Source organism: Eleginops maclovinus, chromosome 6 (assembly GCF_036324505.1).
Source record: "Eleginops maclovinus isolate JMC-PN-2008 ecotype Puerto Natales chromosome 6, JC_Emac_rtc_rv5, whole genome shotgun sequence".
In the NCBI taxonomy this organism is placed as follows: domain Eukaryota; kingdom Metazoa; phylum Chordata; class Actinopteri; order Perciformes; family Eleginopidae; genus Eleginops; species Eleginops maclovinus.
Window position 1 is genome coordinate 1,215,946 of NC_086354.1, and position 71,279 is coordinate 1,287,224.

At 42.8% G+C, this 71,279-nt stretch overlaps 1 protein-coding gene across 1 annotated transcript; it reads left to right on the forward strand.

The window, feature by feature from the left end:
* Positions 1 to 4,927: 4,927 nt before the first annotated feature.
* Positions 4,928 to 54,840, forward strand: cntnap2b (contactin associated protein 2b). The gene is made up of 26 exons (XM_063886763.1): positions 4,928 to 4,992; positions 9,345 to 9,504; positions 15,972 to 16,082; positions 17,895 to 18,088; positions 19,340 to 19,487; positions 19,789 to 19,992; positions 20,121 to 20,305; positions 20,734 to 20,877; positions 30,989 to 31,247; positions 31,646 to 31,795; positions 32,018 to 32,180; positions 32,310 to 32,416; positions 32,497 to 32,616; positions 33,828 to 33,943; positions 35,022 to 35,106; positions 35,734 to 35,890; positions 36,234 to 36,361; positions 36,504 to 36,674; positions 39,427 to 39,645; positions 41,399 to 41,635; positions 41,758 to 41,991; positions 42,246 to 42,379; positions 50,057 to 50,150; positions 50,658 to 50,888; positions 51,015 to 51,086; positions 52,402 to 54,840. The coding sequence occupies exons 2-26, from the start codon at positions 9,441 to 9,443 to the stop codon at positions 52,599 to 52,601; spliced, it is 3,927 nt and encodes a 1,308-aa protein (XP_063742833.1). The 5' UTR covers positions 4,928 to 4,992; positions 9,345 to 9,440; the 3' UTR covers positions 52,602 to 54,840.
* The last annotated feature ends 16,439 nt before the right edge of the window (positions 54,841 to 71,279 follow it).

Genomic DNA, 71,279 nt, shown 5'->3' on the forward strand with positions numbered 1-71,279 from the left:
GTTGCACCTCAATTTCCCTCAGGATTAATAAAGCTTCTTGAATCTTGAATCTTGTTTTGGGATATTGGGGGAGTTAGGTGGTCCGTGAGTATCTTTTAATTGGTTAAGTGGTCCTTGGTCTGAAAAAGTTTGAGAAACACTGCTCTACACTGACGAGAACTGGCAGCTAAAATTGGCAGTCCTGACTACGACGAACATGTCGGATAGACACACCGCTGACAATTTAGCTGACAAGCTCAATGATGTTGTGGAGACTTGGGGACTCTCCGGTCGCGTTACAGCGTGTGTTCACGACAACGCTAGAAACATTGTCCAAGCAAACAACCCCACACGAGTCAGCTGGAAATCAGTTGCATGTTTTGCACACACGCTAAATCTCGCAGTCAATGACGGCTTTGCTGCTGCTGGGGTAAGCAGAGCAATAGTGGCAGCGGGAAGGTTGGTGAAACATTTCCACCACAGCACAATCGCAACCAAAGCCCTGAAAGAAAAGCAACAGCAAATGTCGCTTCCACCGCATCGCCTCATTCGATCCTGTAAAACCAGGTGGAATTCAGTCTTCGACATGTTTGAGCGCCTAGTCGAACAGCGGTGGGCCGTGTCAGCCGTGTTATCAGACCGTTCCGTGACCAAACTGGCAGATGCGAGGACGCTGGAGTTAAGAGACGACTACTGGCAGCTAATGGAAATTATGGCACCCGTGTTGGGAACCCTGAAGTGTGTGAAGTATATCTTGTAGCGATGTTTGTGAAGATGATGAAGAAGTCTCCGGAGACACCAGCTTGTATATAATAAGGTTTATTACAACAGCATAGTATCAGACACCAACACGGGCGATGCGGGGTTCCCAGAGCCAATTGTGGAAGTCCCCCGAACAGTCTTTGTGCATACACTTTATAGGAGAAATGTGGGTGTGGGTGTGTGTCAAATTGGATGTTCCATGAGGATGTGTACCCAAATAAGGTGAGCTATACGTTCGTACCATGTCTTGCGCGTACCCATATAAGGTGAGATATACGTTAGTCTTTGCCTTGCTCATCCCTGGAGGTCTTCTGACGTAGTCCAGAGGTTTGTTCTACAACCTCCTGTTGTACCACATCACTCTCTGCACTCTCTATGACCTCAGGGAGTAAACAACTGTATCTGAACTGATTTACTATACCACCTAGGCCCTAACTTTGTATGCCCCACTCGGTGACCTAGGACATTTTTAACGTATTCCAGATGTTGTTTTTCACTCTTCTTCCACCCAACCTTCCTCTGACCTCAGGGAGTATCTGCCCTGATATATCTCCAGATTTAATACACCACATTATATAAAATAATAAACCATACATGACTACAATTTTGATATAGGTAACAATTCCTCCACTACATGCTTTCTACAGCATAACTTTAACACTAATATAACTTTATGGAGTGTGAGAGCAAAAAACCTGTCCGGCAGCCATCTTCCCAAGTTACCCTCGAACAAGCTAGACAGGAAAATTCTCTCACGGCCCCTCTGCCCTAGGCGACCACACACAGTACTCCAGACCTATCAAAAGGAGGAACTCTAATTAATTATAACAATATGTGTATAATGTAACCTAAGCAAATACATATGGAAACCTCAGAAATCAAAATCGAAACGATGTCCAAATTCTGGCTGGTCGACCCATCGCACCTTCCAATGGACCTTTCCCTGCCTAGACCCAATTTCCCTAGGCGTTAAAGAAAAAGAAAACATCTGAGGTCCCAATATATCTACTCAATACCAGATAACATCATTCCCCACACATTGATACAGAGACAATATTATGGACGTTTAAGTATAACTCATACAAATATATGTAAGAAAAAGACACAATAGTGGTTCACACTGCAGCTCCTTTGCAGCAGCGTTGACGACTCTCAGTGTAGGGTTGCTCATATGTCGAATCCGAACACTTTGTCATAACGTCCTTGTTCAGAATCCTTCAGTCCATTTTAATTGTCCAGTTTGCGTGTCTGGATCCCTCCAGTGTACATTCCAACAGCATAGTACCAGACACCAACACGGGCGATGCGGGGTTCCCAGAGCCAATTGTGCATACACTTTATAGGAGAAATATGGGTGTGTGTGTGTGTGTGTCAAATTGGATGTTCCATGAGGATGTGTACCCAAATAAGGTGAACTATACGTTCGTACACCATGTCTTGCGGGTACCCATATAAGGTGAGATATACGTTAGTCTTTGCCTTGCTCATCCCTGGAGGTCTTCTGACGTAGTCCAGAGGTTTGTTATACAACCTCCTGTTGTACCACATCACTCTCTGCACTCTCTATGACCTCAGGGAGTAAACAACTGTATATGAACTGATTTACTATACCACCTAGGCCCTAACTTTGTATGCCCCACTCGGTGACCTAGGGCGTCTTCGACGTATTCCAGCTGTTGTTTTTCACTCTTCTTCCACCCAACCTTCCTCTGACCTCAGGGAGTATCTGCCCTGATATATCTCCAGATTTAATACACCACATGTGCAACTACGGTGATGTCTGCCGAGTCGGAGGTGTCAATATCAAACACTTACCCCATCACGTTCAGTCTAATCAACAATCACCTCGGCGCTTTAGACGGGGACAGCCACAAAGTCGCAGAGATCAAGGAAAGAGTGCGAGATTCGCTGGGCAAGGGCATGAAGGTAAGCATCCATTAATTATTAAAACTATCTATATTCAAAAATAATAACAATAATAATAATGATACAAATAATGACGCAAACAATGGGCCCTAATGTAATTGTCATTCAATTGTATCGTTTTTAATAATTGTAGGCCTATTGTTTCTATTTTCAACAGATTAAGTCTGATGACTTCGACTCATCCACCCCTATGGTCGCAACTATGCTTGACCCTCGCCACAAACACCTGGGATTTCTACCTCCAGCTACCAGTAGGTCGAGCTCAATCCAAACTGCTTGAACTGGCTACAGCTGAACGCGACAGCGTCACAGCAACAGGTGCCGCCACCGCTGGAGACGACGGGAACACTGTCCAGACAGCAGCGCCTCAGCGACATGGGGCTACATCTGCTATGAGTTTACTCCTGGGTTAAACCTATTCCAATGCCCGCAAAGGTGGCGTGGAGACTCAGAGCGAAGTGGAGATTTACTTTAAGGACCCTCCTGCACTTCTTGAGTCGAACCCCACATGCTGGTGGAAAGTGAATGGAGGGAGGTTTCCGACGCTGGCAAAACTATCAAAACGGTATTTGTGTACGCCAGGCACATCAGTCCCATCTGAGCGTGTATTTTCAGCAGCTGGCCTCACTGTAAATAGACTGCTCACACACCTTACCCCTGACCACGTTTAAATGCTAATTTTCATGAACAAAAATATATAGGTCCAGTTGTGATATGAGCTGTATAGCCATTTGCCACATTCAGACAGGAAAGGGTAACATGATTTGATCATTACTTTATTTGATTGTTCTGGTTTGAGGCCCTGTAATGTTTTATGTTGTGTCCAGGTACACTGTGAACGTTTCATTCTATTTTGCTGTAACCCTATACAAATTAAGGCAGAAAATGTTGTGGATGTTTCAGTTGAGGATTTCCTAATTAATAGCCTAGATGCAGTTTCTTCATAATCTATAGGCTCAATCATATTCTGTTTGGCTCTCTATTTAATTTCTTCTATTCTTTTTAAAAATTTTTAATATGTCTAATGTTTCAAATGCAAGAACTGAGCCAGTCATTAAAGAATGTATTTTGTTATACCATAAAAAAAACATGTCTGCTTTCTTTTCCTAATGCATAATTACTTGAGGAATATAATATAATACAATATAATTATCAAAATATAATATAATATAATATATACTTTTTGAACTCAGTGTTTTAACTAGGCCTAGCTGATATTTTTAAAGGCCCTATTGAAACACTGAAATTCAGATGAAAAACGCCGCTTATCAATTAATCGAAAGTCGATCGATAAGATCAGTCAACTAATGATTAATGAATTAATCGATAATTTGCATCCCTAGTTAGAACAAAAGTAAGAGATCATACAAAGGCTCCAAAAGTGTGACCTCTTTTGTCATTTGCAGACACAAATGACTGGCAAATCTCCCCTAAGTCAAGTTTGTCAAGATGCTCCTGGTGGATGTGGCAAACAGCCACGTTGTTCCAGCGCTTTTGAGACATTGAAGAGCGCAGCCACGTCTTAAGCCTTCTCAAGGCACTAAAACTTCTCTCAGCTTCTGCTGAGGAGCATGGCACAACAAGAAGAAGCCTGACCAACACTTCTACTTCAGTGAACAAACCTCGAACCTCTGGCAGCATAGGCCTAGCTCTCAGGGTATCCACCACTTCACTGACCGTGCTGCAGGGATACTGAAGTTTGAACATTGCCAGCTGTACCTCCAAAGAATGCTGGTGTAGTTCTGGGTAAGAACTGACCACATCCACATCCTCCACCTTTCCAGTTATTAACACCCTTTCCAGTATGTTGAGTGTTTGGAAGCTGCTCTGGTCAAAGCGCTTTGTCAACTGGACCTCAACTACATCCAACATTTTAAAGAATTCTATTCTGTGAAGCGCTTTGGGGGTCTCCGGATATGAGGAGTCTGGATAGCCTCAATGTCCAACTCCTGGATCATATCACAGGCTTGGGTATATATACGATGAAATGTTTCATCAGATCTCTTTACTTGCAGTGTTTCCCACACATAGACTAATTTGTGGCGGTGCGCCACAGATTCATCACCGGCCGCCACACATTGCGTTTCGTTATTATTATTATTTTTAACGCTATTTAAAAAATACGCATCGTATTCGTTAAGCTGCATTTCCTTTCCCTGCTCTCCCTCCGTCTCTCTGTCAGTCACGCGTCTCTCTCACATAGCCTGCACACACACAGCCCCTCCCCTCCGTGCACACCACATGTCTCCATCAGCGATATCATCCCTGGAAGCGTGAAAGCTGTGCCTTAGTGCAGAGAAGACGGCTGGCGAAATTCAACGAAAGGTTGGTATCACGTGCACCTTTATAAAATCACACATTAAAAAGTCCTATATAAATATTTTATATTTTGAATACAATGTTGTCCCGTCCCGACCCGACCCATAGCAAACAAGCGATTACGCCTTCTTTATAAAGTTTGCGGTAACATTTTTTTATTTTTAATGGCGTGAATAACATGAAAACCTGACTTGACATGAAATGATAGAGATAATAAATAAACATAACTAACAAATTTGACGAGACACAACAGCATTAGAAGATTTTGAAAATATTAAACTCCCAATAAGCAATGTGAAATTTTCCTTAACTACCTGTCACCTTTCAGCACTCACCTCAGCAACAGAGCTGTCTCCCCTGCACCTGCATGCTGACCCTGCATGCTGACCCTGCCTCTGACGCACTCTCAATCTCAACCGCCTACATCAGGAGACATTGAGCATTCTTTCATATTGTTTTTCTCTAATAGAACATTTAACATAGAAATACAATCAACGTTTTAGCAATGGAAGGGCTGTTAAAAGAAATGGAATGGCTAAAACAAAACTGCTAGTGCGATATATATATATATATATACAGTGGGGCAAAACAGTATTTAGTCAGCCACCAATTGTGCAAGTTCTCCCATTTAAAAAGATGAGAGAGGCCTGTAATTTTTATCATAGGTATACCTCAACTATGAGAGACAAAATGAGAAAAAGAAATCCAGGAAATCACATTGTAGGATTTTTAATGAATTAATTGGTAAATTCCTCGGTAAAATAAGTATTTGGTCACCTACAAACAAGCAAGATTTCTGGCTCTCACAGACCTGTAACTTCTTCTTTAAGAGGCTCCTCTGTCCTCCACTCGTTACCTGTATTAATGGCACCTTTTTGAACTCGTTATCAGTATAAAAGACACCTGTCCACAACCTCAAACAGTCATACTCCAAACTCCACTATGGCCAAGACCAAAGAGCTGTCAAAGGAGACCAGAGACAAAATTGTAGACCTGCACCAGGCTGGGAAAACTGAATCTGCAATAGGTAAGCAGCTTGGTGTGAAGAAATCAACTGTGGGAGCAATTATTAGAAAATGGAAGACATACAAGACCACTGCTAATCTCCCTCGATCTGGGGCTCCACGCAAGATCTCACCCCGTGGGGTCAAAAGGATCACAAGAACGGTGAGCAAAAATCCCAGAACCACACGGGGGGACCTAGTGAATGACCTGCAGAGAGCTGGGACCAAAGTAACAGAGGCTACCATCAGTAACACACTACGCCGCCAGGGACTTAAATCCTGCAGTTCCAGACGTGTCCCCCTGCTTAAGCCAGTACATGTCCAGGCCCGTCTGAAGTTTGCTAGAGGGCATTTGGATGATCCAGAAGAGGATTGGGAGAATGTCATATGGTCAGATGAAACCAAAATAGAACTTTTTGGTAAAAATTAAACTCGTCGTGTTTGGAGGAGAAAGAATGCAGAGTTGCATCCAAAGAACACCATACCTACTGTGAAGCATGGGGGTGGAAACATCATGCTTTGGGGCTGCTTTTCTGCAAAGGGACCAGGACGACTGATCCGTGTAAAGGAAAGAATGAATGGGGCCATGTATCGTGAGATTTTGAGTGAAAACCTCCTTCCATCAGCAAGGGCACTGAAGATGAAGCGTGGCTGGGTCTTTCAGCATGACAATGATCCCAAACACACCGCCAGGGCAACGAAGGAGTGGCTTCGTAAGAAGCATTTCAAGGTCCTGGAGTGGCCTAGCCAGTCTCCAGATCTCAACCCCATAGAAAATCTTTGGAGAGAGTTGAAAGTCCGTGTTGCCCAGGGACAGCCCCAAAACATCACTGCTTTAGAGGAGATCTGCATGGAGGAATGGGCCAAAATACCAGCAACAGTGTGTGAAAACCTTGTGAAGACTTACAGAAAACGTTTGACCTCTGTCATTGCCAACAAAGGGTATATAACAAAGTATTGAGATGAACTTTTGTTATTGACCAAATACTTATTTTCCACAATCATTTGAAATAAATTCTTTAAAAATCCTACAATGTGATTTCCTGGATTTTTTTCTCATTCTGTCTCTCATAGTTGAGGTATACCTATGATAAAAATGACAGGCCTCTCTCATCTTTTTAAATGGGAGAACTTGCACAATTGGTGGCTGACTAAATACTTTTTTGCCCCACTGTATATATATATATATAGCTGATCTAGCTCATATTTGGTTGATTCCAACGTGCAGTGGGTGGGCGCTGCGCGGCAGGATCTTTGTGACTGACTAGCTAGTATGCTAATTGTATTGCTAATATTGCTAGCTAGTATGCTAATTATATTGCTAATATTGCTAGCTAGTATGCTAATTATATTGCTAATATAGACAGAGAATGTCTCATAAGGTTGCTAACATTCTTATTAGAAAAGCTGGCTGTGTTTGACCATGGAAGAATGCAATTTAGCTGTTTGGCCCATAGACTGTATATATTGATGGACAGAGGTTCGTCCGTTAAAAGTGAAGCAAGCGCTAGTCCAGAGCCCCCTGGTGGCTGGCTGCAGTACAATGCGTAGCTCCGCCCATTCCCATGTATTTTCAATGGGCAAGTAACCAACTTTCTATGTCACTTTTCTCACCTAAAACAAATTTTGCATCCACAACTTTTTATTCGAAAAAATAGCTTTCAAGGTGCTTCACATCACACCATTTTTCTTTTTCCCGAGAAATTATTTTCTTTAATGTTATTTTAATAAATATAAAAGGGGCGTGGTCACACTTTGATTGACAGTGCAGCCGCTTGCAACCTCCTTCAACATTTCATTTCATTCAGAGTAGCTGTAGGCTCGGCTGTAGTGGTGTTCTTTTGTCAGGCAACTCATATTTGTTTTATTTGCTGTTATTACTTTACATTTATATATTGACAGTCATGTCGTGTTGTGCTGTTGATTGTACTAACAGGCCATCTCAGGGGAGCTCTGTGCAGTTTTTTCGGTAAGTGAATATTAACTTAATATTAGCTAGCGAACTCATTAAAATGACGGTAGCGATAGCTTAGCCGCTAACGTTAGAAAGTTAACTTAATTTGACAGTAATCTATAGATTTTCGGACATCCTTGAAAGGATTATGGTCATATACCAACGAAAAACAGATAGATTTGTATGTTGAAGACGATGTTGTATAGTTTCAGCCAGTTTAGCCCCAGAGAGTCGGACTCGGCCTGTGTGTGTGGTGGGGAACGGACGGAGAAGGGGGCGTGTTTCACTCGATAAGGGGCGTGTTTCACTCGATGAGTGGGCGGGTCTGATCGCGACCTCCTCTTCACTGCGCATGCTTCAGATTCTACTGCGCAAGCGTACTTCGAACTGGCTCCAAATTTTCAAAGATGGCGTCGCCTCGGTTGCTTCAATTCTATAGAACACAGCTGAATGGAGCCACTCTGTCCATCTATATATACAGTCTATGGTTTGGCCACTCAAGGGAAAACTCAGACTTACTTTCCTCTTCTTCGAAAAAAAATTCCGTATGTCCATCTCGTGATCAGATTCTCAACAGTGAATGTTTTGAATATGCGCATTACGCGCTGCTGCTGCTGTGTGTTAAAAAACAAACAAACGCGGAGTGGATTTCTGTTGATATGGATAATCCCCTACTGATAAAGTGGAACGGATTTGTTTGTGAAGCAATGGAAAGAACGCTGGACTAGTAGAGCAGTCATGCACTCATATTTTTGATGGCAAATGTGGGGGGGTCCGAACGACTTTTTTTCAAGGGTGGGGGAGGTGTCTAAATGGATTTTAAATCCTGATTAAAACACTGATGATTTGAGCAGATTTGTTCCACATAGAAAACAAAGACTGTTAGTTTAAATTAACAATACCTGAGCAGAGATGGGTGTATGTCAGTGTCAGATGAGATAATACAATATTTACAGTGATCTGTACAAGTGAAAGTGCCTGACTGTAAGAAGGAAAAAAACATTATTTTTCCCGTCGGTAGTGCCTCGCCCAAATCGCCCTAATACACAAACCACCCCTGAGTGTAACCGTTATGGGAACTTCATCTTTCGGACCCTCCCAATACATATTTTCTTCTCAGAGAGCCTGTATTGTTGTACGTGTTGGATCGTACTAACTGCAGCAGAAAGTGGGGGTGTTTGATTGGTTTGGCCGCTCTGCTCTTGTCTGTCGGTCTTTCTGGTTATGCACCTCCAGCACGATGCCCGGCCCGCATCACAGCCGTCGGTTCTCAAGATAGTTCCGGAGATTGTATCAAAGGCTGAGAAATTACACTGAGGCGAGTTGATAAGAAAGGAGGGACAACACAAAAAGCACAGGCGGCGGACAGCCATTGATTTCTGTCTTCGCTGCTAATAAAGAAAGCAGCGTCTCGCGCACAGGTCTCGCGGGGTGCCAGCGAAACAACAGAGCTGACTGGAACCGTTCATCCCTCTTTGCTCTGCGGACCCGACAAAATGTATCTGCTGCCAGTCCTGTGGAGCATCATCAGCACCTACAGCGCAGCATCCTCTGTATCCCGTAAGTACACACACACACACACACACACACACACACACACACACACACACACACACACACACACACACACACACACACACACGCATAGAATCTCACGAGCAACCATGCTAATCTGGTAGCCCTCTCCTGTCGGGCAGTGCAGTGTTTATCAAGAAGGACTCAGCATGAGGCCAAAGCAGCGATTTACAGCAGGGGGTCATACAGTGCTGTACTAGTGTCGACACCCATAGTAATGTTATTTAATTTTTTCCCCGTATAATTCAGAACCCCCTCCCCACCCCCCATAAAGGCCAATGGATTCATAGGTGCTGCACAATGTAACGGAATATAGAAATAGGTTACACCTTTTATCCAACCTGCAGCCTTATAATCAGCGTGAAGCAAACACACCTGATTAAAACAAGCTATTTAAAAGCAATGTGTCAACCAAGTTTTAATTTGGCAAAAATGTAAAAACACAGTACAACTAAGATAATGCCATATTACAAAAAGCTCCAGAACATTTATTAAAGGACACTTAAGATGATTTTGATCCCTCTAAAATAGTTTTATACTGATGGATGAATTCATGGGAACAAATGAGTACAGTTTGTAAATCTATTATTTTTTTTTTAATGTAAATGTCCCAGTCATTCTCAGGGACTTGAATGTGTATAAATATTTTAAAAAGGACTGATGACACATGAATAAAACAATTTAGTTTTATATTAAATCTAACATTAATTATATCTTGTATTTTTATACTTTCAGTATCGAGCATTCAACTTGCTGTTTACACTAGTTATGGACGCTACATTGGGAGGTATAGTTGTTGACACGCACCTTAATAAACGGACTGGCTGGCTGAGACAAGGGTTATTTACCTTGATTGTTCAGGGGGCCACCTTTGAGCAGGCTAAGGGCCTTGGGGCGGTCTATTTCTCCAAGCTGTTACATATGTGACACATAATAAGGGAAGTGTCTTTGGGTCTTCACATAAAAATAATTTGTAAAAGAAAATCCTGGATTTCTACACCATCTAACGTCTTGGATGAGATCAGGAAACCCCATTCATGGAAATACTGTTACCAATGCTCTTTTTTGGATTATGTGTTTATCAAATTACAAAAGATGCTTTATCGGCCATCTGGTCAGTAATGGCAGTTGTGAGTTGCAAAATCTCCTGGGTTTAAGTCACTGGAAACCTGCTACAAGCCACCTGATACCAGCGATCACAAACAGCGAGCGAAGTAGCGTTAACCTGTTTAACTTTTTTATACTTGGTCGGTAAACACTGTTGTGTCATTGGATGTAACTGACAATCCAAAAAAAACCCTGAAAGCCTAAAGTTTTTTCCGACATGAAAAGTTCATGATGAAGGAGATGTAGCAAACTTTAGCAATGTGTTGGGTGGCCGTCTACTCCAAGTTTCAAAAGGAACTGCTAACCTACAGCACCACAAACCACTACACTGGGAATAAGATTTAATGAAATGAAATGCTTCAGTAAACATATTGGTTAATTTATTATGCATGATAAGCCAATGATTTCAGAGCATTCAGTTAGCATAACATTCGGTATCTTGCTGCTGTCCAGATGATTTCATTGAGCCTGTAAACCTTCTTCTCCTCCAAAAGGTTTAACATTTAAAACTTCCTACTGAAAACACCAGAGAAGCCGGCATTAGAAACAGTTATCCGTCAGTTCTGTTGTTGTTTCATTAGGATTGATTTCATTCAGTCTTACTTTATTTTAGTAAAACTAGAAAAAACAGTCGTTAGCATCCCCCGTTTTTATGACACATAGAAGCTTTAGACATTCAGCAGTGGAGTAATTACTGATGTATTTTGTATCGTATGCGCATCAACCCATCCAGTGAGTAACAAGGTATTCATCCTTTGGTAATCCGAGCATCAGCGATAACTTGCTCTGATTTATACAAAGAACTCTTCTTCGCGAAACCCTATCGCTTATTCTGTTATCACTGATGATCACGTCACTGCACAATATTCCGCTTAGCGCACAGCCACATTCTAAATAAACCTACAACTTGATTAAAAGGGATTTTATTGATTTAGAGATGATAGTAAAGAAGGTAAAAGATGAGTCTTCTGGGTGCCATAATGTACCAACAGCTGGAACAGTGGCAACATCATTTAGAAGATGCACTAACCGAGGTTTACTGTGACGGTCCGAGTCTATTCACACTTTCTTTTTACTTTAATAGTCTTTAAACACTGCCATACCCTGTTCCTGTCACTGTTCACTTCCCATCTTTCTTCTTCTGCTGTTCCTGTCAGTGTTTACTTCTTGTCTTTCTTCTTCTGGTTCAAGGTTCAAGTGTTTTTATTATCATGTGCACAGTGGCTCGTGTAGTTATGGCATTGAAAATCTTAGGTCCCGAGGTCCTCCAACACTGCAGCATATTATAAAAGACATGAGACAAAATTAAAATAAAATAGAAATAGAAATTATAAAATAAAACTAAAAAGTAGTGCAAAATGATAGTGAATAGCACACAATAAGCTAGAGTTTATTTCTGCTCTGATTACCCGATCTGTACAGGAAGGGCGGCAGTGGCTTAGTCTGTAACGGCTTGGACTTGGTTCCAACGGGTTGCCGGTTCACGTCCCGACTGGACCAATAAATGGAGTGAGCTGGTAGCTGGAGAGGTGCCAGCTCTCCTCCTGAGCCACTGCCAAGTGCCTTTGAGCAAGGCACCAAACCCTGAAACTGTTCACTGGTGCCGGGTACCTGCCAGCCTCCCTGCTCTGCCACCTCTCCTGAATGTGTGTGGTTGTGTTTGTGCATGTATATATCATCTGTGCATGTATACACCTGTGTGTAATGTGTGTAAACACTACAGAGCGGGGAAAGAAATTTCCCTGTAAGGGATGAATAAAGTGTTTCTTCTGAAATCTGCGCATGTGTGCAAATAATGGTTTACGCAGCTGTTGAGAAAGTGTCGACGTTTTTGAAAAACAACTGTTTCAACACAAACATCCAACGAATAAAATACCATCTTATGAAGGCATTATAGACAAAGAAAGAGAAAGAAAGAAAGGAAAATAAATCATTTAAAAAAGATAAAACATTTATTTGTCTAGGAAAGCCTCTTGAGATCACTTTGTCTTGATAATGCATCTTTAGACAATTATGCTAATGAGTACTTTTACTTAAGTAAAGGATCTGATTACTTCTTCCAAAGCTGAATAAATGTAGTATACCTGACCAAAACAAGAGAAAACGTGTTTATTTAAGTACCAATTTAAGTCTTCTATTTTATAACTAATCAAACCAAAGATACTATTAGTTTATAGTTTATTGAAATCCCAGAAAACGGCTGTAAACTGTCTCGACATACTTCAGTAAGCATCATGGGAAGTTGCGGAGTATTTGCACATGCGCAGAACCGATCGGGTTTCCACTAGGGAACGGCTAGTGACACTGCTGTTCCTGTTAGTGTTCACTTCCTGTGTGTCTTCTTCTGCTGTTCCTGTTAGTGTTCACTTCCTGTGTGTCTTCTTCTACTGTTCCTGTTAGTGTTCACTTCCTGTGTGTCTTCTTCTGCTGTTCCTGTTCGTGTTCACTTCCTGTCTGTCTTCTTCTGCTGTTCCTGTTAGTGTTCACTTCCTGTCTGTCTTCTTCTGCTGTTCCTGTTAGTGTTCACTTCCTGTGTGTCTTCTTCTGCTGTTCCTGTTCGTGTTCACTTCCTGTCTGTCTTCTTCTGCTGTTCCTGTTAGTGTTCACTTCCTGTCTGTCTTCTTCTGCTGTTCCTGTTAGTGTTCACTTCCTGTCTGTCTTCTTCTGGTGATTTCTCTTACATCCAGCGCTCTGTTTTTTAACTTCTTTCTTTTTTGTGCGCTGTTTTTCTTTTCTTTTCTGGGGACAGTTTAGCCATCATCAATACATAGTTTTGTGCTCTCCCCAAAACAAAGGGAATATTCAAAAAGTATTCCACAGTGTTTTGTGATGGACAAAACAAATTTATGTGGTCCACAGCTGAAGTTAAATCGACCGGACTTCTTTCTGCAGGTTAATATCCCTGCACATACCATAGCTCTTGCTCCATCTTAGCAGAGGTTCTGTTCTCCTGAGCAGCGATGTGTTAGCAAGTATAATCAATCTCTGAAATGTCCAAATTGACCAATCAGTATAGAGTATTCAACTAAGCCATTCATTGAACGATAATCATTCAAAAATATAAGGCAGCGGCAGGCAGAGAGACAATTCCCCTTCTGATGAGAGGTGCTGGATATTTCAACACCTAATGTTTCACAGTCTTACATTTATTGCTATGATGTTTTATTTTGCTCACAAAATAATGTTGTGTGGTTACAGTCAGTAGTTTGCTTCATCTTGGAGCACAGAGGGTTGTGGTCAACCTGAATTAATTACGGTTACAATTGATCTCCCAAAGCGACACGTTTTTGGAGTGATGAAGATTCAAACGAGAACATCAAGTAGTATCCATACCTTCACTTCCTCCGTGTACTCTGGGTGTGGTGCTCATAAGGGTTGCTTTAGTCAGTCTGCATGCCCTGTAAAACTAACCTTTGAACTCCTGCATCAAATTCATGCTTATTATGAATTTAATAACAAAAGGAGTCAAATTCCAAAAAGCACCCCACTTACAAATATGATAAAGAAGAAGATTATTCCAAACTGTTAAAGAAAACACTCTAATCTGCATCCTGACATAGTTTGAATAAAACAGGAACATGGAAAAGATCCTTATCATTAGAATTACCCAATACTAACAACAAGAGAGGCTATATTGTTCAAATTACAAAATATACAAACATTCTTCAAAATTGTAATGATTCTTCAGAAATGAGACGCCAGTGGAGTGTTCAGGTTGTTATATATGCTATTTGTTCTGTCTCCCTTCTTCCTGTGGACAGCTGGAGACATGCTTGGCTTGGTGTTTTGTAATGCATATGAGGGAAATGATTACCATGCCCCACACCTGTCACACCCACCCACCCACACACACACACACACACACACACACACACACACACACACACACACACACACACACACATGCTGCGCTGACCCCTCCCCCAAAAGACTGTTATGTGTTGAGAACAAAGACTCACACTCTTACTCTTAGTCACACTCGCACACGCACACACGCACACACACACACACACACACACACACACACACACACACACACACACACACACACACACACACACACACACACACACTACCAGGTTGAGAAGAGGTAACCGATCAGCCTTCTCTAAAACCAAATCAAAGTAACTCTGTGTTGCTTTATCATTGTTAATGGGCCTTTGATTTTGAATTCATCTATTTCAGCCTTTATAAAATGATAAGACCCTGATGTTGAGCGTAGATGTAATGCTGTTTTTCTTATTCTCAAACACCAGGGGAGCTATACATGTGCTTTGCTGCGTTGAATGGATGCAATATACTATACATGTTCCTCACTGGAAAAACAACATACCAAAACATGTGCACATTTTCCCTTAAAATAGATACAGTGGGGAGAACAAGTGTTTGATACACTGCCAATGTTGCAGGTTTTCCCACTTACAAAGCATGTAGAAGTCTGTAATGTTTATCATAGGTACTCTTCAACTGTGAGTGACGGAATCTAAAACAAAAATCCAGAAAATCACACTGTATGATTTTTAAGTAATTCATTAGCATTTTATTGCATGACATAAGTATTTGATACATCAAAAAAACAGAACTTAATATTTGGTACAGAAACCTTTGTTTGCAATTACAGAGAGCAGACGTTTCCTGTAGTTCTTGACCAGGTTTGCACACACTGCAGCAGGGATTTTGGCCCACTCCTCCATACAGATCTTCTCCAGATCCTTCAGGTTTCGGGCTGTCACTGGGCAATACGGACTTTCAGCTCCCTCCAAAGATTTTCTATTGGGTTCAGGTCTGGAGACTGGCTAGGCCACTCCAGGACCTTGAGATGCTTCTTACGGAGCCATTCCTTAGTTGCCCTGGCTGTGTGTTTCGGGTCGTTGTCATGCTGGAAATGTTATTCTATGAAACATGTTAAGCTTCCAGTTCTAGTAGTGGGAACATGAAGTAATGAATAAGAAAAATACATGATGATTTTAACGAGTCCATAATGTAAATATGGCAGATTTAGCCATGAAGGTTAATTTTCATCTGCAGTCTCTGGCAGGGGGAATGCATTAAAAGAAAACATCCAACAGCACATGAGCAGAAAGCACAGTTAAGCTTATACTGAGTCCTTGTTATTGCTTCTATTCAATGCCTTCAACATGGCAAGTTATAAATGATGGCTGTAATATACATCAGAGATAACATTTAAGCATATTGATCCACAAATGCTATCCATATCAGAATGTGTTTGTTTTTTTGTTTTGTCTGTTGTTTGGACAGTTGGCATGCTTACAGCTGATAATCAGCCAATGCAGACTGTCATATTTGCTGATTAACATGGCGTGTGTTTTCTGTCCTTGGTTCAGGAGCATGTGAGAACAGCCTTGCCACTCCTCTACCCTACAGCTCCTTCAGCAGCTCCTCCGTGTACGCCCGAGGATGTGGAGCGGGTTACGCCAAACTCTACCGGAAACAAGGTAAGCCTCTGTAACTGGAGCTGTGTCCCTAATGGGATCATATTCTAGATTTGTCGGTTAGTATTCTGATGATACATTTATTCCTGCATTCTAGTAGCTGTTGCGTGGAATAGTACTGATGCTAGTGATGGATTTTCTCCATTATGTTTTGAAAATGACAACACTTTGTAAGCAGAGAGGGAAGATCCTCTTCCAGCAAGTCAGGGTTCATATTCTCCCCCCACCGACGAGGTTTAATCTTGCAGTTCATACAGTTCCTTCAGACAGCGGTGTCGAAGTCCGTAGGGACTTGGCTTGTGAACAGGAAGGTCACTGGTTCATGTCCCGAAAAGACCAAGTGCTACCGAGGTGTCCCTGAGCAAGGCACCGTTCCCTCCACCTCTCCCTGGGCGCTGTACATATGGCAGCCCACTTCTCCTGCTACTATGATGGGTCAGATGCAGGATGTAAATGTCCCTCTTCTCCAGACACCAGCTGCTCACATATTCAGAGTAAAACCTGACATGACGAGTGGTGTATGAATGAGTCCTAAAAGAAGAAAATAAGCAATTGACCATTTCCTGTGCCCTTGCCTGGAGGTCACTGGTGTTGTGAGCATGTTTTCGGTTAGAGGACTGAAAAACATCTATTAACACAAGCTGAAGAGATTTTAAAGTGTTTTGCTCTACAGCTTAAATACATCATAAAAACAGCGTTTGATAACACGCTGATTAAACATTTGCCGCCTTTGGCTTCTGGGTGGTGAAGGTGCCATGTGACCGTGCTGTAGTTCCTATAGCAGGGGTGTCCAAACTTTTTTCACTGAGGGCCACATACAGAAAAACCTACGAAGGTCTGGGCCCCTCACAGAGGTTGAGTATATATTGTCTCATAAGTGAAATTATAAGTTAGCAAAATCCAGCAAATGTAGGTAAATAATGCTTTATACTTAGCACAATGCGGTTTATATGCAGCCTACTGTGTGTACTTATTAGATCTAAGAATCTACAGCAGGCTGTTTTTTAGGAGGTTTTTATTTTACTAAAGTGCGTATAGTCTCATTGTTTATCACTGAATCACATTACAGTGCAAATGCTGTTCTGTCCCTAATACTAAACTATGTGATTATCCAAGGTCGATACATAATAATTATAATTAAAGTAGTGCCAGTTTGCCAGATTCACATTTTTTCACTAAATCATTTTCATTATTATTTATATTGTGTCGATTTAGCGATGTTGATAATTATACTGTGTGTGTGTGTGTGTGTGTGTGTGTGTGTGTGTGTGTGTGTGTGTGTGTGTGTGTGTGTGTGTGTGTGTGTGTGTGTGTGTGTGTGTGTGTGTGTGTGTGTGTGTGTGTGTGTGTGTGTGTGTGTGTGTGTGTGTGTGTGTGTGTGTGTGTGTGTGTGTGTGTGTGCGTGTACAGAAACTGTTACTCATTTCCAAAAGATACGTTAGCAGTGGAGCTCATTAAAAGTAGAAAGTAGAAACTCTTTACAGATCAGAAGATAGGAAAGATATATTCTGGCTGTGATTGGTTGATCATCATCACTGGTCAGGTGGTGTTTGCTGCTGTGTTCCAGTGAAACCAGGATCCTTCCACTGAGGTCACAGCCGTAGGGCCCTGCTGGAGAACACTGGGCATGTGTACGGCGCCTTATGCGTAGGCATCTACAACTCTCATTTTTCCTCTGAAAAGAAATGCCAATTCTGCAAAAAAAAAAGAGTTCCCTCACAGCTCTGCCTTGACTGACTGGACTCTTCATTGTGTTTAATGCTCAGTTGTTGCCCTTCTTCCTTTCCCCCATTATTATTCTTTCCCTGCCACTAGGTTCTGGAGGCTGGTCCCCCCTGGATACAGACCGCTATCAGTGGTTACAGGTAGACCTGGGTTCAAGGAAGCAGGTGGTTGCCATAGCAACACAGGGCCGCTACAGTAGCTCTGATTGGACAAGCAAATATCGGCTACTTTACAGTGACACGCAGAAGAACTGGAGGCCTTATCTACAGGACGGAAACATCTGGGTAAGAATCTCATGTCATCTAAACTTGACTTTTCTTTTTTCTTCGAAGATTCTTTTGGGATGACACGCGGCAAATGGTGTCAGGCTGGATTCTACGCATGGTGACCAAGCCCAAGTATTCGGCCACCAGCTCTACCAACTGAGCTGTACAATGGTCTAAACTGTTAACCAGTTGAGACAACTAAAATGTCCCAAATATGTCATTTACATCCTGCTAAATGCAGGGCAGCATGTCTCTGCCAAGACAGTTCCTCAGATTTCCATACATAAACTTTACAATTCTTCCTACAATAATAGTGACAATGCACGTAGGAATGGCACAGAATAAAGAAATGAACATAAAAACGATGCAGTAGCTACTGCCATCCCAATGAGTGCAAAGCTATCACTCATATTTACACACTCACAGTACTGTTTTAAACACAGTACATCTTTTGACATTAGTAAGGCTTCATAATGTCTCTCACACAAAGTATGGATAATCACAAGTCCCTCCCTTTGTATACAATCCAAACTTTGGCTCACAAGTTGAGCTATGACTTCACTCAACACTTCACCTTGTATGAATGAGCAAGCTCACGGCAGCAACATGTTTGTGTTGATCGTTTCCATGTGAAGAAAATAGCTTTTCATCCAGTTTCTTCAGAGACGTCAGCAGCACTTTTGTGAAAAGTCAAATATATGTAACTCAGAGCGGTAGGGGCTGCACAAAAAAGGGGGAGCGCTCAGAAGAAAGGTGCTGGGTGCTGAACGGTTTCTGGAAGCGGCCTTTTATTGGAATCAATTTAAAAACGACGCTGGCCATGTGGACCTTAGCAGGTTTTTGGACGCATTATTGCACCACTCTCACATGTAATAACTAAATGAATGTTTCATCAAACATCCCATAGACCAAAACAAACATACAGCTCCGGAAAAAATGAAGAGACCACTGCAGCATTATCAGTCTCTCCGGTTTAACTATTTATAGGTAGTGTATGTATTTGAGTTAAATTAATTTTATTTTATTGTATTCTCTAAACTACTGACAACATTTCTCTGTGTTGGAGTTTAACAGACACTGGAATGGCTGCCATACATGTAGAGATAAAGATTTGAGAAACATTTGGAGTATGATACCTCATCTGATGAAATAACATTTTAGAAATTATAATGACATTTTTCAACTTATTTTATACTAAAAATGAATCTGATGACAGTCATAAGAACAGTTGCGACCTTTATGCCAGTGTTTTGCGTGTTTGTGTTCCAGACATTTGAGGGAAACGTGGACAGTGAAGCGGCTGTCCGCCACGAACTGCAGCACACCATTCTGGCTCGCTACATCCGCTTCATCCCGGTGGCCTGGAGCCGGGAGGGGCGCATCGGACTGCGCCTGGAGCTCTACGGCTGTTCTTACTGTGTGTTACCTGTCAGGGTTTTATTTCCTCATCAGTCCCTTTGGGGCTTTTATTTGTGTCAGTACTGTGACAGTGTGACTTTGTTGTTGTGTCATCTCCATTCAAATCTATTTGAATTGAAATCTCTTTTTGAAAACGTATTTTAAGTACTAACTGTGAGAGGCGCCAAAGAAATGTAGGGAAACAGGAAAAATAATTTCCAAAGATCCAGCAAGCAGGCACATGGAGGATCCGGCCTCCGGGATCTGTTCTTTTGGTGAGAGAGAGAATATTCTGAAGCTTTTCTTTCTTCTTCTTCCAGGGGCAGATGTGATCAGTTTTGATGGCCATGGTGTCATCTCCCACCGCTTCAGGAATAAGAAGATAAAGATTGTGAAGGATGTCATCACTCTTAAGTTCAGAACCACAGCCGGAGCCGGGGTCCTGCTCCACGGAGAGGGACAGCAGGGGGACTACATCTCTTTGGAGCTCCGCAGGGCCCGACTGCAGCTCAGCCTCAACCTAGGTAGCAAGCATGATCACTACAGAGAACCTTATCTGTTCTGTTGAGGTTTTAAGGACTATATTACACTGCTGATACTGCTGCGTGATGATGCCATGATGAACTTTCTCTGTCTACTCGCTGCTCTTCAGGAAGTGACCAGTACGGTTCCATCCAGGGACACACATCTGTGACCAGTGGGAGCTTACTGGATGATGACCACTGGCACTCAGTCGTCATAGAGCGCTACCGAAGGAATGTCAACTTCACACTGGACCATCACACTCAGCAGTTCAGGACCAATGGAGAGTTTGACCACCTGGACCTGGACCATGAGGTAAAGTACAGTCCGTACAGTCTGGAAGCCATCCAAGGAAAACTTTATATCCTGGAGCTGCCATGTTTCTGAAAGCACATTAAGCTACACTTCTGATATTCTCTGACTCCTGGCTAGCACGGTTAGTTTGTTTAGCCAGGGATTTTATGTTGCCCATGATGAGAGGAGGGAAGGCTTCTATCTCTCGTCTCCATTAACCTGGACCCAGCTCTCCGCCTTCCTCTCTCCGGGTTACCCAGCACCCCCGTGTTCTTGTCCAGCTTTCAGTGGGGATAGCTGCTGTTCGGACCACTATCCTCTTTTAGCATGATCAGCTTCTTTCTTAGTTGCTTTGATGCACAACGAAGCAAATCAATTTTGATAAAAGAAAAAGAAACAATACAGTACATTTAACATAACATCTCTGTCGCTCTACTGCTTGTCCTCAGATCAGCTTCGGGGGGCTCCCTGTTTCAGCGAAGCCCAGCTCCGGAGGCGTAGACAACTTTGTGGGCTGCATGGAAGGAATCACCTACAACGGAGACAACATCACCAACCTGGTCCGCAGGAAGAAGGTGGACACCTCCAGCTTTGTAAGAACACTCTGTCTGGCCCTGTGTGTGTGTGTGTGTGTGTGTGTGTGTGACTTAGTCTGTCTTTAGGTTAAAATGCTTTTCCACACTGCATGCATTACATATTTAAAACTAATCTATAAATAAGGTTCATGATTCGATGGATGAGGTAACACTAGGGCCGAGATGCCAGATATACTAGATGAGCAAGTACATTTTAAGATATTGCCCAACATCAGTAAGTCACGCTAGACGCTGGCGCACTTTGGCTGCCGCTCTGTTACTGCTGTTGTGTATGTTTTGCTGTTTACCTTACTTTAATATGTACTGCAAAGCTATCCTACTAGAAATCTGGATACACCACATTGAACTAACGATCCAAAAGACAATCATATTACAGGATTAGCGTAGATCGGCTATTTCAGCCTGCTAGCCTGACTCTCCTCACCTGCTAGCTTGACCTCACCTGCTAGCTTGACTCGCCGATGCTACCGGTCTACCATCAGCTTGAACTGTCCTCGTCAGTAACATCACCAGCCACACCGAACCCAACTGTTTTTCACACCGGGATCTGTTCGTCCCGGTGTGGTCTGCTCTACTGGGCTCCGTTTCCCGTGCTCCATTTTGATTCCTCCGCTACCCACCACCGCAACAGGCGTCCCTCCATTCCTGGAGGCTAAGGTAAGGCTAATCCAGCCTGTAGCCTGTCAGTCTACCTCTGCTACTCGCCGGACTGTCTCTGTGTTTCCGTGGGCATGCTGTGGATTACCAGCTGGATAGTCCTGGTGTGGACAACGCTTCTCCTTGACTGGACACTCGACACTCGGTCACCTGCTGATGCCAACGCTGTGCTAACGCTCCTCTACCTCACAATGCCGGCGCTGTACTCCGTGTCTGAGCTCCACAACTTTAATCACAACCCTAACCCTAACCCTAACCCTAACCCTGACGACTACCACCAAACAACTGCAGGCAATGTGGAAGCAAACCACCACCACCTTCCCCAACGCTATCGTCTACATCCCCATCATCAACTTTTCAGACCGACTCAACCCTCAACAACAGATACTGCTGACAGCCATCCACAACACGATAGCCCTGAAATATAACTTCATACCAGAAATTAACCCACTTCTCTTTAGAGTCAATAACAACAATGTACACTGGACCACCCACACGGCCGAGATGTTGTTCAGGTACTGGCAAGAACAGTTAAACTCACAGATGGGGAAAATTGTCACACCACAACTCCCCACCTGTCAAACATCCCCAACCTTTCTGCCGTTTTCTCCCTCACAGTCGTCGAGTTGGAGGTGCTGGAAAAAGGACTCACTTTCATAACCACTGCCAAACCACTCACCCGGCCGGAGCTCAGGGCGGACTCCCATGCCTTTCACAGGTGTATTAAAATCAGGGACCACTTCCAGGGGAGCCAGGGACGGGAGCCAGTCCTGTTCACCGGACCGTCCACCTGGGAACCACACACTGATACATTAACACCTGGAATAAAACAACTTATCAATAACAACCTTGACACACTCAGACATTGGCGCCCTCTTCCACATAGCAAACCCAACATTAGCCAGGAACACAGAAATATTATTAAAACATTAGGTAACAGCCAACACATAGTCATCAACCAGCAGATAAGGGGGGCCAAATAGTCATACAGGATAGGGACAATTACATATTAGAAGCATATAGACAATTATATAACAACACATATTACAGGCCACTGACACTCTCACTACAATTAGAAACACTAGTTAGGAACATTACAGAAACACTACACAGAAACAAAACAAAAAACTAAAACAATATCTGGATGGTCTGGAGGAGCCCAGGCCCCGTCTCTTCTACCTGCTCCCCAAGATCCACAAGCCTGTTGAGACGTGGACGGTCCCCTCTGTTGTTCCGGTCGGCCGCCCCATCGTCAGTGACTGCGGGTCTGAAACATACAACATCACAGAATACATAGATCACTTCATAAATCCCCTCCAAACTCCACCCCAGTTACATTCAGGACACTTATCACTTTGTTAATAAAATAAAAAACCTCCCCATTCCCAGTTACACCCTCTGTTTTAGTTAGACATAGCCGCACTGTACAAAAACATAGAAACTCCACTCTGCCTCTCTGCCATTCAACACACTTTTAATAAATACCCCAACCCAGCCAGACCCGACAGTCACATCATCCAGCTCCTCCACCTCACCCTCACTCGGAATGATTTTGTTTTCAATAATAACCCGTACCTCCAGCTGTGCGGCTGTACTATGGGCCAGAAGTGCGCTCCGCTTATGCTGACATCTACCTGGCCCATTGGGAGGAAACAGCCTTCATCAAACTCACCCTCAAACCCCTCCTTTATGTCCGGTACCTGGATGACATCTTTGGCCTACGGCATCACTCCCCCGACGACTTTCATGGACATACTCAACTCCCACCACCCCAAAATAACACTCAACCATACCCTTCAACCCCTCACTGTAGAGTTCCTGGACACCTGCGTCTTCTTCCGTGAATCCAGCGAACTGAGCAAAACACACGCTACCAAAGTGTTTTTTAAAGAGACGGACCGACTTGCACTTCTCCATAGGACCAGCTTTCACCCTAAGCACACGTACAGAGGCTTAATCAAATCCCAGCTGATCCGCTTCCACAGGATCTGTACCTTGGTGGAGGATGTGGAGGAGGCTACCCGGACCCTCTTTAGTGCACTGAGGCCACGGGGTTATTCGCGGCGCTTCCTGAAGTCCATCAAGGCGGAGGTCGGCCGGACTTTTACAGAGAAATATCAAGACACCTCCTCTCGGCCGTCTGGTCCTGCCCTCATCCCGATAATAACAACATACTCCAGCAGCCTGGGCAGCCTCCTCAGTGGCCTTAAAGCCAACTTTGAGGGGGCGAGGGCAGGCTGATGATGATTATTGCATGTTTCATTCCGTTTAGTAAGTTCCACATGAGGAGGTCAATCTCCCTTTTTCCTGTATATATTATTAATCCCTCATCGTTCATTTAACACATTTTGACCATTATTTTTTATTTATTTTAAATAGATGCTGGAGCCTCCCACAGAGATTTAACCTAGAACCATTCTTTTAATAGAAGACTTGGGTTTTAAACACTTTTAAGGACACTTGGTTGACTTTATTTTAAAACAATTTCCCTCCCTGTGTGATACTAATGTGTGTATTTTATATTTTACATTTGATATATTTTATACTTTATATATTATATTTTTACATATTTTGATATTTCTTATGTTTTATATCTTATCACTTTGGTTGCAGTGATTTTAACAGCACTTTTTTTAGCACTTGTTTTATAAAACGCTTTGATTTTTAAATTTTTAAAAAAATGATCTTAATACTAATCTTACCCGCATGCTTATTTTAAACAAAGTCAACCTCGAGTCTTTTTAGCCAGATGATTTTAGCCTACTTACCAGATCTTTTAGAGGTTGTGGGACACCTTGGGGGGTCAGGAGAACAGTTTTTACCCCGCCGTGCACGCCCTGTGCTCCAGTTACTGCTCTCTCTTTTATACACAGACCAAACAGGGCTTTTATAAACTTTTATTGGTTTTATTAAAGAAGTTTTTAACAAGTTTTTAAACACAAAGATGTACCCGAAAGCCCGTGCACCACGCAGCGCTCCTCCGCAGCGACGCACGCTCCCCAAAACCTTAACCCAACCAACCACACGCAAGGTCACCTGAAACTGTCACTACTCAACACCCGTTCACTCAACAATAAAAGCCTCATACTGAACGAATTCATCACAGACAATAACCTATACTTCTTTTACTTCACTGAAACCTGGCACAAACCCCTGGACTATTATTCACTCAATCAGACTACACCCCCTGGCTTCACATACATCGAAACACCTCGTCCTGAGGGGCAGGGAGGCGGTGTTGCAGCAGCTTACAGAAAGGACATTAAAATAACCAAAATTCCCATCCCCGCCACTGCTTCATTTAAACACCTTGCATTTAAACTCTCAGGCTCCACTCCCCTGTTCACTGCCATTATCTACCGCCCTCCTAAGCCAAACCCTTCCTTTCTCTCTCCGACTTCTCTGATTTCCTGACTCAATTATATGCTTTTTCACCATCCGTTCTCCTCCTGGTGGACTTCAACATCCACATTGATGACACATCAACTTCCCCACCCACAGCCATGGACACATCCTGGATCTGGTATGCTCAACTTGTCTTACAATTCACCAACTCACCAGCCTCAACCTCAACATCTCTGATCATCTGACCATCACTATAGAAATTGACATCCCAGTCCCTGCCCCCAAAGAAAAACGTCAAATACACTTCAGAAACATAAAAATTCTCTCCCCGACGCTCTCTCTGCTGCCATCCCTACAATATTATCCGCCCACTGCCGTCTGATAATCCTTGTGATCTTGTGTACTTCTACAACAACACACCCTCCTCTTGTCTCGACCAGCTGGCTCCCATAAAAACCAAAACGGTCACATTCACTCACTCCGCACCCTGGTACACTCCTGAACTTCGCACAATGAAATCATGAAAAACTCAACTCGAAAGACTCTGCAAGCAAACCGGATTAACAGTACATCACCAAATATGCACCGAATACCTGCAAGAATACAAAACTGCCCTCAGCAGCGTGTGAATGGGGAGCAGGTGTGTTAAATATGGTGTTATCGCTCTCACACTCTCTCATACTGGTCACTGGAAGTTCAACATGGCACATCATGGCAAAGAACTCTCTGAGGATCTGAAAAAAAGAACTGTTGCTCTACATAAAGATGGCCTAGGCTATAAGAAGATTGACAACACCCTGAAACTGAGCTGCAACACGGTGGCCAAGACCATACAGCGGTTTAACAGGACAGGTTCCACTCAGAACAGGCCTCGCCATGGTCCACCAAAGAAGTTGAGTGCACGTGCTCAGCGTCATATCCAGAGGTTGTCTCTGTTGAAAATAGATGTATGACTGCTGCCAGCATTGCTGCAGAGGTTAAAGGGGTGGGGGGTCAGTCTGTCAGTGCTCAGACCATACGCCGCACACTGTATCAAATTGGTCTGCATGGCTGTCGTCCCAGAAAGAAGCCTCTTCTAAAGATGATGCACAAGAAAGCCTGCAAAAGTTTGCTGAAGACAAGCAGACTAAGGACATGGATTACTGGAACCATGTCCTGTGGTCTGATGAGACCAAGATAAACTTATTTGGCTCAGATGGTGTCGAGCGTGTGTGGCAGCAACCAGGTGAGGAGTACAAAGACAAGTGTGTCTTGCCTACAGTCAAGCATGGTGGTGGGAGTGTCATGGTTTGGGGCTGCATGAGTGCTGCTGGCTGTGGGGAGCTACAGTTCATTGAGGGAACCATGAATGCCAACATGTACTGTGACATACTGAAGCAGAGCATGATCCCCTCCCTTCGGAAACTGGGCCGCAGGGCAGTATTCCAACATGATAACCACCCCAAACACACCTCCAAGATGACCACTGCCTTGCTAAAGAAACTGAGGGTAAAGGTGATTGACTGGCCAAGCATGTCTCCAGACCTAAACCGTATTGAGCATCTGTGGGGCATCCTCAAACCGAAGGTGGAGGAGCGCAAGGTCTCTAACATCCACCAGCTCTGTGATGTCGTCATGGAGGAGTCGAAGAGGATTCCAGTGGCAACCTGTGGAGCTCTAGTGAACTCTATGCCCAAGAGAGTTAAGGCAGTTCTGGAAAATAATGGTGGCCACACAAAATATTGACACTTTGGGCACAATTTGGTAATTTTCACTTAGGGGCAGACATGTGGACTCGAGTCACATGACTTGGACTCGAGTCAGACTTGAGTCACATGACTTGGACTCGTCATGATTTTAATGACTTCAGACTTGACTTGATCAAATTCGGCATGACTTGCGACTCGACTTGGACTTGAATACTATTAACTCGAGACTTGACTCAGACTTTGCCTCTTTTACTTGTAATGACTTGACATGTCTCGAGTCAAAAACTAAATTTCCTTGATCATGGACATCCTTCCCTGCAATGCGAACTTGCGAAGCCCCGAAGACGTAAAGTGTGAGAGCCAGCAGGCAAGTGCGAGCGATGCAATCATGTGGCGGATTTTGGCCTTTTTGGATTGGATCAGGGATTTAACCAACCTGATTAAATAATTAATATTCACGATTTTTCCGGATTTCACCTATGCAAAAGATGCAATTACGCCTCGGAAGGGAAGCCTAGTCGAGAGCTGCATGTCTGTCTGTCTCTGTCTGTCTCTCTCTCTCTCTCTCTCTTTCTCTCTCTCTCTCTCTCTCTCTCTCTCTCTCTCGCACCCTTACATTTGGAGGCACAACCAGAGAAAAATACCTTTTACTGATGACTGTTCCTGTATTTTTCTCTCAACTGTACTGATTTCTGTTGCACAGATGTTCTAGTTGTGCACAGATGTCGAACACACTGTTGTCAAAGTTGACTTTACAAATGCTATTCATCTTAAGTTCATCAGACATCTTCTTATTTTCACACATACACATACACAGACACACACACACACACACACACACACACACTACTTTTGGAGGCAACACCTGAGAAGAAAAATGGTTCACTTTTTATTTTCCCGATGTGAACCGTAAAATAACTGCCCCCTATTTTTCTTTCAACTCTGCTGTTTTTGTAATGTAGTTTTGTAATGCAGATTAAACATTTATGTTTATTGAAATATTAAGTCTCATTATAATTAAAGGAAACGTACTGTAACTGGCATGCTCAAGCACTGCTTTCAGACATCCACACAGCTCATAGCCTCACTGGTTAAGGCGCTTTACTAACTTTATGGTCACATTGGTGCCTTCCGTGCTAATATAATTCAAACCCAATATTCACTCTCACTTCTTCTCTAAGATACTTTGAAGGTCTTAGGGCGCATGTGTATATTGTAAAAGATTTCAATACAGAAAGATTGAACATATTACAAACTGTATTTATAAAATTAGACTGTAGATTAAATTGATATGTTAAAATGCTGATCGATAGTCTAATAATTGCAATATTAAGTGAAGAGTACATGATGACTTGTTCAGGATTTGAAAAACATCGGGACTTGGACTTGGACTCGACTTGGCTTTGATGTGACTCGGACTTGAACTCGATTTGCCCTAAGACTTGGGACTGACTTGTGACTTGCCAAACAGTGACTTGGCCCCACATCTGCTTAGGGGTGTACTCACTTTTGCTGCCAGCGGTTTAGACATTAATGGCTGTGTGTCGAGTTATTTTGAGGGCACAGCAAATTTACACTGTTATAAAGGCTGTACACTGACTACTTTACATTGTATCAAAGTGTCATATCTTCAGTGTTGTCCCATGAAAAGATATAATTTATATTATTATATTTATATAGCGTCTTTCTAGGAACCAAAGGCCGCTTTCTATTTTTTGAGGACAGACAGAAAACAAATAAACAAACAAAAAAATAGGGCAAATAAAAGAATAGAAAAATAAAGTAAAATAAAATAGAAAACAGAAATGGCAGTTGTGGTAGAAGAACGGGGGACTAAGATGAGTTAGTGGTCAAAGGCTATGGTGAAGGGGTAAGTTTTTAAATGCGGATTTGAAGATGTCCGGGGAGGCAGCATTGTGGATCTATGCAGGAAGAGTGTTCGAGAGGGTGTGGGCCGCAACACTGAACGCCCTGTCACCAACGGTTCGGAGACGAGTGCGTGGAATAGAGAGAAGGCCCGTGTCCGAGGGTCACAGACTCCGTGTAGGGATGTAGGGATGGAGGAGGTGTGATAGGTGCTGTGGAGCGAGGCCATGGAGAGACTTGTAGGTGAGGAGGAGGGTTTTGAAAGTGATCCGGGACTTGATCGGGAGCCAGTGAAGGTGGATGACGGTGGGGGTGATGTGCTGCCATGGTTTGGTGCGGGTGAGAACTCTGGTGGCAGAATTCTGGACATGCTGGAGCCTCTCCAGGGTCTGTCTGGGAACCCCGGAGAGCACCCCATTGCAGTAGTCCAATCTGGACGTGATGATGGCGTGTATGAGCGTTTCTGCCACAGTCGGAGAGTGAAGGGCGGAGTCGGGAAATGTTTTTGAGATGATAGAAAGCAGATTTAGTGACCAATTTGAAGTGAGCCTGGAAGGAGAGGGTTGTGTCCAGGATGACCCCCAGGTTGCAAACTTCAGGGGATGGAGAGACGGAGCAGCCGTCCACGGAGAGGAACATATCTCCAACCTTCCGGAGTTGTGACTTGGGAGCCACAGCCATGAGCTCTGTTTTTGTGCTGTTAAGTTTGAGTAGGTTTGACGACATCCAGCTTTTGATGTCCTGTAGGCGGTTGACAAGGGATTGAGGGGAGAGTTGAGTGGCTGGCTTGGTGCACAGATAGAGCTGTGTGTCATCAGCGTATGAATGGAAGTTGAGACCATGGTGGTGGATGATTTGACCAAGTGGGAGAATATAGACGGTGAAGAGGAGGGGTCCAAGCACAGACCCTTAAGGTACACCTTGGTTGACAGGGGCTGATGGGGAACTGCAGTCACTGATGGTGACAAAGTGTTGTCGGTTCGAGAGGTAGGACTTGAACCAGGCAAGAGCTGTGTTACTGAGCCCAAGGTGGTCAGACAGGTGGCTGAGGAGGATAGTGTGGAATATGGTACCGAAGGCTGCAGAGAGGTCCAGGAGGACGAGAATACTGATGAGGCCGGAATCAGATGCGATGAGGAGGTTGTTTGTAATTTTGACGAGGGCAGTCTATGTGCTGTGGTGGGCTCTGAAGCCAGACTGAAATGGTTCATAGAGCTCGTGGTCGGACATGTGTGGTTGGAGTTGGGCGGCAACTGCTCTTTCCAGGATTTTTGAGTTTTGAGGCTGGTTGGGACTATGCCAGATGACAAGTTCACTATGTGCACTATAATAGGGCAGGTGGTGGGTAGTGCTTCCTTGACCAAGGCTGTGGGCATGGGGTCGAGAGAGCCGGTTGATGTCTTGGCCTTTGTGACCAGCTTCGTTACTAGTAGGGCATCCACTGGGGAGAAGGAGGAGAGGCTGCACTTAGATAGGCGTGCAGTACCTTGTGGCTTTTGTGTGGTTGGAATGGGGGTGGAGGCACCAGAAGCTGCTGATTGATGCAATCCAAATTGGCCTGGAAGAACTCCAGGAACTTGGAGCAGAGGTCGTGTGGAGTAGTATAAAGACCTAATCTGGGAGAGAGCTTCTTTATAGGACTTCACATGGTCCTGATAAGCCTCACGATCGATGGTGAGGCCAGTTCTCTTCCGACGACCAGAAGCTTTCATCTCTTCCAGACTAGACTACTGCAACAGCATCCTCTATGGTACACCATCCAGACTCCTCACCAACTCCAGTTCATCCAGAACTCTGCCGCTCGTCTCCTCACCCACACCGCTCCTGTGACCACATCACCCCTGTCCTGCAGAACCTACACTGGCTCCCCGTCCCACAACGCATCCACTTTAAGATCCTTCTTCTGACCCTCAAAGCCCTCCATCACCAGGTCCCCTCCTACCTCACAGACCTGCTCCAGCACCACACTCCTTCCTGCAGCCTCCGCTTGTCAGACGCAAATCTCGTCTCACTTCCTCCCAGGACCAAACTCCGGACCTGGAGGGACAGAGCCTTCTCTGTCACTGCCCCCTGCCTCTGGAACTCACTCTCCAAAAAACATCTGTGACTGCCCTGACCTCAAAATGTTTAAATCCCAAATCAAAACTCACCTTTTCAAAACTGCTTTTAAACTGAAAATGAATGTTGTATTTTAAATATATTCAGTGTGTGGTTTGAATTATGTTTTGATGAATTGTATTTTTGTAAAGTGTCATTGAGTTTTTAGGAAAGCGCTCTGTAAATAGAATGTATTATTATTATTATTATACATTTGAGTTATAATCACCCCAAAATATTGTATGCTTAATATCAGAACAAAATGAGCTGTAAACACCAAAGCTATGGAGAGTTGCTAGTTTGTGATTGGTTGGATACTCACCAGTCTATCAATTAAACATTTCACAACTTGTAATTCAATCCGTTTAAAAATGATAAAGCCTCCTGCTCATAATTCGAGCCGCTGTAAAACAGTGCTCCTCAGATGGCTCAGATGTGTCTCTCCTCCTCTGCAGCGTAACCTGACCTTCTCTTGTGCTGAGGCCAACTCCTTCTCCGTCTTCTTCAACTCCACGTCCTTCCTGCGGCTGCCGGGTCAGACTGACAGTGACACGCTGTCAGTCAGCCTGTCTTTCAGGACCTGGAACCCCAACGGGCTGCTGATGTTCACGGGACTCGCTGATGGCTGGGTAGAGGTGGGACTGACGGAGGGCAAGGTCACCGTCTACATGAATGTCACACAGAAGAAGAACACACGCATCGACATCTCCTCAGGTTTGCTCAGATCATTGCTCTTCACATTAAAGAAGTTCTGGAGAAGTTTATTAAGATAGGGTTAGAGTCAAGATATAATAAATGAAAAATGTTTGACTTTTACTGTATTCAAGTTGTGACATACAGTATGTGCTTGACCAATCAGTATACCTTCAGCACTTTTGGAGAAAAGACACAGAGACATTTTTACCTTAATAACGGTAAAATCTGCAAACCACACTGGAGCTGGATAGTAAGTTTATACCTTTTATACAAATCAGTTTTTGTAGTGTGTGGGTGAAGGGAAATAAGTTAGAATAAGGTTGCACAGTCTGTTGTTGAACATATTTATGACATTTTTACACATGTGAAAGATATTACATATGCGTTCATAGACTGAAGTGTGGTTAACCCTGCAGGTTCCGGTCTGAATGATGGCCAGTGGCACAGTGTCCATCTGAATGCATTGGAGAACTATGCTATGCTGACAGTCGATGGAGACGAGGCCTCCACAGTGAGGACAGCCATCCCCATCCAGATCCAGACCGGAGGAACCTACCACTTCGGGGGTGAGTCTTCAGGGACATTGCTAAGTGTCTGTTGGAACTTGTATGTGTCATGGAAAGGTTGTAGTCTGTAATCTGTCTCTAGAAACTTGGATTCAAGACCTGAAAGTTTCTAATGTCTTGCCGACAGTCATAGGGGCGAAACAGCAGAACAAACTGTTCATTCATTCTGTTAGACCTGCACTGTTACAGTAAAGGCTTTTGACCTCCTCCGCTTGCCCTCAGGAAACGTTGTGCATGCCAACACTCGATCCCTTCAGCGCTCCTTCCAGGGCTGCATGCAGATGATCCACATAGACGACCACCTGGCAGACCTCAGGGCAGTCGAGCAGGGCCTCATTGGAACATTTGAAAATGTCAGCCTGGATATGTGTGCCATTATAGACAGGTATAAACATAAGCTTGTACAAAATCTGAGATTGGATCAGGGATGAAGGTTAGCTGTTCTGGTGCCTAACAGCAGTAGTGACAGCAGTTTCTCATTCCCCTGCCCCCCCCCCCCCCCCCTCTTCATTAGGTGTGTTCCTAATTACTGTGAGCACGGCGGGCGCTGTTCTCAGACGTGGGATACATTCCGCTGCAACTGTAGTGGCACAGGATACACTGGAGCCACCTGCCATACATGTAAGTGCGAACGCATGCTTGCACACGGCATACACACACAAACTGATTAGTGTGTGCTGAGCCATGTGTCTCCTCTGTAGCCATGTATCCACAGTCCTGTGAGGAGTATCAGCACCAGGGCAAGAGCTCAGGGAGCTACTGGATTGACCCCGACGGCAGTGGATCCATCACCCCCTTCAGAGTGCACTGTGACATGACAGGTGAGATGTCATTTAAGAGGCTTAAATACATTTTAACCCAAAACTTTTACACACAATTCTTCTTTCAACACTTGAGCCTGTTTGCACATGGCACTTTTTTCTGAAAGCCAGTTTTTTTTCTAAAAAATGTTCACATGCAGCCATCTTGGGAAAAGGCTTTTCTAAGCGCACCGCCGTGTTAGGCTTCCGGATGAAAATATTTCATCTTTTCAGGAAAGCTTGTCAGGGTTGGAGAGCGGAGCAGTTAGCACCCAAATGCAGAACACCTTTTTTGTATTCAGAATCCTTTATTTTCAGGGCTGGAACAAGCAAAACAAGGAAAATAAGGCAAGACATGAACTCCTCAAAACATCCAACATCATCATCAATGACGAGACTCTGACCCCGAAAGAAAAAGGTGGGGAGGGAAGCGAAACACAGGGGTAGCCGGGTGAACACAATCAGGTCATCAAACAGGAGGGAAACAGAGACAGGAAGTGACAGCAGACATAACACAGGGGTTAACACTTTTCAAATAAAACGGGAAAACAAAGAAACATCTTGACATAACAAAAATAAAACAGGGAAAACTAATACGGAACAAAGCTCTGATGACGTGACTGTAGAAATTGGAGGAGAAACTTGTTTTTTGACCATATCTTTTAAATAGAAACGATCAAAACAAAGACCGCAAGCAGGATTGTTTAAGCAAAACATGTGCAGACCATGGAAGTTGACTTTATCTCCATACGCAGATCTTCCTCCTCGCTTTGAGCGCAGATGGACCATTCAGACCATTCAGTGAGTGTGAGCGCAATAACCATTTGGTTGGTTGTAATGGTAAAAGATGGTAGGACAAATAGATGAAAAAAAACCAGGGGTGCCATGCTAGTTTTTCTTACAAATGCGCTGATACACACACAATAAATCATTGTCATAGAAACAATAAAAAAAGTGCTCTGAACATTTTTCTGGTGCAGGGAGGAGGACCTCCCTATTGCCCTAGCAGTGCTGTGTGGACACAGGCTCTTAAACTACAAAACCTTTTTTCCCCCTTTATTATTATTGTGTTTTTGTGAACAGTACATGTAGCTGCTGTGGTATAGAACCATGTGTATCATGTTCCCTGTATATAAAGCTCATGTTAACATGCATCTGCTTGCATGTTGAATAGTGGAAATGAATGTTTACTGAGGCGAGGATACTAATGCTGGGATTCTCCGGGGCTTTAGAGGGAAAGGTTTGGACGACGCTGAAGAACAACCTCTCCTCTCAGACCTCAGTCACCAGCTCGGGGCAGGAGGGGAAGGCCGTGTTGCAGATCACTTACAATGTGACTGATGAACAGGTACACTGACTACACACCTACTGGAAGCCAGCTAGCTGTAAACTCTGTCCCTTTGTGTTCGGAGTGGAGAACCAGACGGTTCATTGCATTGGTGCAGCTGATAGTATACACTATTACACTACTAGAGGAGTCTCATCTGTTATCATGGAAACCTAAACAGGTGTAATTACTAAAAAACACTAAAACAGTGTTGAATTACACCTGACCAGATTCAAGGCTTCCAGGTGAATAATCAATCATCACATAAAGACATATTTTTGAAGTCTTGAGAATGTGGGTGGACCAATCAAACTGATGCCCACCATGTGTCAAAATCAGTAAAGAGTTTCTAGTTATTATATATTGATATTTCCACATTGAGTAGTTTATTGTTATAGAAATGAACATTTCTTCTTAAAACTGAATAAGTTTGGATATATTATCAGAGACAAATATGACATTATAACATGAAAATACACTGATATGGCATTAAAATGATTAACAGCATTAACACATAAGCTTACACTAGCAATTCACTCCTGTGATGTTAGTGCATCTAAACATTTATTTAACACAATTTTTCTTTTTTTTAATGTATTTATTACCCTAAGGATCATGCATACAAATACCTTAATCTCAGAAAAAAGAAGAGGGGATTTATGCCAGATTTGAGCTAACAGCTAATTTCCATCTGCAGTCCTTAGGCAGGTACATAACAATCAACAAACACTACAAACATTTCATACTCTCTATCACACAAACAATTATTAAATAAGTCATAAAATAGTACATAGTACAGTTAAAATATAATATTACAATACAGTTAAAATAGAAAAACTCATTAGAGTGTAATTAATGTTGGTTGCCTAATATCCATGTTTTTGCTCCATAAGAGAAAGTGTGAGTCAATGCAGGTTTTATGCTCAGCTGGAAGAATATTCCAGTGTTTGATGGCAATAAATGAAGACGCAGATTGTGCAAAGGCAGTGCGCCTCAGAGGGACGGTTATATCTGCGTTTAGTGCAGATTTTGAGTTTCTGCCACTCTGCTCAACACTGAACCTCAGTTGTGTTTGTGTGTCCTCCCTGTGTGTTTGCAGCTGCTCTCAGTGTCCAGCAGTGCAGATTACTGTGAGCAGTACGTGGCCTACGCCTGCAGGATGTCCCGCCTGCTCAACACTCCGGGTAAAAAGAGCATGCATATATATGATGCAAGTTCACCATTCACCAAAGGACTCTTTTGTATTCATTTATATAAGAAAGGACATTGCACATAATAACTTCAGAACTTGAACCCATTATATAAATGTGCCTGACTTAGTTGTAAATATACAATTGAATCTGCAGTGCCTGGCAGGATGATGGAATGCAGATAACACGTACAAGAGCACATAAGCATAGAAACCACATGAGCACAATGACAGTCAGAAACACAACGATGGCCCGTGTTACAGCATATAAACACTCACTCTTAAACAGACAACAGGTTTAGGTGTGTATTCCATGTTGGTGGTCTACCATCACCTATTATAAACCCTGACAGTGGGCTAATGTTATACCTGGCAGTCACACTGTAAGAAGATTCATCCAAATGTCAGGTGTAAACAGTTGAGATAAAGTGATTTACAGTTCTGAGTGACTGATTGTTAATCATGTTGCTAAGAAGCATGATATAGCATTATATATGTTTTTGTGTGAATTGTACTGTAGAAAATACTACTGATACTTTCCAGGTAAAGCATGTGTCTGAAGTAAGAATTGTTGAATTTAAACATTGGTGAAAAGTGACACCAAGCTGATGTTCTTTCCTAGATGGAGCCCCTTACACCTGGTGGGTAGGAAGAGCCAATGAGAGGCATTCTTACTGGGGGGGCTCGGGACCAGGCATACAGAAGTGTTCCTGTGGTATCGAACACAACTGTACTGATGCCAAACACTACTGCAACTGTGACGCTGACCTGCGCTCATGGTGAGTGCACCCCCAATCTGTTCTGTCCCTTTACAAAGGGTTAAACTGCTTCATCTGGTTATAAAGTGAACATTTCTGTCATTACTTGAAAAGTTACTTGCACCCTCTCTGTAGGGCAGTGTCCGTGTTGTATCTGTACTACTATAATACTATAAATACATGAGCTGTGTTTACTTTAGTAAGTCGTGTGTGTGTGTGTGTGTGTGTGTGTGTGTGTGTGTGTGTGTGTGTGTGTGTGTGTGTGTGTGTGTGTGTGTGTGTGTGTGTGTGTGTGTGTGTGTCTGTGTGTGTGTGTGTGTGTGTGTGTGTGTGTGTGTGTGTGTGTGTGTGTGTGTGTGTGTAGGAGGGAAGATGCAGGCCTGCTGGTGTATAAGGACCACCTGCCTGTCAGTCAGGTTGTGGTTGGTGATACGAGCAGAGCCGGATCTGAGGCCAAACTGACTGTGGGTCCGCTCAAATGCCAGGGGGACCGTGAGTGGCTCTATCTCTCTTCCTCTCTTTTTTCAGAATAAAACACATACACCCTCAGCACACAAACACGCATGAATTGTTCACAGAGACTTTGAGAGAAACCATGGTGTGTTCATGCATGTACTGCTGTTGTTTTCTGAAGGGAGCTTCTGGAACGCAGCGTCCTTCAGCAGCCCGGCCTCCTCCCTCCACTTCCCCTCCTTCAGAGGAGAGACCAGCACCGACATCTCCTTCTACTTCAAGACCTCATCCACCCATGGAGTCTTTCTAGAGAACCTAGGAACAACTAACTTCCTTCACATTGAACTCAGAGGTGTGTGTGTGTGTGTGTGTGTGTGTGTGTGTGTGTGTGTGTGTGTGTGTGTGTGTGTGTGTGTGTGTGTGTGTGTGTGTGTGTGTGTGTGTGTGTGTGTGTGTGTGTGTGTGTGTGTGTGTGTGTGTGTGTGTGTGTGTGTGTGTGTGTGTGTGTGTGTGTGTGTGTGTGATTTTAGATTATTCTGGAAGATAAGTAAACACTTGTAGTTAAGATGTAAGAAACCCTAACCCTAACCCTTAACATCTCTGCAGTGTGTGTGCTTCTTTTTCAGTACTACACCTAGGAACAGCATTTAAAAAGACTAGAAACAGGGGCATAAAGACTAGAGACTAGAAGCAGGGGGATAATACTGGAGACTAGAAGCAGGGGCATAAAGACTAGAGACTAGAAGCAGGGGGATAATACTGGAGACTAGAAGCAGGGGGATAATACTGGAGACTAGAAGCAGGTGCATAAAGACTAGAGACTAGAAGCTGGGGGATAATACTGGAGACTAGAAACAGGGGCATAAAGACTAGAGACTAGAAGCAGGGGGATAATACTGGAGACTAGAAGCAGGGGCATAAAGACTAGAGACTAGAAATGGGGAAAATACTGGAGACTAGAAGCAGGGGCATAAAGACTAGAGACTATAAGCAGGGGGATAATACTGGAGACTAGAAGCAGGGGCATAAAGACTAGAGACTAGAAGCAGGGGGATAATACTGGAGACTAGAAGCAGGGGCATAAAGACTAGAGACTAGAAGCAGGGGGATAATACTGGAGACTAGAAGCAGGTGCATAAAGACTAGAGACTAGAAGCAGGGGGATAATACTGGAGACTAGAAGCAGGGGCATAAAGACTAGAGACTAGAAGCAGGGGGATAATACTGGAGACTAGAAGCAGGTGCATAAATACTAGAGACTAGAAGCAGGGGGATAATACTGGAGACTAGAAACAGGGGCATAAAGACTAGAAGCAGGGGGATAATACTGGAGACTAGAAGCAGGAGCATAAAGACTAGAGACTAGAAATGGGGAAAATACTGGAGACTAGAAGCAGGGGCATAAAGACTAGAGACTAGAAGCAGGGGGATAATACTGGAGACTAGAAGCAGGGGCATAAAGACTACAGACTAGAAGCAGGGGGATAATACTGGAGACTAGAAGCAGGGGCATAAAGACTAGAGACTTGAAGCAGGGGCATAAAGACTAGAGACTAAAATCAGGGGGAAAATACTGGAGACTAGAAGCAGGGGCATAAAGACTGGAGACTAGAAGCAGGGGCATAAAGACTAGAGACTAAAAGCAGGGGCAAAAATACTACAGACTAGAAGCAGGGGCATAAAGACTAGAGATTAGAAGCAAAGGGAATAAAGACTAGAGACTAGAAGCAGGTGCATTAAGACTATAAGCAGGGGCATAAAGACTAGAGACTAGAAGCAGGTGCATTAAGACTAGAAGCAGGGGCATAAAGGCTAGAGAGTAGAAGCAGGGGCATACAGAGTAGAAGCAGGGGGCATAAAGACTAGAGATTAGAAGCAGGGAGCATAAAGACTAGAGACTAGAAGCAGGGGCATACACACTAGAGACTAGAAGCAGGGGCATAAAGACTAGATACTACAAACAGGGGGCATAAAGACTAGAAGCAGGGATATACAGACTAGAGACTAGAAGCAGGGGGCATAAAGACTAGAAGTAGGGCAAAAAGACTAGAGCCTGAAGCAGGGGCATACAGACTAGAGACTTTAAAAAGGGGGCATAAATACTGGAGAAAAGAAGCAGGGTCATAAAGACTAGAGACTATAAACAAGGGCATAAAGACTAGAGACTAGAAGCAGGGGCATAAATACTAGAGACTAGAAGCAGGGGCATAAAGACTAGAGACTAGAAGCAGGTGCATTAAGACTATAAGCAGGGGCATAAAGCCTAGAGACTAGAAGCAGGTGCATTAAGACTAGAAGCAGGGGCATAAAGACTAGAGACTAGAAGCAGGTGCATTAAGACTAGAAGCAGGGGCATAAAGGCTAGAGAGTAGAAGCAGGGGCATACAGACTAGAAGCAGGGGGCATAAAGACTAGAGATTAGAAGCAGGGAGCATAAAGACTAGAGAGTAGAAGCAGGGGCATACACACTGGAGACTAGAAGCAGCGGCATAAAGACTAGATACTACAAACAGGGGGCATAAAGACTAGAAATAGGGCAAAAAGACTAGAGCCTGAAGCAGGGGCATACAGACTAGAGACTTTAAGCAGGGGGCATAAATACTGGAGAAAAGAAGCAGGGTCATAAAGACTAGAGACTATAAGCAGGTGCATTAAGACTATAAGCAGGGGCATAAAGACTAGAGACTATAAGCAGGTGCATTAAGACTATAAGCAGGGGCATAAAGACTAGAGACTAGAAGCAGGTGCATTAAGACTAGAAGCAGGGGCATACAGGCTAGAGATTAGAAGCAGGGAGCATAAAGACTAGAGACTAGAAGCGGGCATACACACTAGAGACTAGAAGCAGCGGCATAAAGACTAGATACTACAAACAGGGGGCATAAAGACTAGAAGCAGGGATATACAGACTAGAGATTAGAAGCAGGGGGCATAAAGACTAGAAGTAGGGCAAAAAGACTAGAGCCTGAAGCCGGGGCATTAAGACTAGAGACTAGCAGCACATATTTTTTTGTTATTGATTCCGACCCAGGACGATAAGACCCTGTGAGTGTGTGTTTCTCTTTCTAATGTGGCGGTGCTTGATATGTGTGTGGCGCTCCCAGGGGGTTCGGTGGTCTCCTTCTCTTTTGACGTTGGCGGTGAGCGGGTGGAGCTCAGTGTCCGCTCGCCACTGCGTCTTAACGATGACCAGTGGCATCACTTGGAGGCGGAGAAGAACATCAAGGAGGCGCTGCTGCAGCTGGATGGACAGCACAGCGAGATCAGACCCATGCCCCCCCATGGACACACCAAGCTGGAGTTCTACAGCGAGCTTTACGTTGGTAAGACACACATCTAGGACTGTCCTGTTCACAGCTGGGACATGTCTTTGGAGTGTGTCGGCTGAGGTCAAGTTAGTTTATTCATAGAGCACATTTCAGACACAAACAAATCAAAGTGCTTCATGAACATTAAGGCACAAGAAAAAATAAAAGACACAATAATCAAAACAAAGACAACGCATTAGAGATAGAAACTATTTTAAAAAATCAATATTCTAGATACAGAACATTCTGCAAGCGGTGCAGAAGTATAATAAGAACATGTGTTTTTTTTTTTTGTGAACTTTTTATTTATTTACGTGTACAAGGAACATGAGGTCATCATGGGTGATACTGTTAAAATCAAAATATTCTTTTACAGTCATACATATATACATACATACATACATACATCATAGCCAAATGTCACACTATTCAAGGTGCATACACGATCCATTTTTCCCAGCGTTCCATACAATTCTCCAACTGAAGTCATAAAACAAAGGTAAGTCTCTCCATACAGTACATTTCTTGAATGATCCCATGCCACTGGTTCAATGTTGGAGGATCTGGTTGCAACCACCTTCTGGTTATGGCTTTCCTACCACTTGCCAGAAGAATCTTCAACAGGTACCTGTCCTTACGTAGGACTGTTTCCGGGATTTTACCGAGATATAAAATAACAAAAGAAAACTCAAATCTTCCCCTATTATTTTATTTATCTCGGTTGACACCTCCCTCCAAAATGACTGGATTTTTGGACAGGCCCAAAAAACATGAAAGTGGTTAGCCATAGGGGTACCACATTGTCTCCAGCAGAAGCCTCGGCTCTGCGTGCCTGTTTGTAGTGCTGTTAATTTAGGAGTTATGAAAAATCTCACTACATTCTTCCAGCCGAACTCTCTTAAAGATCTTGAATTTGCAGTGGTCGCCTGTGTCTCACATATTTCTATCCAGGTCTCTTCTGATATTTGTGTTTCTGACTCCTTCTCCCATTTTTGTTTAATGTAAGAACATGTGTTTTAATGACCTCTGGGTGGAAGCTTATTCCAGATCTGCAGAGCATAGACACTAAGAGCTGCATGTTTGGTTCTGCCTCTCAGAACCATGAGCAGCCCCCGGTGATCCGAGGGCTCTGCAGCATGTCTGCCAGTTATTGTGGTTCCAAACCATTTACATGTAGCACTTTGTATGTTAGTTTGTAGGTTGTGCAGGACAAAGAATGGACCCTTGGTGAACTACTCATATTATTTTTATTTTGGGAGATTTGAGATGTGAATTAATGTTCCTCCTCAGAGAGTCCCACTGGGATACTGGCGGAATGATTTTAGGGATCCCTGTGACATGATGAGCAAACTGTGTACCAATTAATGAAAGCTATATAGGTTTTTATAACTATGATGGTTTTGTCCATTTTGCTTCATTGATGGAAAACATGCCTATTCTAACTAACAACTTATTCTAAAGAGATATAATAATAAAAGGTGTCTGTGCTGTACGCCTGCATTCGTATGATTCACAAAGTTTCAGAAATCAGGAACAGGTTTATTCCCAAGTCGGTTTACACATATGGTGTGTATGGTGCATAAATACATTGTAAGAAAAGTACCAACACAAATAAACCATTATAAATACTAGCTTTGTGTACAATGTGCAGGGCTGAGCGTTTTACAATGACCCAGATATTCTTTGCATCATGTAATGCATGCATTCTAATGAGCCAGTGACTGTGAGGCTTGAATGAAGAAACTTGTGTCTACTGTGATATTTGCAGGGGCCTCCAGTGGTCAGAGGGGTTTCTTGGGCTGCATGCGGGCTCTGAAGATAAATGGTGTGACCTTTGACCTGGAAGAGAGGGCACAGGTGTCTCCCGGGGTGAATCCAGGCTGCCTGGGCCACTGCAGCAGCTTCGGGATGCACTGCAGGAACGGAGGGAAGTGTGTGGAGCAGTACAACGATTACTCGTGTGACTGCTCTCTCACTGCGTACGATGGACCCTTCTGCTCCGATGGTACGGCCGCCAACACTGTGCAACACTAGATGATGTTGTTCATTAGATAGATCAAATGCAACGATAAATGTTGTTTACACTGGGGACAGAGGGGACATGTCAATCCTTCTTGTGTGTGTTAGATGTCGGCGGATACTTTGAGACGGGGACCCTGGTGCGTTACGACTTCCTGCTAGAGGCGGCAGCAAACTTGTTGCAGGAAGGGAAAAGCCTCTCAGAGGTTGGTGTTCGTGGTGATACCAATCTGACCCAGGAGGAGCTGGTGTTTAGTTTCAGCACTTCCAGCGCCCCCAGCATCCTCGTCTACGTCAGCTCCAGAACTCAGGACTACCTAGCGGTGGTGCTCCGACACAATGGTTGGCTCATCATTGGACCACATCCATTTCTTACATCAATATAAAAATAGATGTGTATTAACCTGTGTGTGTGTGTGTGTGTGTGTGTGTGTGTGTGTGTGTGTGTGTGTGTGTGTGTGTGTGTGTGTGTGTGTGTGTGTGTGTGTGTGTGTGTGTGTGTGTGTGTGTGTGTGTGTGTGTGTGTGTGTGTGTGTGTGTGTGTGTGTGTGTGTGTGTGTGTGTGTGTGTGTGGGTGTGTGTGGGTGGGTGTCCAGGCACTCTCCAGATCCGCTACAGTCTCGGGAGGCTAACAGAACCATACACCATAGATGTTGACCACCGTAACATGGCTAATGGACAGCCTCACTCTGTCAACATCACAAGGAACCGCAGGGAGATACAGCTGCAGGTCAGTGTGAAAAAGATCGATATATATATATATACTTCGATATAACACTATACTGTATATCTAGGTCTTGTCCGATTCCGAATCTCCGATGCTGATAAGGCATCCAGGAAAAACAGCTGTCCTAAAGCGTCCGACTTCGGTTTAGAACGTACCCTCCAAAATCTACACGCAAGACCACCATAGTCCGCTTAGGAAGGCAACTCACAGCATAGCTTAAAACACCAGCTGCCGTTGTATCACTTATTTCAGGCACTAAAACGTTGCATGTCCGACCACCAGGATATCAACGGAAATGTGGGGTGCAGTAGGTGTTTGTGGGCTGGTAGAACTCCAGTGCAGTCTGCTAAACTGCACCTGGAGGAGAAACCCTGTGTCGGTTGGGAGCCTCCATGATTTTCTTACCCCACACTTAGACCAAGCAGATACCTTCAGAGACCACCAGAGGTCTGGTCTCCAGAGGTTGCGTCGAGATGTACAAAGTACAAACCGGTTTTATTGTTTTTTTCACAAAAATGTATAAAATAAAAAATACAAAAGAAGAAGTTAACAAAACAGGGTCAAAGGTATTCAACAGTTCAAAAGGCACAAAGTGCAAGAACCCCGCAAAGGCCAAGCCAAGTCCAAAACCAAGCCAAGCCCCATTTTTCTTAGACATCAACTTTTAAAGTCTCTCGCTCCTCCCTCTGTATGATCAGGTGATCTCCCCTTTTTAATCTTTGAGTAAGAAGGAGGTTACATACTTTCGGCTTTTTGCTTAAATCATTCAATCTAAATTAAACAAATGAAGAATATGGTATTTAGATGACATTTCTAACAAAAATGAATGAAAATAAATTCTATGCTATCTGAACACATTGAGTATGTCATTTTAGAATTACATTTCTTATAGCTCCATTGAAGACATGATAATTTCATCCTTTCCTGCTTTTTAACTTTACATGCCGATCAAACATTTTAACTATATCTGTAACCTCAGTTGCCCCTTAGCATATAAAGGTCATAAAAAGTTCACAGACTCAGCTAGATAGTTCATCTCCAGCCAACATCCCCTTTTTTCCTTATCTCTAGGTCTCAATCCGTTGTAACCGTCTTCAAGGGGTCCAAAACCACAAGGCTTGTTTCTTAGAATTTGGGGTGAATAGTTTAACGTTTGACAACGTCCTTTAGGTGTCAAAGACCACAAGGCCTTGTTTCCGACAGATAGCAGTTTCAGACAGTCTTGTTTGTCATGTACGCGTATTCTGATGGACACTTACTTCCCCAATACAAACTTTTCTGAATCATATGTAATTAACTATGGTAGATGTCTTAGAGCAGGAGTGTCCAAACTACGGCCCTGGGGCCAAATGTGGCCCGTGGGCCAATTTGAATCGACCCTCAAATTCTAAAAATTTTGTGGAATATGGCCCACACCTGAAAGTTGTCTTCAATTGTAATTCTTTAAAATATATGTATTAAATATTAAAATATATTACACAGTAGTATTCATGTGTTAATATGCCCAATGCCAAATGAATTCAGTCATGTCAAGTTGAGAACATGTTCTAACAGATCTAAGTTGTCAAAAAAAGCCTGATAACTTATTTGCATACCATGCATGATATATACCCTTCATATTTCCCCTTACTAAAAGCAGTGGTGGGCCGTGCATTTCACACCTAGGCCTTCAGTGATATCCTACACAGTCCTACCTGAATTATTCCACCTCTTAATACCATCATTATGACGCCATGGCTCTAGAAACTATACATTTAGACAGAAACGCAGTATAACCGGGCGTTGCATCACCTTAACATAGTCAAGTACAACAGAGTTATATTAATATTTCTGAAGCATTTATAATCAATACATCAGCATTTACAGTTAACTTAATTAATCAGATTATCTGACAAACCGCTCCTTGACACCTGTGTCCGTCACATAACGCAGAACAAGTGCCAGCTGTGCTACATTACCCACATCTGACGTCTCGTCCACCATAACAGCGACAAAGGGTGCTTTTTTAATCTTCATTTTGATCTCTTCTCCCATCACTTCAGCAATAGCATAAATCAGGTCGTTTTGTATTTTGCCTGACGTCCCAGTAAACATGTTGTTTGTGTACAGGTGGTAATGCAAATCTGTGTTGTTCTCAGCAAGAAAAGAAAGAAGCTCCACGTAGTTTCCTCTGTTTCTGGACTCGGCGCTTTCATCGTGTCCCCTAAATGAAAGTTCCTGTTTACCCAAAAACAGGACACAATCAATCAGTCTTTCAATATTTCCCTATTTTTGTTCACCCTTTCGTTGTGGAGCTCCGTTTCCCTGCGCACTTGTTCGTTGAGCTGTAGATCCACTCGGGTGTCCCCAAAGGTTTTCAAAAGCACCAGTGCTTCCAAGTGCCCAGCTGTGCTTTGGTGTCTCGTTGCTGCCTTGGTTAGACAACTCAAGTTTGCAAATTTAGTGTGGCTCCAAACACCAAATCGATCAGTTGCAAATACCAGGCATTCCCGGCAGTACAATTTGCAGTGCCTCTCGGAGGCTGTGAGCCAGGGGTACCGCTCGTTGGAGTTGGTCGTTCCCTTTTCAAGATGTGTAGCTTTACTTGAAAAGTTCGTTTTGAAAATGGCGTTGTAATTATATCTTCGACCAAATTGATCTCTTCTCCTTACGACGGAGTATTAGGGCCACATATGAAGAAAAAAAATATTTTTGCCGTGACGAGATTAAAGTCGACACGGCGACTTTAAAGTCAACATGTCGACATTAAACTCGAAATGTCGAGAATAAAGTTGAAATGTCATGTCGACTTTAATCTCGACGTGTCGAGGTTCGCTAAAACAGCGAGGATCTCTTTATTGTTAAATCCAATTCGGAAGTATAATTTGACCAAATGATCTACACAAGCCATTTCGGATTCAGTGCAGGACCTGTGGGAGCGGTTGCTATGTCTCCCAACTAATTTCAACTATATTCTCGACATTTCGAGTTTTATCTCGACACATCGAGATTAAAGTCGACATAATATTTCAACTTTATTCTCGACATGACATTTCAACTTTATTCTCGACATGACATTTCAACTTTATTCTCGACATTTCGAGTTTAATGTCGACATGTTGACTTTAAAGTCGCCGTGTCGACTTTAATCTCGTCACGGCAAAAAAAAAATTTTTCTTCATATGTGGCCCTAATACTCCGTCGTATCTCCTCCTTCAGCCATTGTGGGTTGAAAAAAATAGCTTGTAGAAATCTACACAAATTAGCTCGCTCAAGTTCTAGTTCTGTTTGCTAGCTTTGCCCTGTATGGCTCTGCCTACTGCCTAGCTCTGCCTCTCAATAGTGCGTATCCAATCAGAAGATGTGCACGTGCTAACGTTAGCGTACGCCTGCTAGCTGGCCCGTTGTCGCCACCTCGAAATCTGATTGGTTAACGCCACAATTTTGTTTGCCTTCACTTTAAGCTACAGCCGCCCGCACTGTTGATTCTGAAGGCCTAAGGGCAGATTTCTTTGACCCTAGCAACACATTATGGCTGAAATATGATTGGATAAAAGCTCTAACATAAAGGCCAGCCCTCCAAATCTCGTTCTGAGGCTGGAAGCAGCGCAGCCAAGACGAACGCTATAAAATGAAGAGAATAGACTATGGGGAATAATTTAATACGTATTTGTGGAAAAAATATATCAACATTTAATTTATATTCTGATGATGTTTAGGCCAGCAGAGAAGGCTGACTAAAAGCAATCTGAGGCTTCTGTTTTAAGGAATGAGCTGCCAAAAATATAAATGAAACTTCATTTATCTCATTAGTTAACTTATAACTTTACTAATGAGGCCATACCTAAACTCACCTCTAGTGAGGGGCCCAGACCTTCGTATGTTTCTCTGCATGTGGCCCTCAGTGAAAAAAGTTTGGACACCCCTGTCTTAGAGAATAGATTTAATGTGGAATGGTAGGTACTGTATCTTTAGTGGCAGGATTTAAGGTGAGGTCTTCCATGGCCACTTCAACAGCAGATCTGTCTTTAAGTGCTTCACGGCAAAAACGTTTTAGGTAACAGTTCCACTGAGAAGCTTATCAGTCAGAGCAGACTGGGCTCTGGTTTCAGACAGAGGGTGAAAAGAGGTGCTGGAGCACAGGCAGTATGACAAAAATAAAGAGCTTTCTGAACATTAAAGCATGGAAAAGCAGGAGAGATACTACATACTGATATACACCTGAACATCAGCAGGAGAGGACTCTTTAAAGTAGAGATGCTACATACTGACATACACCTGAACATCAGCAAGAGAGGACTCTTTAAAGTAGAGACACTTCACACTGATATACACCTGAACATCAGCAGGAGAGGACTCTTTAAAGTAGAGATGCTACATACTGATATACACCTGAACATCAGCAGGAGAGGACTCTTTAAAGTAGAGACACTTCACACTGATATACACCTGAACATCAGCAGGAGAGGACTCTTTAAAGTAGAGACACTACATACTGATATACACCTGAACATCAGCAGGAGAGGACTCTTTAAAGTAGAGACACTTCACACTGATATACACCTGAACATCAGCAGGAGAGGACTCTTTAAAGTAGAGACACTACATACTGATATACACCTGAATATCAGCAGGAGAGGACTCTTTAAAGTAGAGGCAATACATACTGATATACACCTGAACATCAGCAGGAGAGGACTCTTTAAAGTAGAGACATTACATACTGATATACACCTGAACATCAGCAGGAGAGGACTCTTTAAAGTAGAGACGCTACATACTGATATACACCTGAACATCAGCAGGAGAGGACTCTTTAAAGTAGAGACGCTACATACTGATATACACCTGAACATCAGCAGGAGAGGACTCTTTAAAGTAGAGACTCTACATGCTGATATACACCTGAACATCAGCAGGAGAGGACTCTTTAAAGTAGAGATGCTACATACTGATATACATCTGAACATCAGCAGGAGAAGACTCTTTAAAGTAGAGACACTTCACACTGATATACACCTGAACATCAGCAGGAGAGGACTCTTTAAAGTAGAGACTCTACATGCTGATATACACCTGAACATCAGCAGGAGAAGAGTCTTTAAAGTAGAGACACTTCACACTGATATACACCTGAACATCAGCAGGAGAGGACTCTTTAAAGTAGAGACACTACATACTGATATGCACCTGAACATCAGCAGGAGGATCTTTAAGTAGAGATCTACATGGATCACTGAACTCGCAGAGACTCTTAAAGTAGAGACTCTACATACTGATATACACCTGAACATCAGCAGGAGAGGACTCCTTAAAGTAGAGATGCTACATACTGATATACATCTGAACATCAGCAGGAGAGGACTCTTTAAAGTAGAGACACTACATACTGATATACACCTGAACATCAGCAGGAGAGGACTCTTTAAAGTAGAGACACTTCACACTGATATACACCTGAACATCAGCAGGAGAGGACTCTTTAAAGTAGAGATGCTACATACTGATATACATCTGAACATCAGCAAGAGAGGACTCTTTAAAGTAGAGACACTTCACACTGATATACACCTGAACATCAGCAGGAGAGGACTCTTTAAAGTAGAGACACTACATACTGATATACACCTGAACATCAGCAGGAGAGGACTCTTTAAAGTAGAGACGCTACATACTGATATACACCTGAACATCAGCAGGAGAGGACTCTTTAAAGTAGAGACACTACATACTGATATACACCTGAACATCAGCAGGAGAGGACTCTTTAAAGTAGAGACACTACATACTGATATACACCTGAACATCAGCAGGAGAGGACTCTTTAAAGTAGAGACGCTACATACTGATATACACCTGAACATCAGCAGGAGAGGACTCTTTAAAGTAGAGACGCTACATACTGATATAGACCTGAACATCAGCAGGAGAGGACTCTTTAAAGTAGAGACTCTACATACTGATATAGACCTGAACATCAGCAGGAGAGGACTCTTTAAAGTAGAGACTCTACATACTGATATAGACCTGAACATCAGCAGGAGAGGACTCTTTAAAGTAGAGACTCTACATACTGATATAGACCTGAACATCAGCAGGAGAGGACTCTTTAAAGTAGAGACTCTACATACTGATATATACCTGAACATCAGCAGGAGAGGACTCTTTAAAGTAGAGACACTACATACTGATATAAACCTGAACATCAGCAGGAGAGGACTCTTTAAAGTAGAGACACTACATACTGATATACACCTGAACATCAGCAGGAGAGGACTCTTTAAAGTAGAGACACTACATACTGATATAAACCTGAACATCAGCAGGAGAGGACTCTTTAAAGTAGAGACACTACATACTGATATACACCTGAACATCAGCAGGAGAGGACTCTTTAAAGTAGAGACGCTACATACTGATATACACCTGAACATCAGCAGGAGAGGACTCTTTAAAGTAGAGACGCTACATACTGATATACACCTGAACATCAGCAGGAGAGGACTCTTTAAAGTAGAGACTCTACATACTGACATAGACCTGAACATCAGCAGGAGAGGACTCTTTAAAGTAGAGACTCTACATACTGATATAGACCTGAACATCAGCAGGAGAGGACTCTTTAAAGTAGAGACTCTACATACTGATATAGACCTGAACATCAGCAGGAGAGGACTCTTTAAAGTGTAGACTCTACATACTGACATACTGATTCTGTAAAGACACATTGTTGTTGATCTGTTTTTATTTTAAATGAAGTCTCTCCATCGTGACAGTACCTCTATTAAGAGGGGACACATACAAGGGATGTGTGTGGATACTTACCACTAGAGAGAATGTACCTTTCGCTCACGCACACGCACACACACACACACACACACACACACACACACACACACACACACACACACACACACAATAATAATAATATTAATAATGAACACCAAACTGAGTTCAAAAGATCCCCTCAAGAGATCATGCCCTCATTGTTAATATATAACCCCACTCTGTCAGAGCTCCTCTGGTCCCATCTCATGTTTGTGTGGTGCCACCTAGTGATGGTTTGTGGTCATATATTTTTCAAACGAAATCGACTAAAACTCTGAAAACGTGTCAATTGTGCTTACGTTATCCAACAGAATATTGTATTTATTATCTGTAGACCTGTTTATCGTGAACCCTAAATACAACTTTGACATTTAAAATCCATATTGAGTAATATAAAAATACTGGAGTACATGTTCCTCTTTACAGAATCTCCTTCATGATTGCTCAATGCTAAAGATATCTTGAATTGAAGGGTTCTGGAGGAAACAGTTGTGTGTTTGTATGTTTTTCTGAAAAATCGTTCCAAGGTATCAAAATAATAAATTAAGGCAGTAAATTATAAATACTTTATTCATCTTTTTAACATTTCTGACATACTTTTTGACTATTGATATTAGACACACAAACCTGCATCCACCTCTTTTTAAAATCCGTTCCAGTTAGTTCGGAATGGCTGAAAGCAGCTGGCTGATATGAGAGCGTGTGTGAGCGTACATACAGCAAAAACCACACTATCTATTATATCATTAATAAAACAATTATATTTCTCAGAATTGTTCCCATAAAGGCGCTGCTCTAGATGAACAGCTGGTAGCAGCATATGAAAGATAAAAGTAGGACTAACTGTTTTTCTCTTTCCTCCATGCTCTCCAGCTGGACCACTACCCAGTGTCCACACACCTCCTGCCAGAGACCTCCGACACCACCTTCAATCTGCTCAAAAGCATCTTTCTAGGAAAAGTTTTTGGTGAGTGTGGATCCTGTTCCCACAGCACTGAAATCATCTGGGGGCATTGCATTAGGAGCGTCAGTATCTGGTAGCTATAGCAACAATAAGCTTCAAAAGTACGATTTATGACAACGCTCTCTTCCCTAGTCTAGCCCCCAGTGCCTTCATTATAGAGACAGAGATGATGTGAAAAATCCTCCCAGTGCCGACGACTTTCCAGGTGAGGGACACAGAACCTCCTGATGATTCCTGGGATGCTGACAGGAGAGCTTAAGAGGAGTTTTACACTGTGGTGTTTGTAAGGGACCTAGCATCTGAAAGGAAGGGCCACTGTAGCTGACTGTTGAATCAGGACATTAATAAACAGTGACTGCCCTCTACAGGCATGGAGATAAACCTCTTCCCGTTTTTCCAATATCTATGCTATACTTTAAATGATCTTGCATTCAAAAAGTATAATACCTTGTTCCAATAAGAACTATATATATATATGCTCATATTATGTTTGATGGTTGTTTCATGTAGAAACTGGACAGATTGACCCCATCTTAATCGAGCGCTACAACACGCCAGGCTTTGTGGGCTGTCTGTCTCGCGTCCAGCTGAACGGCGTGGCCCCGCTGAAAGCAGCACTGCGCTCCGGCCCCACAGCTCCCGTCAGCACCCACGGGATTCTGGTCCCGTCCAACTGTGGAGCATCACCCCTCACCATCTCCCCCATGGCCTCAGCCAGTGACCCCTGGCACGTAGAAGCAGGTAGAGAGAGCACACACACACACAAACACACACACACACACACACACACACACACACACACACACACACACACACACACTCCTCAGAACCAGTCACAGTCAGGTGCTAACAGATATTCCTCCACAGCTGGAGCAGTGTTCCCCTTCAAAGAGAATAAGGCCAAGGAAGGAGTGGACCGCAACTCTGCCATCGTGGGAGGTAAATCTCATCCAACAGCTGAAGTCCCCCCCCCCACACACACACACACACACATTGATTGTTTCTATCAACATTACACAAGATAAGACTTATAGCTTTTCATCTGGTCAGAAAGGAGCACAAATAGTAAAGCATTGAAAAGAAAAAGTAAAGAAAGAAAATACCCAGACGAATACAGTGGACAATGCCCTGGACAAAGATTAGTGCTGTAATGATTCTCTTTATTCATAGAGCATCTTTCAAACACAGTTGCCAAGTGCTTTTATAAAAAACATAATACAGTTAACACACAGAAAGGAATTAGGGTGAAGGATGAGTGGAGAGGAATGGCTGATACTTCACACACGCTATTTGTATATATGAAGAGTTGAGAATAAAAACTGTTCTAACAATGAATAAACAAACTATGCCACATGATGCCCCCCATATAGAGCCTATATGCATGTAAAAAGAATCAGATAAACAAGAGCAGAATGTAAAGGAAATACCGTACAGGGGAATAAATACATTTGTGAGATTGAACTACTTGTTGAGAGAACGTTCTACAGCAAGGTGAGCAGGTTCTGTCCCTGGGAAACAATGAGTTGCCAAAGGGAGATATCCTCCTGACTCCAGCTGCTCCTTCTGCTCCCTGACCCTCTACATCGACGCTGGAGAGAGAGTCCACTCTCTGGGTCACATCTGGATACAGCTGTGGGTGTGAGAAACTTCCCCACACAGAGGACATCTGATCAGGACTGACACATCATCCTGTCGATGTCCCCTCTGATCTTCTTCAGCCGGGGCCTTTCACTGAGTCTAACTTGTAGCAACCGTGGGCTGGTTACGTGAAGCCTGCAGAAATGCACCTCAATACCAGTTGATTGTGATAGAGAAAGACAAACAGGTGGAGCTTATAAACTCAAATATTGTGTGTGTATAGTTGAGGCCCAAAGAGGTTTGGGGGTTAGGGTTAGGGTTAGGGCATGTAGCTGCATTAAGACTGTGGCAGGGGGGCTTTCCATCCTCATACGTCTGTTCTTTTTTACTTGAACGTGAGCCAGAACTCTCACAGCACAGTGCAGCCACCACGCAGGAGGAGAACAGACTGAGCAGGACATCCTGCTGCTGAAACTCAGAAAGTCCGCAACCAAAAGAAAACATTCAAAGAGTTCCCAGTGAATGAAGGGTGCTCTGCAAGACCAGCATGCTCTTATTATCCAGCTCCTGATTCTGAGGTTCTGTGGGGCCCGGCTGTGTGGCCCGTGCTAAGCCACCAGCAGCAGCTGCCTAATACATGTTACTAATACAGTGTCCGTTTCTGTTTGGATTCCAGGCATCATCTCCACGGTGATCTTCAGCGTGCTCTGCATCATGGTGTTTGTGATCCGTCATCTGTTCCGTCACAAAGGGTCCTACCACACCAACGAGGCCAAGGGGGCGGAGTCAGCAGATTGTGCTGACGCAGCGATCATTGTCAACGACCCGGCCTTCACCGAGACTATCGACGAGAGCAAGAAGGAGTGGTTCATCTGAGCCCCCCCCCCCCCCCCCCCCCATTGACACATGCCTTTAGGATGTATCTAGTTTTCTAAGCATAGATAGAAGTAGAGGGGGCCCGACCTGAGACCCTCCAAGAATGATGGACAATGGACTCCATGGCATCACGGCGGGGGTGATAAAGCACAGAGCGGCCTGCTAGGGGGGCAGCGCCTCCGGTGGTGAAGAGGAGAGGGACTCATTAGCTTTTATTGGAGTATTCATTTGTATCACTTTTCATTTATTTTTGTTAAATGATTTATCTTATTTAATTATTTTTTATACACAATTCATATATTTTTTAAATAATTTGTTTTACTTTGTTTAAGTGTATTTTTTTTTTCAGATTACATGCCTTGTGCGACGTGTGGGTTTTCATTTGACATTTATTGCAATGCATTTCTGACTGAAGCCTGTGTGTGTGTGTGTGTGTGTGTGTGTGTGTGTGTGTGTGTGTGTGTGTGTGTGTGTGTGTGTGTGTGTGTGTGTGTGTGTGTGTGTGTGTGTGTGTGTGTGTGTGTGTGTGTGTGTGTGTGTGTGTGTGTGTGTGTGTGTGTGTGTGTGTGTGTGTGTGTGTGTGTGTGTGCGTGTGTGTGTGTGTGTGTGCGTGTGTGTGTGTGTGCGCGTGCGTGTGCGTGTGCGTGTGTGTGCGCACTGGCCAGCCTGTCTAGAGGAGATGTAGCCATGTCTTTGTCCTCATCTTTTGGACTAAGAATGGAGATTTATTTTGCCTCTTGTCTCTCTTAATGATGTCTGAGTATTGATTCTCTTCTGATGGCATGTGTTATTTTACTGTTTCTGCTGCCAAATGACTTTCAGTCCACTGAGCTCCACTCACAGTATATACTTTTTAGTGATGATGCAAAAGAGGTTGATAACACAAGACTTTTATTTTAGGACCTAAACAACTTTGGAGAACTCTTCTGGAGGCGGATCTGAGTGTAATTCAGTGCATCCTGTGCAGCATGGGCGGTTCTAGGGGGGGCCAACAGGGGCCAGTACCCCTGTAACATGAAGCTTGGACTCCCCTGTGGCCCCCCTCCAAAAGAATAAATATATAATAATGCAATGCATATAAAGTACTTAGTTTCTGTGCTATATGGCCAAAGTTAACAGGGATGTTTTCAGTAAGATAATTTAATAAATAAGTCATACTATGATTGGCCCCATCACGGCATCCCCCAGTAAAATTAGTCTAGAACTGCCACTGCTGAACAGAGAAGAGGTTTAGCAAGATGACAGGAAGCAGAGATGGAACCGGACCCTATGTGGTGTTTCTGATGGCACCTCAAGCCATAATGTGTTCTGTGTCTGTCTCCACACAAGATTAACTGTGCGAGTCACAGGTCTGTGGAGAGGGTCACTCTAAGTCGGAATGGATTTAAGATTCATTCAAGACAGTCCACAATGGGGCCAGAATCAAAATCCATCATTCGTCCCATAGCGAGGATTTGACATTGTTACAGCTTAGGGACAGTAAGGAAAGGAAGCAAGGAAATTAGAATAAAAAACTAATCAAGGTGAGAACACAGATTGATATTTACAAAAATCCAGATCAGAATACAGATTGTGAGGTCAGGCTGGAAGGTGTGTGAGTGTGTGCTCTGCTGGGCTCCAGTAAACAGGCTCAATAAATCCAATTTGTCAAATGTTAGTTCCTCTTTCCTCGATTTGGAGACTATCTATTGGTAGCATGTGTGTAACTACAATATCCCAACTACTGGAAAGTCTTCTGCATCACATTTAACTTTAATTTTGGAACAACTTGTTATTGATGTATTTAGGCTTACTTAATTAGGGGTCATAGTATGTGTGTCTGAGGGGGTTCAGCTGCACAAACTCTTCAGGTGGCCTGAAAGGACTCACAGTTCTGTCCTGTAAAGGCGATGTCTTTGTTTTTTAAGAAGTAGGGAGGTTTTATGGAAAAGAATGTATGTTACCCACATACAAAACTCTGGCATACATCCTGACAATTGATTGTATTGCATTTGTATTCCTTTAGCTGCACTGCAGTGTAACTGCATGCTGTTTGACACTGAATGACACATGTTTCTGTTTGATGAGCCGCTGTGGCATGGCGTTGCTTTTGCCTCATGTTATATGTAAATCACTTTGCCAAACTGTACTTCTTTATAACTGTTACTTCATAACTGATTTCTCATTCTCTGTGCTTTTCTCATTGTCTTGAAAAATGTGATGCTTCCTGTTGGGAAGACCAGTAAAAGTCAAACTCTCACACTGGCTGTTGTTAGTGTTTTTAGATCCAGGGGTTCAGCTTCTGGAAGAGACCCAACCCCTCGCTGTTGACTGGAAATCCTATTACTTCGTATACTTCAGGAAATCAAACATTGTCAGTATGCAGATGTTAGCGGAATACATCAGTTTAAAACCTTTTCAAAGAGGAAGACTTTGGAACCCCGTCAAAGCACAGTAAGCAGACAAGAGTAAGAAAGAAATGGATTGAAACAGCTCTTTATTCGTCAAGTCACTTCCCCTGGAATTTTGGCCAAAAGCTGGCACACTGCAAGAGCGTCTGGATGTGATGCGTAGCTTGTAAAAACAAATCAAACAAGCTATGGAAACACAACTATTTATTTACCAAATCTTTCAGTTAGAGCTTAACACATTCTTTATTGCTCCTTCGCCAATTGAGTGAACTATGTCTCTGAACCTTCAGGATGCTGCTGGAGGGCTGACATGTTCCTCGGCTGGAACCCCGTCAACCCGACTGGAACAGGCAGTGTCAAAGTGAAATTGTCTCTGTTCAGATCAGAAAATATAACAGCCTGACTCATTTGGTAAACTCTCATTTCAACAAGAGAATAAAAAGTGGTTACCTGATGCATCCTGAACATCGGTGTGCCCTTCCACCTCCAACATCCCCAATCCCTGCCAGTTTTCCTCCAGGGGGGTGAGCTCTGATGCCCCCTCCCTGCTCCTCAGAAGAATCAGAATCAGACTACCTTTAATAGTCCCACAGAGGGGACATTTTAATTATTACAGCAGAAAGAGCCAAAGACAGCTTAATATTACACCCAAGATACAAAAAAATATATATACAAGAAGCACACAATTTACAAAATACACAAAAATAAAAGTATAGCAGAGTTTTCGGACCAGTCCAATTTATTGTTCAGATGAACACCCAGGTACTTGTAGGATTTCACAATCTCTATGTCCACTCCCTGGATGTTCACTGGTGTGTGTTCCTTGGTCTTCCCTGCGTTGAGCTGGAGGTAGTTCCTCTGGCACCAGAGGATGAAGTCCTGCGTCAGTTCTCTTTACTCCCTGTCGTCCTCATTGGAGATAGGCCCACGATGCCGGAGTCGTCAGAGAACTTCTGCAGGTGACGGGTTGGCGTGTTGTGGATGAAGTCTTCAGAGTAGAGGGTGAAGAGAAACTGTGCCAGCATCGTCCCCTGGGGGGCCCCCCGTACTGCAGATGAAGGTGTCTGATTGACACTCCCTGGTCCTCACGTACTGTGGACGGTTGGTGAGGTAGTCCAGGATCCAGGAGGTGTTGAAGGCACTGGAGAAATCAAAGAACATGATCCTCACAGGGCCCCCAGCCTTCTCCAGGTGGGAGGGGGACCTCTGCAGCAGGTAGATGACAGCGTCATCCACCCCGATGTCAGGCTGGTAGGGGAACTGCAGCGGGTCCATCGATGGTCTCATAAGGGGCCGAAGGTGTCCAAGGACCAGCCTCTCCAGGGTCTTCATCAGCGCGATGTCAGCGCCACCGGCCGGTAGCTGTTGAAGTCCTTGGGGTGAGGGGTCTTTGGCACGGGTACCACACAGTCTTCCACAGTAGTGGTGCCCTCCCTTGCTTCAGGCTCAGGTTGAACAGAAACTCCACAATCCCACACAGCTGGTCTGCGCAGGATTTCAGGAGCCTTGAGCTGATGCCATCAGGACCCGCTGCCTTCTGTGCCTTACACCTCTGCAGCTCGCTCCTCACCTGGTTGGTTGTGAGGGACAAGGTGCCGTCAGTAGGTGGGGGGGTTGCGGAGGGAGAAGAAACAGGGGCTGGTGTGAAGAATGTCTGTGAGCTAATGATCGGGGGCTGGGTGAAGGTGTGAGAGGTGACAGGGCCATTTCCAGGCAGTGGGGACAATGGGGGGTGCAGCAGGGGGGAATGTGTTGGGGTAGGGGCGCCTGACTGATCAAATCTATTGAAGAAAATGTTCAGGTTGTTTGCCCACTGATGGTCCCCCCGGACCTGGGAGTCTGGCCCTTTGTAGCCAGAGATGGTTTTTAGGCCTCTCCAGACTCCACTGACGTTCCTCTGCTGCAGCTGTTCCTCCATCTTCTTCCTGTAGCTGTTTTTCCCCTCTCAGATCTTCCACCTCAGTTCCCTCTGTACAACCTTCAGCTCCTCTCTGTTGCCTGATCGAAAGGCCCACAGCCTCAAAACAGTCCAGTTTGATGCCGATGACAGAGACAGCTTTCCTGATCAGTTTATTGATTCTGCTGGTGTCACCGGCTCTGATGCTGCCCCTAACCCTCTCTGCAAAGAGAATTCCTCCCCATATTAAAGAAAAGGGAGACCTACACCTAATGACAACATTTACTCTAGAAAGCAATATTCTGTTATTAAACAATTGTAATTGGGAAGGTAACTTGGACTGTCTGACTGGACAGCCTAGGACAAAGGTCAATTCAAGCAATGGACAGAAAAGGTTTTAACAGCCATAGGTTATCCAGAGAGAGAAATGAGAAGCTTTCAAGACTTGAAAAACATTTCTGACCTAGAAAACCAAGACTTATTCAGATATATGCAAATGAGCGACTACTATACAAATAACATTTAAAAAATGAGATGAAATCCATCCTATTGTAAAGATTATTGCACAAGTTTACCATGACGATATTCCCAAAGTTTAGTCCAAGTTATCTTGGATTACTTTATATATGCTGTAATGTTATTGTTACTCTTATTGTATTTTGTTTCTTTTGCCCATGTACAATTCTGTCATCACTTTTTTATTGATTGCTGATCGTATTTTTTTTAAACTGGAAAACACTTTGGTCAGCTGAGGCTGTTTTAAATGTGCTATATTAATAAACTTGACTTGACTGATCAGTCTACTGTTCAACCTTTCTGGCTGCCCCTCTGAGAGTCCAGGCTTTGCGTTCGCCTGCCTACAGATAGAAGTAAAACAATTTACATTTAGGAGTTTAACATTTTAAATATATAACAATATCATTTAAAATGAATTCATTTTTCAGTCGTATAAAGTGGAACACTTTAAATTGTAAATAAATCCATCAGCTAATGGAGCAAAGGAAATTGTTATTTCATTTTTGACTCTTTCTTTTGTAAGTTCAGGAACTGTTATCAATGCTACTTAAATTCAGTTTTAGGTTTCATTTGGCCTTCATTGCTGCAAATCATGGTGGACTCACAAGGACAACACTTGGAACAGTATGCTGTTTTGAAACCTGTGCAGTATCAGAATGCAGATAAGAGAGGAGCGCATTGGAAGGTAGACACATGTCAAGGTCAGCATTGTGTACTTCACGTCCTCTTCAGCATGAGGTGGTAATTTTCTCTCACATATTTGAGAACACTATCTCGTATATGGCCGACAAATCCTGTCAAGAAATCTTTCAGAGGAAGTTGATCTTTTCTAACTGAAATAACTAACAAACATACAGTACAAAATAGTACAAAAAAAATATATAAACATAACTCAGTGTCTTGTGTAATAGCTGTAAGATACTTTTATATATACAGCTGCGGAAGAAATTAAGAGACCACTCCAATTTTTTCTTAAATCTTCATCTCTACATGTATGGCAGCCATTCCAGTGTGTGTTGAATTTCAACACAGAGAAACATTGCCAGTAGTTTATAGAATACATAAAAAAATAAAATAAAAAACCATTTAGCTCAAAAGACGTACAATAATAAATAAAAAAGAGAAACTGATAATACTGAAGTGGTCTCTTAATTTTTTACGGGGCTGTACATACTTTATTGAATTGACATTGGACAGTCTGGGGATTTATACCTTATTTTCCCGAGCATGCTGCTAGATGCCAGATATTTGAAAACAGTGTGAGAATAACATGTAGTTCATGGTCATGCAGGAAGGCAGATTCTCTGTGCAGTGTGAGTCACTTTAAAATGTCATGTTCTCAGGGTTTTCTTCTCTCTGAAGAAACAAGAGTGACGAAAAAACCTTTCAAATGTCTTACCTTATCAAAATAACATGTGCCTGCAGGGGTCTGTTGAACTTAATGCAAATGTGAAAGTCCATTTCCAACAAGTGTAAGAAACCATGAGGTCTTTATGTACATGATGCACCTTTTTAATAATTGTTATTATGTTTTTTACAAAGAATACAACACTTGTCACCTTTATTTATCTGGCAGGTGGATTGACTGAAGGAGTCACTGCAGTTTATCAGGAGCTTCAAGGCTGAACAGACTGAACAGTCCCTTTCAGGTCAATGTTTGTTTATCGCAGCCTAGTGATTATCATTCAGTTTCTTTGCTCTCTTGACCTTTTTTTATCTCTCTTCCTCTTCTATCTCTGACTTTTACTGTTCCTCCTGGTAATACCAGTTTTCTGCATTGCCAGCTGACTTCAGCCTGCTGACAGAGATCAGGCCTGATCATATAATGTCAGACCAGCTTCTATTTGATGTCAGAAACCTGTTTAACCATCTTGAGTATGTTTGCATGCTGAATTGAATATTTTGTTTAGAACCTAGCCTCTTTTTAGTTTTTGATTAACATTGGGTCAGTTGACCCTTATATAAGCTGACTGGCCTAAAGATCAAACTAGGATCTAAACTAAATATTGGATCTATGTCCAGACAGATGTCTCTGCCATCAAACCAGCTTTATAAAAATGTAATGTGTGTTATGTTAAGTGTTAACAGAGTAGTGGGCCAGCGAGGTACGTTGAGACTGCTGCAGAACTGACCCAACCCAGACCAGCTCATGTTCAGAGTTCAGGCTTGAATTTGGCAATCCCAAATCAGGGAATCAAAGGGACAGGAGGGAAACTAAAGACAGGAAGTAATATACTTTTCAAAATAAAACAGTAAACTATAAATACAAAAACTGAGATCCTAACAAAGATGCTTCGTGTGTCAGATTTCGTCAACGAAAACTATGACAAAAAATGTTCGTTACATGACTTAGACAAGACGATGACGAGCTAAAAATAGATTTTTGATAATAAAAACTATGACGAAATCTATATTTTGTTTCCGTTGACGAGACAAGACGGGACTAAAGTGTTAATGGTGCTCTATCGGACATTCAAAATGGAGGATATTTTATTTTCCTAAAATTCCCCGTCTTGTCTTTCAAAATGCATCCCTGTCATTGGTTGAATTAGTTGGCACTCTGGGAATCTGCACACACTCACTCACATCCCTCAGCTAAGTGATGATGTCCAAACAGTGAGAAAATAACAAGATGATGGCTTCAGCGCACAAAGGTTTTGGTCGGAAAAAAAGACTACATATATGGACACACTTTATTCTATGAAAGGAAAACACACTGCACTGTTACTGCGGGAGAAGGAGAGATGCCATGGGTCTACAAATTAGCTGTGAAGAATACGACCAACCTGAAGAGACACCTGAAGGCGCACCATCCTGCTATTTGCCACAGTACGTTAGCCACCTGTAAACTGTAACGATACATGATAAGTCGTAATGCTAACTAAGCATATCAATTCGCTAATTAAATCAATATTACTGGGCAGTCGGCAACTAGTGGCACATTTGGTAGCTAGCCATGTTGGCTTAGCCTTTCTTGCCACAAAGTTTTCAGTTTGCGGTAGCGAAGGAATGAGCATGGCTTCCAGGCTAATGTTGGCTGGGCTTGCATTGCAATAACGATCCAGTCACGCTGCAATTAGTTGTTTTTTTTAAGATTACACAGCAATGTATTTGGAAGATATTTGTGTATGGCTTCTTATCAGTGCCGCTGCTAGCCATTTTGGTGCCCTAAGCATAATTCCTTCATGATGCCCCCCCCCCCCCCCCCCCCCCCCCCCCCCCCCCCCCAATAAAAAAACATTCGCGGAAAAGTTTAACTTTTTTATTACCTGACTCCTGTTGCCTTTTCATTTCCAAAAATGTTGAGTAATCCAAAAGACCACTGACAGCAAGGGCACCCACAGGGCGCTTGGGACGCAGATTGTGCAGATTGTGTTTTCGTTTGTGTTTGTGTGAGTGGGGAGGGGAGGGGGGAGGGGAGAGGGGGGCACCATCGGTACCTTTGAGTAGTATGCCTAAAAAGTGCCTCATATTTCTATAGTCTACTGAAATAATTTCGGCCGTATAATTATTATGACGATTTTTCATTAGGCTATTTTTGGTGGTGCCCCCTCGACACTTGGTGCCCTACGCACAGCGCGTAATGCGCGTTATGGGAGCGGCGGCACTGCTTCTTATCTCTAAGGCCAGGTAGATATAATAGGCTAGTTGTATTGTGTTGTAACATAATTTGAATCTTCAAAATCTAAACCTGATATTATTGATATACTATATTTTAATGATAATATTATTATATCAGTATATATAGATAGTATGCACCTTAGCGGATCAGCAAGGACAGCACAGCAGCATCGCATCAATGTGAGAGTCTAGGCCAATTTAGGTAAGGACTCCAGATATTACACCAAGTATTAAGAGAGTGAAATGTTGCTTTACGAATTTCAACACTTGATACTGTCACCTTGATTCCAATTTCAGATACCTGTATTTGCCTAACTGAACTAGTTTAAAGACAGAAAACATTTTGATTAAAAGTTGACTAAAATGTAATGATTTTTCATCGACTAAAACTAGACTAAAACGTTTTGAGTTGTCGTCGACTAAAACTATGAAGGATAAAAAGGACTAAAATGTGACTAAAACTAATAACCATTTTCGTCTAAAGACTAAGACTAAATCTTAAATAGCTGCCAAACTTAACATTGCTTCTTCTGTGGTCATTAATTTTCTCTTCAGATGAAGAGATGAGGGTTTTAGTTTTCTTAGAAGATGATATTGGCTTACAGTTACAGTATGTCGTATTTTATGCTCTGGAAATGTAAAACATTCTTATAACAGAAAACATCTTAAACACCTTTTTATATAGTAACCAATGTGTTTCTGTTTGGGGGGTAGATTTGGGGGGTCTTTTATTTTTTTTATTCATTATTATTATTTCATATTGAGTATTCTTGGATACTCTATTCAAAAGTACAAGTGTCGAGCTGGGCTTAGCCCCTGATGTTGCACGACCCCTGAAGCCTGAGCTGAAGGGAGTTAATGAAGTGCTCAGTGAAGGAGCTTTTCATACTATAGAGCAGCTGTGAGAATCACACATGTATTCAATGGAGTTGTAAAGGCACATACAATTCACACACAGTTACAGTACGCACATGCATCGAGAGGATCCAGGGTGGAGAGGCAGCAGAGAGACAGCCAGTCTAGCCTGCAAGGGGGTACAGTGTCTAGCTCAACGGCACCTCGGCAGTGGCCCAGGAGGTGATCTGGCTCCTCTCCAGTATCAGTCCACACTCCGCTTTTCTTTTTCTGATTGGGACGTTAACCGGCGACCCATCAGTCCAAAGTCCAGGTCCCTACAGACTAGACCACTGCCGCCCTGTTCTCTGCATTTGACCCATCCTAGTGTTAGGAGCAGTGGGCTGCCATATGTACAGCGCCCGGGGAGCAGTGTAAGGAACGGTGCCTTGCTCAGAGACACCTTGGTAGCACTTAGTTTTTCGGGGACTTGAACCGGTGACCTTCCAGTTCCCAGGCCAAATCCCTACGGACTTCACCACCGCCCTGAACTGAACCGACACCCTCAAGTTGCATTCACTGATCTGCCATTCTCTCCTTGCTGTGGTTGGGGGCATAGCCTTGCAGTGAAAACAGCCTGTTAACGGTTGATTCTATGGTTACCTACCCTGCTAGCTTGCACTGCTCAGCACAGCTGTGATCTGATTGGTATAAACGTGGTCTGAGTTAAAATCATTTTAACTTTGAGCGACGCCGGCTGTAGGAGTTCTGCTAGTCGCTCTCTCCTGAGAAACAAACAGCACTGCTGGTCATGTGACTGCAGATTCAAAATTCAGATTCTAGAATGTTTTTATTTTTATGAGTTATATTAAGTGTATTTTACCTCTCTTACTTTATAATTACTCATCTCCTACAAGCCCTGAATATCCTGATAGTAATAGCAACGTATTTTAGTGACAGTAAAAACCTTTCACCATCAGCAGCACAGTGCTGACTACAGCTGGGGGACTCCACCCCCCCATGTCCAGTCGTCGCCCCAGCAGACTCCTGCTCCCCTTCTGCTCACCTTCTGCTCCCAAGGCTGTTTTTTGTGTCCCCTGCACCCCCGAGGTCATCCCTGCGTCCCCCAGATGGTTCCCGCCTTCATGTATCTGGAGGGGGTCCATGCAGCTCTGAACCCTGAATGTGCAGAGCTCATTTTTAACGTGATTTTTGGTCAGAGGTGCAAAGGTTGGACTGCTATATGATTACCAGATAAGAATGTGGAAACTGTCAAACTAATACAACAGCTCCTCACCCTCAACCTTGACCTCGAAACAGTTACTCAGCTGCATCTCTGTGGGATAATAAATAACATGCTTTATCAGCATTTATAACTCAGCATTTTAAACCACAATCAGGTATGGTAAGGCTCTGCAGGTACACAGATCCACTAAGGACTGTTGCAATTAAACTGCATGTTTCATTAGCACACACACACACACACACACACACACACACACACACACACACACACACACACACACACACACACACACACACACACACACACACACACACACACACACACACACACACACACACACACTGTCTCCATGTGAACTTGTCAGTAGTATTGATGAGACAGTTGTGTGTGAGATATATAAAGATGTTGAGTTCACTTTTCATGTGGTTGGCTCAGTTCTGTAACTGAATGTGCAGAGCTCATTTTTAACGTGATTTGGCTCAGTTCTGTAACTGAGCCAACAACCATGTCATAATTCCAGCCAGCTATCTACATGTTGTGTGTGTGTCAGAGATGAGTGTGTCTGGGGTTACTAAAGTTATTTTGTGCACCAATTACATCAGTAACCTTTGCTGTGGAGCTGATAGCCCGATATGAACGGGAGAAAGGAGAAGTTCATACAAAAGCTAAAGGTTTTTTAGTTTGACTTTGAATGGAACCATAACACAGTGGCATGATTCTCTAAAGATTTATGATTTTTTGAGTAGACCTTTAGTTTCCCCCTGTCCAGCTACCAGGGCTCACTCAGTATCCGGATGTGAACCTGATGTCAAACCCAATGTAATAAACACAACGACGGTGGACTCTGAAGTGGCTGTGGTGACTGATTTGTTGAAAACATAACCTCAAAAAGTAAGGAAAAGTCTGGAGGATTCAGGAAAGCGTGTGTCAGATGTAAAGGTTAAAAGAAGAGAGAAGAGAGTACCAACGAAAGTTGCATATGGGCATTTTTGTGTCCTGTAGGTGACCGTGTTATATTGAACAAAATTAAACAAACAGTGAGTCAGTTTGGTACCACTTTAGTCCACACAAATATATATCACAAATACAACCACGGGACGTGTTGCTCAGAAGTGTTGAACAGACCTAACAGTGCCAGAAGAGGATTCCCGCTGACTCCCAGACTTTGAATCTGACACTATTTTGCTTAACGACCAAAAAACTACAAATGTATGGAAGTCCCATTAACCTATATACAGTAGCACTTTATGCTAGCATACTTACTAAGATGTGGACCATGTTTAATATTTCCAGCTTTTTAGAACCTTTGAGAATGCACCCGTAGGGAGATGCAGTGCATTCAATGCAAGCACAAAAACATATTGAAAAAATGTCCACAACAACATGAGCATATTATGACAATAACATTTCAGGTGGAGGGCCTCTATGACTTCACATAATCACACGGCTCTAGCGTGTCTGTCTCTGTCGGAGGAGCAGACTACTTTCTGAGGAAACTCAGATGTTGGAGATCTTCTCTCTGCTGTGGTCTGCTGGGGGGGCAGCATCAGAACTGGTGACACCAGCGGACTGAATAAAGTAATTAAAAAGGCTGGCCAACTGTTATCCATCATGGTGACCCCACACACCCTCTCCACTAAGCAGCTGGCAGACAGAAACTCCTCTAATAGAAGGATCCAGCTTTCACTCCTGCCAACAGCTACACCTCCTCCTGTGGCTGGCTCAGGACTCACAGCTCCGTAGTGTCTTCTCTCTTCACAGAACCCTTTCTCCCTTTAATAACCCTGAACAACATGTGTACATATTGTAATTACACTTTACTCATTGCATTTCAATTTGAAGGAAGAAACTGCAACTTTCACACTTCTATAATGTATATATCCTGTGTTTATATATTTTATTTTAGTAGTAAGTTGGTCTGATACAGTGAATTCTAACTTATTCTGTATATTTGATCTGGTGTATTCCATAGATACTCTATACATATTTTAATATCTATTGTTGATATGTATATAATTGTTGTGCAATACCAATTATGTGCAATATGTGCAATATATATATACATATGCCATTAATAACTGCAATATATACCTGGCTGCTATATCTCAGAATTGTTACAGGATGTGTATTTTGTAAATTGTGTAATTTTTTCCTTTTGTATTTTTTCTTTTTTATCCTTAATATTTTTTAATCCATGCTTCTTTGGCTCTTTTCTTGCTGTAACAAATGCTAATTTCCTCTCTGTGGGACGAATAAAGGTATCCAACCTGGAACACACTGCAGCCAATCTTATTTGTTACAGCGTATCGCGCCCCAGGTGCTTATTCAGAATTTTACCCAGAATTCTTTTTTATTGCCTTTTTATTGAATTTAAATCACTATTAGATTTAATTGGTTTGAGTCAAAGTGTAAATAAACCAACCCGCTGTTATAATCACTCTCTCACAAATTCTGACGAATGGATTGAAATTGAGCAGCTATTAGTAGAACCGCATAATCCTGCTTTGTCTAACCTTTAATATATTTTTGAAATCTTGTTACTAGACTACAAACCATTAGGCAAACATTCCTTCTGCAGAAATATATCTGTTAGTGATATAGCAAAATTTAAGGAAGAGATTCCAATAATATTAAACTCAATACCATGCCTGTGTGTAGGGGAGGAATCTTATACAAAATGTACACCAACCCAAGTTGATCATGTTGTTGATAGTGCTACAGGCATGCTGCGAAAAACAACAGACTCTGTTGGTCCATTAAGAAAAAATAAAAAAATAAAACCATCCATCCAATCTCTGTACTCCCAAAGCGAGTACCGCATGTACCGCAATCCTTTTAAAGTAGTACTATTATAAAACCTCTTCTTAAAAAGCACTACCTAGATCCAGAGGTTTTAGCCAACTATATACCTGGTTCTAATTTTCCATTCCTCTCCGATTTCCTTGAGAAAGCAGTGGCAAAACAGTTGTGTGATTATCTAAAAAACAATGAATTATTTGAGGATTTTCAATCTGGCTTCAGAACACATCATAGCACAGAGACAGCTCTTGTGAAAGTCACAAATTACCTTCTAATAGCTTCAGACAAAGGACTTGTCTCTATTCTTGTCTTGCTTGATCTTAGTGCTGCATTTGAAACTATCGACCATGATATCCTATTGGAAAGACTAGAGCAGGTAGTTGGCATAAAGGGAACTGCTTCATGCTGGTTTAGGTCCATCTCTCTGAGAGGTCTCAGTTTCTGTGTGTCAACGATGAATCTTCTGTGCAAACTGAAGTTAGGCATGGAGTACTAAAGGGCTCAGTGCTTGGACCTATTTTGTTCACATTATTCCAATAGGCAATATTATAAGAAATCATTCTGTACATTTTCATTGTTATGCAGATGATACTCAATTATATTTATCTATCAAGCCTGATGAAACAGATCATCTAAATAAAATTCACAATTGACTTAAAAAGACTTAAAAACTTGGATGACCTTACATTTTTTGATGTTAAGTACAGACAAAACTGAAGTTATTGTACTCGGCCCCAAAAATCTACGAACTAATTATCTAAAGATATACTTACTCACTCTGGTTGGCATTAATTTGGCCTCCAGTGAAACCGTCAGGAATCTCAATTGTATTTGATCAGGATTTGTCCTTTAACGCCCATATAAAACAAATCTAACGGACCGCCTTCTTTGATCTACGTAACATTGCAGAAATCAGGCATATCTTGCCTCAAAACGATGCTGAGAAACTAGTCCATGCATTTATTACTTCGAGGCTGGATTATTGTAACTTTTTATTATCAGGATGTACTAAAAAGTCAGTTAAGTTGCTTCAGCTGAATGCAGCAGCATGTGTATTAACAAGATAACGGAAAAGAGACCACATGACTCCTGTTTTGGCTCCCTATAGAACACAGAATATAATTTAAAATCTTCTTCTTGCCTACAAAGCCCTTAATGGGCAGGCGCCTTCCTATCTTAAAGAGCTCATTATACCTTACTGTCCAACGAGGGCATTGCGTTCCAAGAATCCAGGGTTATTGGTTGTTCCTAGAGTCTCTAAAAGTAGGGCAGACACCCTAACTGAGTGCCCTGAAGACCTTCCTTTTTGATAAAGGTTATAGTTAAGGCTGTTTAGATTCAGGCCATAGTTGTGTTGCTATATAGGCTTAGATTGTCTGGGGACACCTTACTTCTTTCTTCACTCTCTCTGTACCTGTGTACCCTCATGTTCCAAATAACCCAGCTTCCCCAAAATGTCTTTTCTGGTTTCTGTCTACACCGGGATCCTGAGTCGTGGCTGTTGGTGATGCTGTGGTCCTGAGTCCTGGATCCAGAAACGGGGCCGTACCTGTTGCTGTGGTTCAGCCTGATGCCCACCTTACTACTTTCTCGATGGCTGCCATAGGACTGCCCACATTCACCTGGATCCATTGTCTTCTTAGTTAGACACATGCATTTTCCAGCATTTTGGACTAAATGTATTATCTCTTTCATTTAAACACGACATGTATTGTCCGTCCTGGGGGAGGGATCCCTCCTTTGTTGCTCTCCCCAAATTTTCTACCATTATTAACCCCTTACCATTTTCCTTGTTCGATGTGAGGGTCCAAGGATGTCGTATTCATATTCTTTAAAAACTGTGAAGTCCACTGAGACAAATGTTGAATTTGTGATATTGGGCTATATAAATAAACTTTGATTGATTGATATTCTGATTCTCAATTATTGTTAATGTTTGATTTGATCGTACAGTTTTTTATTATATTTTCTTATGTGCAATGCTTTGAAAACATGCTGCTGCAAAACAACAATTTGGGATGAATATAAGAACATGATTGATGTTACCTGTCCACACAGTCTGCACTGTAGCCCCTGCAGGTGCTCAATAACCTCCATTATGTTCACAGTGGCCTTACCCTTCCCCCTGACCTGGTGACTACCTTTCAGAATCTAGTGGTTCACCAACAATTTCCAGACTTCTACCTTCTTTCCACAGACAGGATCTGCTATCTTGCGAAAAGGCGATATTTTGGCCTAAACCTTAGCTGGAGTCCATCACTGTCAGGTACTTTACATCTCCAGACGCTTTGGTTTAGAGCAGCGTTCCTCATTGCGTGGCTCACGAGGCAGTAGGCTAAATAACAACAGGACAACAACGGAGGTCGGGGTCTGAACGTGGAAGGATGCCGAAGATCGGGTGGGTGTTCATGGATGGCATCGATGGACGTCACGCCTCGGTCCTCCCTGATTACGCTAAATCCATGTGTAGCCTCCGGTACGGATACAACCTTACACCGAGCAGCACGCTACGAACACTCCGGGACTTTGACGCATGCCAGCGGTGAGTTCCCAACACTCTTGCCACCTTTTCTTGGGAGCTCTGAACTGGAAATGTGGCCTGCTAAACAGACACTGCACAAACAAAAACTCATTGGTCTCAATCCAGCTATCAAGAAATACCGCAAGTTTAATTTGTTCCAAACTCTCAACCATGCAAAAATCCAGTGGGACCCACTTTCTAAACCAAGGGGATTACTAGGCGACACATAAACATCCGCAGCATTATCTCAAAGAGCGATCAAATGGGACATCTGCTAAATAACTCCAACCTGGATTTTCTCGGTGTCTCAGAAACATGGTTAAATAAATCTTCCCCAGAAGCAGATGTCAATGGATATAATGTTTTCAGAAAGGACAGAGTCAGAGGGCGAGGGGGAGGGGTGTTAATCTATGTGAAAGAGACAATTAAATGTAATCTGATCAACTGGTCACCTGCGTTAGAGATGGAATGCATTGGACTGAAAGCTTGGCTATCCCCTGAAATGTAATTTATCTTAATTTGCCTGTATCGTCCCCCTTCATCAAGCAGTGCTTTTTATGATCAATTACATAACATGTTGAAACAATGTGAAGACAGAGAAGAACTCATTTTAATGGGTGATTTTAATTTAAACTGGGAAAACAACTCAGAACGGAAAAAACTTTAATCTCACCCAGTTCTTGGACCCACCCGCATCACTCACTCCTCTCAGACACAAATTGACTTAATGTTCACAAACAGACCCGAAAGGATAACAAAATCACATACTTTATTAACAGGTTTATCCGACCATAATATTACACTACTGGGAAGGAAACTCACCCAAAAACGTTTTGAAAATACAATCACTGTGAAGCAGGATCACCTGAGAATTCCAAAACAGGATATGGACCTGTTTAAATCGGCTCTAAAAGATATCAACTGGACTGATCTTTTGTCCATTGAGGACATAGAAAATAGCTCCAACCTTTTCTTAACCACTGTTAATAATATAATGTCCTCCTATAGTAGAAGAATGCCACACAGATCAAGACAAAAAATACTCTACCTTGGCTAAATGAGGTTCTCTGGAAACAAATGAAAGACCGAGATTCCTCACTAAAGACTGCTCATAAGTCGGGTCTTAGAAGTGACTGGTATAGCTATACATCTTTCTGAAGCCAATCAAGTTGAGGAATTGGCACAGAATTTTAACATTATAGTGATAGTGGGCATTCCTATTGATAATAATAAACCAATTTTTAGAATTGCGGAAATCAGTGCACTAGAGGTGGAGAACACCATAAACTCCTTGAGAAATTCAAAAGCTAAAGATGCCTATGGCCTTGATTCAACATTTTTAAAAACTCATATACAGCCGTTAATTCAGCCTATCACCCACTTAATTAACTTATCAATAAAACAAGGCATTTTCCCAGTTCCTGAAAGACAGCTGTGGTAACCCCCATCTTCAAGGCTGGAGATCAAACACTGGTGGAGAACTACAGACCCATTAGTATCCTACCTGTGATCTCCAAGGTAGCCGAGAAATGGGTGGCGAAGCAGCTGACCAGTCATCTTAACAAAGGCCAAACACCACTGCAGCCAAGGCAGTTTGGCTTTCGAAGTAACCACTCCAGAGAAACAGCCAACTGCTTTCTCATTGAGAATATAAAAATGAAACTAGATAAAGGGGGCATTGTGGGTGCAGTATATTTAGACTTAAAGAAGGCCTTTGACACTGTCAATCATGAAGTTCTTTTGTCAAAGCTTTCTTACTTTAATTTCTCTGGGGATGCCATCAAATGGATGGAATCGTATTTCACTGACAGAAAGCAAAATACATGCATAAATAACACTCGGTCTACATACCTAAGCTGTAAAATAGGTGTCCCTCAAGGATCTATACTGGGCCCTTTTTTGTTCAGTCTATACATCAATGACCTGCCCACAGTCTGTCCATCAGTGCACATACAAATGTATGCAGATGACACTGTCCTCTATGTGCATGCTAAAAATAAACAACAAGCCGCACACCAACTGACTGAAGCCATGGGCCATGTATCCAACTGGGTAACCAATTCATGCTTGCACCTGCACATTAGCAAAACTGTTTGTATGTACTTTTCAAAACAATCTACTGTGTTTCATAACCCTGCTGTCCTAGTTAAACAAGAGAAGATCAGAGTGGTGCCTGACTTTAAATATTTGGGAATCATCCTAGACTCACAACTCTCATTTCAAAAGCATGCAAAACAGGTGGCCAATACTGTCAAATTTAACCTGGCAAATTTTAGGCACATAAGACCATACCTGCCAATGATGGCTGCAAAGCTCTTCTTGCATGTAATGCTCTTCTCTCATTTTTCTTACTGCTTAACTAGCTGGTCGCAAGCCAATAAAACAACTTTGCAACCAATTGAATCTTTTTATAAGCAAAACACTGGACCGTAAGGCAAGTAGTTATCACCATTGTCTTATAGTGAAAAACCACAATTTGTTTAACTTTGAAACCTGTATACATTTCTCTGATGCCTGTCTCATCTTTAAGGTACTTCATGGGCTTGCTCCACCCCCACTGCACCAATTCCTAAAACAGAAAGATAGTGTCAATAGAGTAACCAGATCAACCGCCAGAGGGGACTGCGTAGTGCAGTACAGACAAAGCAAGTTTGGACACACAGCCTTCTCAATTAGAGCCACCAATTATTGGAATAGTCTGCCCAATGAATTAAGGGAGTGTAACAGCCTTACAACTTTCAAAAGCAAACTCAAATTTTGGATTAGGGAACATCATATCTGTAACCACATACAAATTGCTTAAAGCCATGAACGCTAAATTGGAGCATTTAAATTGGAGAATACTAAGACCAAC

What these genes read in the sequence shown, in the direction of transcription:
- cntnap2b (XM_063886763.1), top strand. Translation starts at nt 9,441, where the DNA reads ATGTATCTGCTGCCAGTCCTGTGGAGCATCATCAGCACCTACAGCGCA. An exon ending in CGCAGCATCCTCTGTATCCC is followed by an intron (nt 9,505 to 15,971) that starts GTAAGTACACAC and finishes TCCTTGGTTCAG; the next exon opens with GAGCATGTGAGAACAGCCTT. An exon ending in GCTCTACGGCTGTTCTTACT is followed by an intron (nt 19,488 to 19,788) that starts GTGTGTTACCTG and finishes TTCTTCTTCCAG; the next exon opens with GGGCAGATGTGATCAGTTTT.